This window comes from Euprymna scolopes, chromosome 29, assembly GCF_053919585.1.
Source record: "Euprymna scolopes isolate OS-2025 chromosome 29, ASM5391958v1, whole genome shotgun sequence".
In the NCBI taxonomy this organism is placed as follows: Eukaryota; Metazoa; Mollusca; class Cephalopoda; order Sepiida; family Sepiolidae; genus Euprymna; species Euprymna scolopes.
This window is the reverse complement of record NC_136510.1, coordinates 8,676,416-8,748,504: the sequence shown is the minus strand read 5'-3', so window position 1 is coordinate 8,748,504 and position 72,089 is coordinate 8,676,416.

Here is a 72,089-nt window from a genome sequence, read left to right as displayed (position 1 = left end):
TAATGCAAATTCTTGTGCAAAGGTTATCGAGAGAGGTGGAGAGTACTGGAAGTCTGGGAAGACTTGTTGTCACTCAGACTTCAGGAAACACCACAAGTTGTCCTCAAAGAGTAATCTTTGATGAGGGCTTGTGTGCCTACTCTTAGTAAATAATAATAATAATAATAATAATAATAATAATAATAATAATAATAATAATAATAACAGCAATAATAATAATAATAATAATAATAATAATAATAATAAAAGCCAACGTAAATGAAATCTTTGGAATGCTTACAAAAGAGTAAATAAGAGAACATATAAGCTTGAAAGAAAAAAGCGTTTTCCTTTTTCATGACAATAGAGTTGGTTGACAAACAATTTAATCCCTGGCCAAATTCGCTAATCGTTGGAGTTATGTTAATCTGCTGAATCGAAGGTGCGTACAAATTTCAGGTGTGTACAAGTCAATCCCGGATTTATAAAAAGAAATCTATTATTATAGTCTTTACTATAATCGAAATTGTGTGTCTGTGTTGTTGTGACGAGGGGGTTGGGTATGAATTCGTACTGGAGTATTTAGCCGAGTTCAATATCTAACCTTGATCATTGTTCTCATTTTCAGGCTAATATCTCTAAAGAAGGTATGGGTCCCTTATTTACTACAAAACTAAGAGAGAAACAGATCTACTATAATACCCGGATAGGTATGGGCTTTTTCCAGCCATAAAATGACCGTCTCCCTCTAAAATTGAGATCATGAGATAAAATAAGGTGAAGACGTTTAAAAAAAACCCAAATTATTACTGTAAATGGACGTAATGTAAAATAACACCGTTTGTTTTATTAATTACGAGCTATGAAGTTGTCCAGGTGTGCATTTATTTGCAATTTGTTTTGTGTTTTTTAATCCTGAAACTATGCCGTTTTAGTTTTTTCTACTTTTTAAAAATATTTTTGTTTCAACGAACAGTACAGTAAGTCTTTAAAACTCGAATTGTTGCATAGGAGACCATATTAGAGAGAGGAGCGGGTAATGATATTTAAATTGATGAGGGAAAGATACATTTATACAGATATTACAGAGGGAGAGAAGAAAGAAGACATTTATACATTTTCCAGTTCTGTGGATGTTCCTTCTTTTAGCATATATTAGAATGGAGAGAGATTGATCAGTTCTTTAACACCGGAGGGGGCAGTCATTACTTAGATGAAGAGGGGGACACATTTCTTGGATGGAGAGGGGGACATATTACTTAGATGAGTTGTACATAAAGTTCATTATAAAGACGAGTGGGAACAATGTTCACATAAATGATTTCACATTACCTTCAATTTGGTAGAAAGGCGACACGAAGACGGCAGTTACAAAAATATGAGATGTTCTTTTATTCCATTTGACCGGTCGAAATGATGATCACATCCAGGAATTCAAAGTTGTTTCTACATGTTTAAAACTTTCCTCTTCGCTTCTAAAGGGGGACCCTCCTCTGATTCGATCCGGACTCGACTCTGGACTCCGTCTCTCTCTGTCTCCGTCCGACTTGACTCTGGACTCTGTCTCTCTCCGTCCCCTTAATCTCACTAAAACTAGCAAACTATATTGAGAATCTGCTTTTCTGCTATGACGCCATGTATGGCTCTCAACGTGACCCACTCCCGTGGAAACTTACGTGGCCTAAACATACGTGGTTCGCACATGTTCCTAAACAATTTCTGCAGACAAAGAATTCTCACTAACCTATTTTTCGATCTAACTTAATTTTCAACATATTTAAATTGCATTGTTCTTTATTTTCTCTGACCTTATTTTATTTCAGTTTTCATAAAAAGAATTGAACAATCAAAATTCCTTTTACTACAACGTATCTATACTATTTTATGTGATACTGAACAATGCGAAATTCCATTTCTGAATCTATTTCTGAACATTGCTTACAAGGTTCGAATCTCGGTCTATCCTAATCTCATTTTTACTTGTCTAATGTTTTCCTTACTTACAAGAAAAGGGCTTTTTTCTTGTAACAGAATAAAACTAATCCGATCGAATATTTTTCTTAAAGAAATTAAGTCGAATTACATTTTATTATTCCTAACAATAAATAATATGTAAGTCAATGTTTAAAAAGTCTGATAGCAATGAAAAATCTTATAAACAAAAGCAAGCAACAATATTTTGATGAACTGGAGAATCAATACAAAATTTGGAACGAAACTATTTATTCAATTCATGACCGTCAGCTATGATATAATTCATTATTTTATACACTAGCATCGCTCACACTAATGATTGAATATTTGACCCCAGAAGACTTTTATTAAGAATTGATTATAACTTAACACTTTATCCGTTACGCCACGTTGTGGTATAATAGTTTGAATAATCCAAATAATCCAAATTACCAATCATCATTTAAAATGTTCTGAACTCCTGTTGCCATGTCTGAGGTGGAGCTCCTAAGAATCCCCTTTCCTGCCTTGACAGGGTATAAAACCGTTTCGAAATCTAGTGGTGGATGACCCTTTCGCGTCTTTACTTCCTCTTTCTCACAGAAGAGATGTTGCGAGTCTCTCTTTTTCTCGCTCTCTCTCTCGCAGCTCTCTTGTTACTTTTATGTTAGGTGTTCGTGTAACGTTTGTATGTAACGTTGCCGTTACATACAAACCAACGAAAATAAATACAAATCCGGGACGCTATTTCTTTTTTCTTTTTTAATAAAAGTTTATTACCGTTACTTCAAAGGTATCTTGCTGCCACATGTCCATTTTAGCCTGGTCGCGTTTCTCTTTATTTCGACCGCATTCTAGGTACAGCCGGCAAATTCTTGTCTTCGACTTTACCAATCCATTTTCTTCAACGTCGACTTTCTTTCTGCCCCAAGCACATGTTATACTTTATTTTTTTCCTGATTTGCATATATATTTTTTTCTTACAGCTATTGCACTATATTACACTCGGCAGAGCTCCAATCTCTGTAAAGCGTTCTCAACAAATACTTGTCTAGCTAAAACAATCGTCAGCAACTTCCCTGATTTTCTAGTTGTACCTAAAACTAAATAAAAGTTTCATGAGTAGAGTTTTTTTCTTAGAACTGTCCGTCTGCGGAACACGATACTGTATGGCTACTTCCTAGCTGTGAATAAGTTCCCGGGAAGCTGTCCTCTTAAATAATCTAGCGCTATCTAAGTTCCACAATTACTGGTCATGTTGTCTCATAATCTATCTAACACTTATTAACATTTATTCTAGAGTGGCCTTCGAACCATGCAAAGCGGTGACCCCCCACCCGTAATTAAAAATAAACAACAAACCAACCGAACACAAAAATAACCCAGAAAATTAGACAGCTCGATAACGAAACGACTCCAACTCCATACAATATATCCAATCCTCCATCATACTAATTGCTTTAGTCCAAATCAAGCGGGATTTATAATCACATGAAATGGAATCGATTTCCCTTCCGAGAAAATCCTTTTCGCACTTAGTCTGATTGATTGGCTGGCATTCAAGGGATAAGCAAAACAAAATGGCGGTTAGGGAAATTCCACCGTTAATATACAATACTATGCCGCCATTCCCGCCTTTTTAGCGCCATAGGTCTCTTAGCATTTCTGATTGACATTGGACATTTTATATTTCATTTAGATACGTCTTCGTCAGTCAGTTAGTTACATTTAACGCACAATATTTTAAAAGCATTTTATTTGTATGGACACATTTTGGCGTTTTTTATTTTTTTTATTTCAATCATAACTTAATCCCAAAACGAAGAAACATTTAGTTCGTTTTTATGATAAAAATACATAGAAAAAAAGGCGTGAGTAAAACAGATCTTTATTAAATCAGTTTTAGTATAATCTAATATATAAAAGGTTACATGTCTGTTTGTCTGTCTTCATTTTTTCAAAATTTATCTCCCCCGAAACTAAAGTCGCAGAGCGGTGCTAGGAGCCTCAAATTATTAGATTTTTTACGGACCATTCTTTTATGGGTCTTTAGCCGGGTAAAATAGTTTTAAGGGATAAAAATTGGGTCAAATTTTAAAATCGTTATATATTTTGTACAATCAACTTAGTTTATTTTTAATTTTTAATTTTTAATCAGTTCACGAGCGTGTCACGTTGGAATTGTGGTAATGTCACCAGCTTTGAGTGTTTCGGTTACGATTCTAGCTGATGGCACCCATATATTTATTGTACTTTTGAAATCACTGCTCTATTACAATATATACGAAATTTGGACCGATTAAAATATCATATTTAAGCATATTTTACGACCTCGCTAGTGATAAATATATTATCTGAGATCATACAGTTTTTGTTAGTATATTGGATTGTGTGATCCATCCGTACAAGCATATTTTTTATATAGGAATCGCTCTAGACAAGGCATGAAGCTATTTGACGTAAAGAGCTAAAACAAACAACGTTAAAAAAGTATACACTTCTTCAAAGTCAAAAAACTAGCTAACGATAAATGTAAGACGGATAGATTCCGACCCCAAAAACATTAATTCTTTTCCCTTTGTTAAAAAAATCATTCAGTGAATGTGAGGACTAAAAGAGAAAATAAGAAAGCAATAGTTACGAGGCTGTCGAAAGTAAACCCAAGTTCAACTTTCTACTCTCCTTATTGCGTCCTTTTTTATACAAATAATAGCATTTCAGCGTGGTGTTGCCCGGGTGTTTGGAGTTGTATGTTGAAAAAAAAAGGTAAATTTTTTAAACTTTGATCCCGATTATGATCCCTTAAAATTTATTGTTTTGGGCTCAAATCACCTCATTAAGTTAGATCCATGTCCAAAGAACCTATATCTTAAATTTCAAATGTTTAGACCCAAAATTGGCGAAGGAGTTTGGAAGAGTTAATGACAGAGTTATTGCGTAGGAAATTGTACACAGACACACACACAGACACACACACACACAGACACGTTCACTTTTATAGATTTTACCACTTATCGAGACCAAATCCATGTAAGGATATAGTTTACTTGGCAAGATTTAGATAAAAATATTTACAGTATATTTATTTTTACAAAAATTAGTGGCTACATATGTGCATACATGTTTCCGCTACAACTCTTTTAGAGAAGCAACATCTTCAGACCAGCTTTTTTTTATCATCGACGTCGCTTCTCTTAAGAGGAAGCATGGAGACAATTATGTTTATATAAATAAATATATTATAATAAGCCCTTTTTATCATTGAGCACTTTTTGAGTGGATTTACATCTAGGAAACAAAAACAGTACAATCGGTATAAACACTATGATATACAGTGTGGAACGATAAAGTCCCCCCTCCCCAAAAAACAACACTACAGCTTGATTATAAAACTTTTATTAAAAATTCGGGTAATGATTATGTAGTAGAGCTAACATCTATTTAATGAAGCCGGCTTCAGCCTTAATCACCGCTTCGATACGGGTCCGGAACTAGGAGCATGTCTTTTTAATAATCGCTGGCGGGAGCTCGGCCAATACATGGCGGATGGAGGCGATAAGTCTGGCTTTAGTGCTGTGAGAATTCATGTTGGTGATGTTCTCGACGAAGAAGTCCAGTGGATTCCAGTGAGAGAAGGGTACAGAATAGTAGCACTCCTTCTGAAGCCAAGCCTGTGTTTTTTGTATTTGTGGGTCGGCACCGAGCCCTGCTGCCACACCCAGAGTCTACTAGCGGCCACCTGATTGCACCAGAGGATCGCTACATTCTTTAGCACATCCGGGTACATTTTGGTGTTGACTTTCAAACCGACTTCAAAGATGTGAGGTGGCATGGTGTGGCTCTGACTTGCAACCACACCAACGATCATAATCGTGACCGGAAACTTTGTCCCTGTTATTCGTAGCAATGCAGCGATGCATTGTGAGAGTAATGCCAATGGTCTTGTTGTTAGAACTTGGATCAGTAGAGAGCATGAGTTGTACAGCGGCGCATCTCCAATCTCGCTCGTTGAACATTGTCACTTTCAAACATGACATTAAGCTCCTATTGCTTTTGGGATTTGTATTCAACTGGCCAACTAGTAGATGGTATACAAAAAAAAGAAAAAAGAAAACCAGTTTTCATCAAACGGAAATGGAACCATGTCGTCTTTTCTAGGGTGACAATTTTATCTTCCCACCCTGTATAAATATATCATTATCTATAAACATGCACTACTAGGCATAATAAAATGCGGACATTTTGAAGCCAAAAGTATAAACTAATGAAATTAAGACAGTTTCGTTAGGAACAAATTCAATTATACTTTTTTTGTTTTTTCTTCCCCACCTATTTTTAAAATTAAAGAAGCCATTTAAAAATATCGGAAAACTGACCGGAATTAACAAATAATATGTTTTTAAAGAAAACCAAAATTTGGCGCATATTTCACGCATTTCCATTTCCGTTTCGGTCTTTTATCTGCATTGACGTCACACATAATAATGGCGCACTTCAGCCAAACATATTGGATTCGTGTCTGTCTTTCTGTGGTTGAGCGGAAGGCGCCATTGTGTTGTCTTTTAATGTGTTGTCAAGTAATCTCGCCATGACTCGTACGCCCCCGTTACCATAATCTGCGAACAACACGATCCACAGACATTCACATACGATGAAATTTATATGAACTTTGGAGTGGAATATTAACAATCGGTCTGATATTTTTAGAATTATCTGTTTTCTTTATAAATAACCAACTTGAACACGTTTGCATTCAAAATTTCTTTGTTTGTCAAATTTATATATTAATACTGTAGTACCTTTAACATACGAACATACGTGTGTCAGTTTCCAGGTAATAAATTATTCGAGCGGGAAATTCTATTTATTAAAAAGAGGTTAAAAGATGATAACATACTATGAATATTAAATTAGTACATGCAGACGCTAATTTTATGTTCGTGCTATATCACTAGAACTAGGACAACAGCATATTCTTTTCGTTGTTTTGACTCTCGAATGTGTATCTGTTGATATCTTATATGCTTTTATATAGAGTGATGTGGTTGATTGACAGTGTCTAAATATCCTGCTGTCATAGCGCTAGTTATCACTAGGGCTACGACAACAGAATATTTTAATCATTGTTTTGACTCTCGAGTATATATCCGACACAGTTAGACACAGTTAATTAACCGAGAACCACATCACTCTATATAAAAGAATATAAGGTATCAACGCCAAATCACATAAGTTAAGCAACGATCAACCTTGCCAGTAACAGATGGGCGACCATTTAGAAATACTAGGCGCTGTATAGGGTGGCAGAGTGGAAGCACTTCCAGCATTAGGAGTAGTAAAGCGCCCCTTTCCCTCGGCTATCTAGTAGGACACCCTTGGACAAGGTCGAGTAGCCGCTTAGTCTCCTTATTAGAGTACGTGAGGTCATGGCAAGCAGGCATGTGATGGATAAACTGCTGAGCAGCCTGATGGTTTCTTCCGGAATTGGTCAACTATCCGTTGTATTAGGCAAATCATATTTATTGAGGTACAATGATGAAGACTACTTTTATTTTTACATAGGAGTCACCACTTATCAAGGCCCGGAGGCCACTCGGGGATAAGGGTTATTGAGTGTACAGTAATCAATGGGAGAATATCGTATTAATCGTAATTTTGGTAAATTGGATTACTTAAGAGCGCGGTTCATCAAGAATTTGTTGATGTTGGACTTGAAGACAACCAATTTCTAGTCAGCTGGGAAACAGGCAAACGGTAGAGAGTTCCACAGGTGTGCACTTCTAAGAAAGAGGCTTTGTTCATGGAATCTGCGTTTTGACATAGGCACAGTCAAAGAGTGGGGAAATTTATTGCTATTGAAATGTTTCAGTTAGACGAGTGTTTTTTTGTGAAAGATTAACGAGGGGCGACCAGAAATTGGAGCTCAGACGAGTGTGTGTGTGTGTGTGTGTGTGTGTGTGTGTGTGTGTTTGCAGTCAGCACCAACCCTATTCAGGGTTTAACCGGCTTCATGGGAGTATGAAATTCACAAGCGGTCCCCAGTCGCATGTATATAGCCGTTAGGGGAGATGACGACGTTAGGTTTTTGCAACTTTTTGCAAGCAGGTGTCGACGTCCTCCTACATACAGCACCTGGATTTCCCAAATTTGTCACCCATTTTAGTAGCGACCAGGCTCAACGTTGCTTAACTTCGGTGATCTCAGACGAGTACTTACCATGGAAATAACGATAAAACACAGGCAGGCTCGCAACGTACCTTCTGTGGGAAGAGGTTGCAGGGAAGAGAAAAGAGCATTTCCCACTAAGCTACGAAGTCTAATCAGACTACTCGTTCTGTATGAGCACTGCATCTATATCAAGTAATTGCAAACTACAATAGGTATTATACTGCAAAGAACACTAGGGTAAACAGTCAGAATGCAGAGGAGACTAATAAACCATGGTCATTGATATCTGCGAAAACAGATCTGATGCATAAAGAAGATGAAGTTAATAAAAGCGTGTGTATATCTGTATATTGAAACATGAAAACAAGACATCATAGATTTGTGCAAACGACATCTTTTAGATTATAATCAAGTTGTAAGTGCAAACGTGCTCAATTCTGCATGTATTGCCGAGTACATAATTGCATTACAAAGTGACGACAGGCCTGAATATAGGATAAATATTAAGTTCAGCTATCCAAAATAATGGACTGACCTTTAAAATAATAATGTGTCTTAGATCAAAGTTTCCATTTTATGATTCGTAGCCACTTGAGCTTTGGAAAAATAATTTCCTTCAACATACGATGAAGATTAGCAGTACATTTTTATGTCTATAGATACACAGCTTAGTGGGTTGGCCGTTTAGTCTACTCTAAATTATACCAACATTTATCTCTCTCGATATATATTTCTGCAGAGCAGACAGGGAGGTTAGTTGACTTTCTGTGAATCTTAGTTACAAATGACAATTAGATTGGAAGATAAGTTTTTGATTTGCAAATCAGATTTTCTGTAGAAGAAAACAAATATAGTGACTTCTCAAAATAAAATATCGTTTACACGTCTTGCCTAGATCCAATAATTATTGCTGATGCACGTAGGTTCATCTTGTTGTTGTTGTTGTTATTCTTTTTATTCTTCTTCATCTTCTTCTTCTTCTTCTTCTTCTTCTTCTTCTTCTAATAATAATAATAATAATAATAATAATGATAATATTATATATATATATGTACATATATATATATTGAGCATTTTTGAAAAGAATATCTGTTTTGTTAGTCCCTATTACAAACATATTTGAACGTATATATATATATATATATATATATATATATATATATATATATATATATATATATATATATATATATATAGTAAGTTATAAAACATATATGGCAATTCAGTTACGCAGAATATTCCGCGTATCATCCACGCTAGGATTCATCAGGCTTATGCGAGGATTTTTTGGTTGTCTCGCGTTTTTATATACGCACCTTCTATTGAGTTTTTAGTTAGCCAATCAGCTTTCTAGTTTCTACCGCATCCTTCCTAATCAGCCAATGCGCAGGCACTTACAGCACAAAAGCTCAGCTGACCTCCAGTTCACCCATTCCCTTGTGTGTGCTATTTTAGTAGGGAGCGTCCTGACCTATTTTAAACCTAGGTTAAATGTTTTTTTTATGTTAGTTTATATATATATATATATATATATATATATATATATATATATATATATATATGTGTGTGTGTGTGTGTGTGTGTGTGTGTGTGTAGGGGTGTCAGAGGAGGGGCACATCAACAAACAGACTGTTTGACTATATCCCACCCCTTTAATTTGTACAGACGAGCAACAACATCAAAATGATATCGAAACCCGACCATTTTCTTAACAATTAACTCTCTTATCGATCTTCACTTACGTAATCAGTTTAAATTTCGGAAGGGGAAAACATATTTGCATTATCAGTTGCCTAATGTGCCTTATTCCTTTACGAAACGCAACACATTATCGCTTATCGCAACCGACTCTCTTCTTGATGCAATTTAAAACTGTCACAATTTTTATTTTTTTTTTACAATATGAATTTTTTTATTTGATAATCATCGCTTTAGACAATCTAAAGTGTCCAAAGTGAGGTTGTAACGATATCAAAGAGATAGATTAAAGCCAGCAACATTTTGTTATATACCAAAAGACGCGAGATACGTAGGCACATTCTTCTCCTTCTTGACCTTCTCTGTCCATCAGCTTTCAAACGTGTAATACAGGCAAGTAACGACGTGTCTAAAGCTGCCGAAGAGGAAGACTTAATAAGGATTTCGGAGGCCAAGACTATTGTTGCAAGCCAATTTTCTTGCTGTTATATTTTTTTTTTTTTTTTTTTTTTTTTTTTTGCTGTGTGTGTAGGAGGGGATATATCCTTCTCCCCCTCCACCTTTGCTATCTTTTGTCTTTTTAGCGGGAAGGATTAATTCGTTTGTCCATCTTCATTATATGGAAACATTTGTATTTTGTATTTTGGTCGGCGTGAAACATTTTCTATATTGTTTATTTTAGTAATAAATCCGTATCTTAGAAATTAATGACCAAAGGCGATTATTGATTCGAGAGTAGAAAAAAATAATAAAGAAATGACACATGCTTCAAAGCGTGACTAGTTCAAAAACATGATCGGTCAGCTGACATTTAGCAATGACCAACTAGGCCAGTTCTAAATTGGGTCAGTATAAAGAATAAAAGAACAAAAGAAAACAAACAACAACAAAAAACTGACTAAAAATGATAAGTAAAAAGACGGTGCTTTATAATGACTCCTGTAACGTGGTACCGTCGCAAACAGACGAATAAATAAAATAGGAATAGAAATAAATACAAATCCGGGTGATTTTTTTTCTTTTTAACAAAAGTTGGTTTTATAATTGTTTCGACATCACTTAAATTAATTAACGCGACTACCCCCGACAAACCCGACAAACCCGACAAGCAACTAAGTCCCGCCCCTTTACAGTAGTGATCCCTAGGTGTAAGAAAGCCTTTTACTCCAATAGTTTCTTCCCCAGAACTGCAAGTCTTTGGAACTCCCTTCCGGGATACTGCTTTCCCTATTGTACTGATATGCAGAAGTTCAAGTTATCTCCCTTCATAACGCCCCCGCTAATTGTCCCCGATAGTAGCCCCCTACTTCAAAGTGGCACTTGCCTTGTTTGGGGTGAAGATTGAATAAAAAATAAATCAATAAATAATAAATAAATAAAATAATAGATAAATCAATAATAAATAAATAATAAATATATAAAATTATAAATAAATAAAAAATAAATCAATAAAATTATAAATAAATAAATAATAAATAAATCAATAATGAATAAATAAATAATAAATATATAAAATTATAAATAAATAAATAATAAATATATAAAATTATAAATAAATAAATAATAAATAAATAATAAATATATAAAATTATAAATAAATAAATAATAAATAAATAAATAATAAATAAATAATAAATATATAAAATAATACATAAATAATAAATATATAAAATTATAAATAAATAAATAATAAATAAATCAATAATAAATAAATAATAAATTAATAATAAATAAATGATAAATAAATAACAAATATATAAAATAACAAATAAATAATAAATAAATAAACAAACAAATAAATTAATTAAAACAAAAGTTGTTTTTATAATTGTTTCGACATCACTTAAAAGTCTCTCGTCATTGTCCATCTCGCCCGGTATAACTTTTCCTCTCCAACCCCACGTCAACTGCAGCTAGCCATTGGCTTTCCACATGCATTTCCTTTGACGCCGACTTTCTTTCTTCCCGAGAACGTGTATAATTTTTTCCTTTTTTCCTTCTTCTTCTTCTTCTTCTTCTTCTTCTTCTCGTGCACACTTCCTAATCAACATATGCAGTTTTTCGACTACTGCTGCTAATCTCTTTACATGCTGGCCATCCTTCGCTGCTGCTGATATCTTCCGCCACGCTGATACGCGGTTTGTTACACTCCACTATAATAAAACCATCTTAATATTTTTGTAGTGTCATTACGATATTAGAATTCTCACATATTTTGATATACAAAAATATGTAAAACTTGAATACATTTTTAAAAGTTCTCAATATATAACATAACAGATCCTATTTATATATATTTTTTCTGTAAGCTCTACAAAAAATAACACAAAACATATGGCCTAATTTGACAGTTTTATAAATGAAATTGTAACGTTGTTACTTGCTCCGTCATTAAATAACCAGGCCAGGATACGTCGGCTATTAACGACTCACCTGCCGAGTTAATGTCGTGTTAGTATTTAAGCCGTAACGTGAATGTGACGTCACAGAATAAAATAGATATATATATACATCAAGATCGAAAGAAAAAGCAGAGGAAAAGAAAAAGTAAAAGACGCGTGGCGATTTGGAATGCACGCTTGACAAATACGCGAACTTCCTCCTTCTACCCTTCGAAAACGAACCGACATATCTCTTGGTCCTTGACAGAATTACTGCAACGTAACCGCTGGTTGTGGCTTAAAAACAAATTTCTGCTATCTGACCAGGACCGGGAAAGAAAGTAAGGATACATTGTGTTGTAAATACATGTCGGCGACTTGCGTTTGAAATTAAACGATAAAAATAACTTCTTCTTTCACCTAAAATTCCTGTCAAAGTTTTCTTTGCCAATCTCTACAAATAACGTTTGGCTTCATTTTAAAAGTAATAACAGCATTACATCTTTTTCTTTTATGTTTTTTCTTTCTTTTGCTTTATGATTACCCCCCCCCTCTTTCGTTCTTTTTGTTCGATTACCTCCCTTTTCGTTCAATTTTTGAACTATTCATCCCATTTCTTCTTCAGATTATTCTCATTTTCCCCCTTCTTTTATATTACCTCTCAATTCCCTTCTCCTTACTCACAGTTGGATTATCTCCCTTTTTCTTTTTTTAAATCGCCCATATTTTAAATATGGAATCCATTTTTACCTTTAGCTTTGAGCGACGATTTGTATTTGCTTTACTTTGGACAGGTAATGCTTTCTTTGTTATCCTTTCTGCAGAAAGGCTGTAATTTGACAAATGAATGGCGAAAAAGGGGATTAGAGATTAAAGAAACAAGAAATGACCCAAGGCAAAAATTCTCCAAACAATCACCGGTCAGTTGGTATTTAATATTGTTCACTTTGAGTTACTGTTAAGAACACAAAAAAATAATGGATCCATTTAGTCTTCAGGTTCAACTTTAATCTCATCGGACAAACTGAAATGCTAGTTCAAAGCTAAGCTTAAAATGCTGACGAAAATGTTATTTAAAACTTAATCAAGACCGACCGAATAAAACATTACATTGATGTTTCACCTGACAGTCCGTCAGATGTTTTTTCTTATCGTTTGCATTTTTTCTGGGGATGGAGCATCCCACCAGATGCCAAACATTGACCCATCATCTTAAACATTTCAACTGAGCTAACTTTTTAAGATTCTAGCCGTCGCTTTTAATGCAAATTTTTATATTTTTCTTGCACTTGGTTCACCGGTATATTAATCAGGCAGGGTTTAAAATTTTTTTTCATGAGTCCGGTTGCTTCTATCATTGCTAGAATGATGGAGATCTTCCTAAGATTCCAGTTTCCTTTCATGTTATACATAAGACCTTGCTGTTCCGTTAACTTTTCCCTCTCAGCTCTGTTTAACTCTTTATTGGAGACACTGGGAAGTGGTCTCGTGGTTAACCACACGAACTGACGATCTGAGTGTCCAAAGTTCAAATCCAGTTCATTCCATAAAAACCACTTTCGCTTAAGAGATTGGAAACCTTCATGTGGCCCCTCTAGTGATTCCTGATATATTTCTAGAAATAATTATGACTAATGAATATCGTGGAAAATGATGTCAACAATAGAATCATCGAATTCATGCGATCTGAAGATTATTAGGGGAATTCGCTTCTACTAAGACAGTTTCTTTCTCTTAAGTGATGTGCCAAAGAAGATGATATCTGTTTGTTTGTTTGTTTTTGTTTTACGGCATATCAACCCTTTCAGGTTGTTTAATGTCGAATCCAGTGATTTTGAAAAACAGTTTTTTAATAGAGTATTCTTGTTTTTTTTTAAGCCGATTTCTATTTAACCCATAGTTGGGACCCTAACAGGTGCTACCACTCCGGGTCAGAGTGGACCTGGGAGTAAATGGAAATTAAAGGGTGGCTCCACACTCCCCAAAGGCCGCAAGCTGGGACCTCACCATCGGATATAGTTTAAGGTCATATCCAGGACCGAAGATGAGATACTGATGAACATAGACACTCATAAAGAGCATTGCATTCATCTAATATAAGCGTTTTTTTTTTCATTCTTTGTTATCCGCAATATGAAACGTGTACGTCCGCCATCTTTAATTCACATAGCGCAACATTACACAGCGCCGTTTTAAAATCACACAACACGAAAACATTGTTCAGATATTTATAAAAACCCTGGTTAGAAGATTATTTTTCGGACGCAAGCCGAAATCCGGAACATTTATTTGTACCCTCCCTGACAATGTGGAATGGAAAACTTTGTACGAACGTTCTAAATATGCGTCCATATTGTGAAGAGATTACTCGTGGGGATGTGAAGAAAATAATAATAGAACTTGGAACAAAAGCAGACGTCAACTGACGACAAAGGTGCCTCCAAAAATTACGTAGCTGTAGACCGTAGCGCTTTGAAGGCTGTATTAAGCGATGGTGCCACATACCATGTGTTACTATCCAGCTATAAGTTATTGGTCAATGTAGGGGCAACCCTTCATACCAATTGTCACTATTCACCTCTCCTACTCCCCGGGAGTTGGTCCCCATTTCCCCGGTCACTCCTCACATTAAAAATCGGCCTCGTACCTAATTTGCTCGGTGGGGGAGCAAATAAATACCAACATCACATATAAGACCTTGGTCAATATAGGGGCATCCCTTCATAACAATTGTCATTATCCAGCTCCCCTACTCCCCGGGGAGTTGGTTCCCATTTCCCCTTCACTCCTCACATTAAAAATCGGCCTTTTGCCTAATTTGTTCGTTGGGGGAGCAAATAAATAACCTTTTCTTGGCCTTTTTGCCAAGATCAAAGTGTAGCATGTGTTCTTACTACATGCTGTTCTTATGTTTGTAACTTTGTGATAGAAAGTGGGGATCACTTTTCTGTATTAATTTAATGTAAAATGATCACCCATTTTACAAACAATCAGTCTCAAAGCCATTCAAGTCATTCTCCGGATCATTCAAGTTGTTTTTGAAGGATGGCAGTTATTTGTTAAGCATTTAAGTCATTATTAAGGTCATTTAATTCATCCTCAAGTTCATTAAAGTCATTCTAAGTCATTTACTTTTTATTTATTTATTATCATTTCAGCCCATTTTTCGGTAATTTTAGTTTATCTTTAAGAATTTCATGTCAATCCTACATTCGCGCATTCATTCATTACACGAGAGCACGCGACTAATGGCGATCGGCCTTGTTTAATATGGATGTCGTTTCAAGAGTAAATCTTTTAATTTTTTTAAACTCAAAAGTTAAAGAGCTACGAAGGCGGGATTGGTACCATTTAAACGAGTGATATTTTGTGCTCCAGAATTTATTTTTCTACATAGTCACCATCATTCTCAATGCACTTTTGCCATGAATTCAATGAAGCATCTTTGCTTCTAACACACTTCCATATAATGGAGTTGCTTTCTTAGAGCCTCACACCGTCAATATCTGCAACAGAACGGTAGAACTTTTAGGTCAATAATGCATAAGTGCAGTCATCATAGCAATGCAATTTGCAATCTCTTCTGATCCATTCGGGCAGAAGAACAATATAAAAGGCATTACTTAGGAAACACTCAGTCGTATAAGAAATAAGCATAACAATATATGCAGAAAAAAACAGTACAGCGTTTCATCACAAAGGAATACACATGCATTGATCTGACTCCAAACGATGGGGCCGCCAGGATCTCATTGGTCGTCTAGGTAATTTTGAACACACAGTTTACGAAAGGTTAATATTTATCTAAGAATTGTACAATGAAATCATTAGCAAATCGTTTGCGTTAATCAATCATAAAGCTAAAAAGACAAACAAAAGAAAAATATTCGAAAAGTACAAGTGTTGCTGTGCCGTTAAACAACGAAACAACATCACCATGTTGCATATCTAAAATCGACGCAATATTTATTGATGGTATTTAAATCCTTATTAGCCTAATGTGTGTTACGCAGTGTCGGCCAGTAACATTTATGGCATCAACTCCGTATTCCAATCAGCGGCTATTAATAATGACTAGCAACGTTATACGCATGCGCGAAACGGATTAGGAATAAACACAACGATAGATTCAAAACGAGGCTATATGGCGTTTTGATTGTCCGCGCTCTGTGGCCATCAAAGGTCGGACAATTTCGCTTCCTGTAAATTGATCCAGTCTTCCGTTCTTTACCTCGCCTCCATTTTTCTAGACCCGGGGGTTAACGTAACCGGTGTTGAGAGGAAGAGCGAGAGTTTAATCGAAAAAGAAGATCGCTTCGTCGATTGAAGAAGTCCTTTGGATCCAGCGGAACAAAAACCGAGCGATTTGTAAAATCTGTTCGTATCGAATTCGGTCTCTTTTGAAGAGATTGACGCATCGTCGAACCTTCTGGATTGATGAGCTTTATATTGACGGTCGATCAGTAGTCGTGTGTAACATTCCGCTGTCAAAGAAACGGTCTGAATATATCATATGGGGGATTCTGTCCAATGTGTGTCATTCCATTGATCCGACGCGGCTCAAAGCAACTGGTAAAGGTTAGGTCAATGAACCTTTTCATTTATTTACAGAGGGAAAATTCTCACCCCAGGTGATCTAGCAACATAATAAGTCACTCTCAAAACAGACACACGAATATATATATATATATATATATATATATATATATATATATATATATATATATATATATATATATATATATATATATTAGCATGCCACTTAGCTTGCCACTCGACGTTACCCGGTCATAAAATTTATTTACAGAGGGAAAATTCTCACCCCAGGTGATCTAGCAACATAATAAGTCACTCTCAAAACAGACACACGAATATATATATATATTAGCATGCCACTCGACGTTACCCGGTCATAAAATACGCAAGATACGTTTAATAATATGATTTATGCAGATTACGTATTTATTATTACAGAGATAGTTCCCTATCGATTATTATATTAAACCTAATATATAATAGTGAGATCAATACTGAAAAAATATATGACTTGTGTGCTATCAGTTAGAATCGAAACCACAATCAACTCTTCACGATCATTCCTTCGCCTCTGAGCTACGCCCATATCTCACAGGATTCGTCTACACGAGCTTTTTTCCCCTCTCTAACTATATATATATATATATATATATATATATATATATTATCCCCTCTCTAACTATATATATATATATATATATATATATATATATATATATATATATATATATATATATATATATATATATATATATATATATATATATATATATATATATATATATATATATATATATATATATATATATATATATATATATATATATATATATATATATATATATATATATATATATATATATATATATATATATATATATATATATATATATATATATATATATATATATATATATATATATATATATATATATATATATATATATATATATATATATATATATATATATATATATATATATATATATATATATATATATATATATATATATATATATATATATATATATATATATATATATATATATATATATATATATATATATATATATATATATATATATATATATATATATATATATATATATATATATATATATATATATATATATATATATATATATATATATATATATATATATATATATATATATATATATATATATATATATATATATATATATATATATATATATATATATATATATATTAGATGAATTCGGTCTTAATGACTCCTTTGACTCATTCGTATGTTGTCATGGCCGCTGCACATTGTCAGACCAGCAGCCATTTTGTACGCAACGTGACGTCGGCAAAACTGATATGAGAAGGTGCGGTCGAGATAAATACTTTAGTGCCAGCCGAGCTATTATAACGAAAAACGTTTGTGGCAAGAACATAAATTAATATCACGCAGGAAAAGTTATGAAAAAGGTGCGTTACAAAAAGAAGCGGGGAAAAATCATAACAGCAGAACAAAAGAAATGAAGAAATACAAATTAAAATGAGATAAATTAACAAATGTACGCGCATGCGTAGATGTGCGTTATATTCAGAGGACGATAATTCGACCGAATGTATAGGTAAAAATAATCACAATCGTAAAAAAGCCCTCATTCTAAAAAAGAGAAAATAACACAATATTGTATGTAATATTTTGCTTGAAGTCTGAGCTTTGACACGAATAAATACGATGAAATTACAGAGTCAATAATTATACATTGGTTCCCACGGTGGGAAGAGGGAGTCCATAAAATACGCCTTAGCCGGGTACGAGAGAGTATTGCTATGGAAAAAGGGTTTGGGTATTAGAAATCAGTTGTGAAATTATAATAAAAACACTTTTGTAGCTATTTGCTTGAGACGTTAGATATAGATTTTATATTGATTGTTATAATGATTCATTATTCGCATTTGTATTTCAAGTGTCGCTGCGGGTGTTTCTTGCCGAACTCGGGAATCATTGTCGAACTCAGGAATGAGTAGTTGACGGTTCAGTCTTCAGTGCGCCTCACGGTTGACGGAACGAGGCATGCTATCTCGTGGATTAAATGTAGGGTTCAGTTCAAAATTTTGTACAGATTCACGAGTTTGAAAGAAAGATTTCCGAGTTCGACAGAAACATTCCAGAGTTCGACAAGACACGCCTGGAAAAGGTCGGTGGTAACATCGGCCGAAACGTTGTGAAAATAACATTCAAGGTGAGAATAGTAATCCGATAAATTCAATTGATAAGAATTCGTAATCTCATTAGAAAAACAAAATAATTGACAGCATGTTGACATTTTATTTTCCGTTTGCTCTATTTGCTGCAAACCACTCGATCGTCCTATCACCTATGGTCTTTTATAACGTCTTTTCATTGATATGAAAATTAGTTAAATTATTAAACTACATAGCTCCATGATCCTTTTAAATCATCTTACTCCTGCCCTGGTCGGAACTCACGTTCCCTGAGCCTCTAGACACAGCTAGCCCTTTAAACTTCCTTAATCTAATAAGTAAACGGTTTACACATCGCAGCAAGATATGGCTATATTTTTATAAAGGAAAACAATATATATATATATATATATATATATATATATATATATATATATATATATATATATATTATGATTGTATAGTTTTTGTTTCCGAGATGTAAATCAACTGAAAATCATGTGTTTATCAAAACGTGATCGATGAATGAATGGAACATGTTTATAGTATATTTATTTATGCAAATATTATTGGCTACATATATGCATACATGTTTCTGCAAGGCCTACTTTTATAGACATTATTTCATAAGGGCATTGTGTTGACTTAACAGCTAAATTAAAGGATTCCATATTATATTATTAGGATGACTGAACTAATGCAGTTATGGTCCGAAAGTTTTATCTCTCCGTTACAGATATTGGCAGTGATAAGCTCTAAGAAAGGAACCCCTGTCTTTAATGTGTATCAGAAGCATATATGCATCATTAGTTTCCTCTATGGAGAAAAATTGAACTGATCAACATCACAGCACCTATTGAACGTTTACGAAACCAATACAGTTTATGTCAGCAGGGTTAAGAGATGGGTTTGTCGATTCCACGATGGTGACAGATGTGAGTTACAAAGCGCGCTCCGGACGACCATACACAGCCACGATCCATCGCCAATGTGTGATGACGTAGAAAAATAAAAGGTGTAACGACGTAGAAAAATAAATTTCGGAGCACAAAAGGCAGATGTTTTTATGGTACTACTTCCGTATTCGTAGCTCTTCAACTTTTTAGTTAAAAAATAGAATGCATTTCCTTTGGAACGACACTGGTATACAACCTTCTATTTAGGTGTGTATGTTCATGATTTATATTCTAGCCGATAACGATAATGTTGAGGGTGAAGGAATTAATGTTTTTGGCAAATTTTTCGATATTTGTCGTCCGAAGGGTCGGCTTCAAATCGATACGAATTTCGTGAAAATCCGACGCCTTTGTCGAAAGTTTTAGGTTGACATACATACATACATACATACATACATACATACATACATACATACATGCATACATACATACATAAATACATACATACATACATACATGCATACATACATAAATACATACATGCATACATACACAATTGCAGGACGTTTTTCTAAAATATCTTTGTTTTTAAATAATAAAAAGACCATGCCCTGATACTTTCATAAACGTCTCTAAAATACCTTTTGCATTTCTATTCTTGTAATATGGTTAAACTAACACTTATTCCCGCAAATTTGATACACTACTTTCAAAGCTTCCAACTTTACAACTCGACAGTCTGTTGTCAAATTTCCAACTCCAGATGTTGACACTCTGTTGTCAAAACGTTTAACTTCACAACTTGAAACTCTGTTATGAAAAGTCCAACTTCACAACTTGAAAAACTGTTGTAAAAACTTCCAACTTCACAACTTGAAACTCTGTTGTAAAAACTTCCAACTTCACAACTCGAGACTCTGTTGTCAAAACTTTCATCTCCAGAACTCGACACTCTTTCAAGTGGACTTGCTCAGGATTACGTACGTAGCACTTCTTTCACTCTTCTACCTGTTCGCTTCACGTCCGTTGTTATTTTCTTGTCTCATTTACATAGAAACGCCGGCAGTCACATGATCGTCAATTATAAAACCATAAATGGTTGTCGCCATTTTAACCTTTCTTTCATTCTTTTTTCTAACTTTCTTCTTTTCTTTCTTTCCTTTATTTTTTTGTTACACGACCGACCGTTTAAAGCACGCACACATGGTAGCTAAGTAAGTTACGATTTCCCCTACACTTCCCAAAGCTCCAACTCCTTAGCTTTTTATTAGAACGTCACTTTTTACAATTTTCTCTAGATAGAAATAACTGTTAACTGTGCTTCTTTTTAAAAATTTGAAAGCAAATAACCACATTGTTGCAAAATAGCCATTGTTAAAGAACCCTACGCAATGCAGGTAACTATCGCTAGTTTATATATCAGTTGAGTTTAGTTTTGTAAACCAAATGTATTTTTTCCTGTGGTTTGACAGAGAAGCTTTTTAACGAGTCTTTTTTTTTCACAATTGAAAGGTTGATGAATCCTGAAATAAGAATTGGATTTCTATTTCGTTTACGGATTTAGTTAAACCATAACAATCGAAAAAGAAAGACAAATGACTTTCCCTTTTTTTTTATCATTTCGATTTTTATGAACGCGTCTCGGTCGATCCTTTTTCTATTTCTCAATTAGCCCACGCCTTAAAGTGCTTTCTGTTTTATCACGCGTTATACAGACTTTCTCAATTCAGCGACTGAATTGCACTTTTTGTATCGGAATTCTATTGGTAGTTAAACTTGCCCTGATAGCAGACATAATGTCTAAATTCTAAAGACATCCACTATATTAATAAAGTAAAATCGATTTTCCTCAAGATTATCACTTTTAATAGGAAAATAACCGAACACTTCATAAAAAAATATTTCACACTCATAAATTACAGCACTTTCTAAAGCGTGTTCAATCACTTTTGAAATTATAACATTTTTTTACACAGGAATCACTGCTTATCAAGGCCCGGAGGCCATTCGAGGATAAGGGTTAATGGGTATACATTATTCAATGTGATTATAGCGTAGTAAACATATGTAGTGTGAATTGGATTACTTAGGAGGACGGTTCATCAAGAATTTGTTTACGTTGGACTTGAAGACAATCAAATTGTAGTCAGCTGGAAAGCAGTCAGACAGAAGAGTGTTCGACAGGCGTGCAGTTCTAAGAAAGAAGCTTTGTTCATGGAGTCTACGTTTAGTTTTAGGCAAAGAAAAAATTTCACCCTCAAATACATATTAACACAGAGGTAGCAAGTAGTTTTACTCCCTCTCCATTTAGTCCTCAAACTTCACTAACGTCACCGTGGTACATTATTAATAGATATAATTATTTTCGAACTACCATTATTATTTCTTTTACGTACCTCCCACAATTAATAACATACAGCAGTAGATTTCAAACAGACTTTCCCTTCGACCGAATTAAATTCTCACGCTATGTTTTTGCATAATAATGCTTTATCGTAAATAAAAACTCATGGCTATTAGTAAAACTTTCTTTTACAAATTCTTCAGAATACCCGAATAGATTACAAAACAAGCACGATCGTATAAAACATAGTGTATAACACTTTCAAAAATCTTAATGAAAATAATATAGCCTAAATACTCCAACACTGACTTCCACATTTTTTAAAAATTTATTACGAAAATAAAAAAAGATCTTTAAAAAATAAAGACCAGTCAAAGACAAACCACTTTCCCACCTTAAAAACATCGCATTTAACACGAAAATCTACGGATGCCAATTAGTGTAAAAACATATATAAAATATTTCCCAGTTACATAAACTAATGCAAATCCAATATTAAATATACAGTTAAAAATAATAAACCGATATACTTTTGCAGTTAGTGTCATCCATACAAATACTATTGACCGAAGAACTCATAAAAAAACTACCGTTTTAGTGGTTAAACTTAATGCTATTAGGACTAAAAATTAAATACAATTTTGAATTCAGTATTCTTGCAACTTTAACTGATTTCTCCCAGTCAGATTAATTTTTTTTAAGTTTCCAATCCATTAGTTATGATTAATAAACTGAATGATTCATAATCTATCTTAACATGACAAAATATTTAAAATACATGAACTAGATTTCGTATTTTGCTTTATAGGAAAATATTCTGGGTGCCCGGCATTACCCGGGTGTTTGGAGGTGTGTGTTGAGCAAAAAAAAAAAAAAAAGGCTCGAACCCTTATCGGGAAGGAAAAAAAGAACGTGCAAAAACATGTGATGTCTTTTCTTTTACGCCCTTCGCTAAACCGGAAGTGACGAAGGTTTTAATTAAGGCTAGAAAATCGAAAAGAGGGATAACTTTCAAAAATATCGTTGAAAAAAAAAGCGACTCCTTCCTTGTACGAAAGTGCCGAGTTGAGGGTTAAGGAATTAATGTTTTTGGCAAATTTTTCGATATTTGTCGTCCGAAGGGTCGGCTTCAAAACGATACGAATTTTGTGAAAATCCGACGCCTTTGTCGAAAGTTTTAGGTGGACATACATACATACATACATACATGCATACATACATACATACATACATACATACATTTAAACAGACAGGTGAGATTTATATTATAGATTACAAAAGTAAAATTTATTACGTAATTATACACACACTCCGTTTATTTTATACACCGAAAATTGACAGGGTTATTTGGTAGAGAAATGTACACAGGCAGACAGACAGACAGACAGACAGACAGAAAGACAGACAGACATTTTCACTTTTTTAATTTTGTACATAAACATATTATTTCAATTATTAACTAATAATGATTATTATTCTCTATCTTGACTCTGTAAGTAAAACATCTCTTGGTATAGAAAAGAGTCTCCAATCTAAGAGGTCACGTACTGTTATTCAAGCTTCAACCCCTGTCCCATCGCAACAATATTAGATACCTGTGCCTTTTTACTTGTTTACTGTATTTTATTTTATCATTATCTATTTTTAGACTTCATTTTATCATCTCCTATTCTTATTTTTAGACACCATCTTTTAAGTTACTACGCTATTTTATCCCAATTCAATTATCTCTAATTAAAAAAAAAAAAAACTTCCTTCGTAATCTCATGTCATTTTATTTACTTAATCTATCACCGCTATAATTCCAGACGCATTTTTTTTTAATCTCTACGATATTTTAACTTTTAGACGTAATCCACTACACTAGTTTACTCTAATATATTTTCTCTCATAAAATGTATATATATGCATATATGACATCTAATTTACATAAGGAAAACACGTTGCTCTCCCCCATCATTATGTATAGCTCCAATCCTCCGACTCTCTCGTCAATGACCATCCCTCTTGAAGAAGCCCGCATAAATCGGGCGAAACGTTGAGTATTCAGGTCCTTCCACCTCCATTTTATTTCATATCGTCGGATTTAATCCAGCTCAACAATCATATATATATATATATATATATATATATTATATCTATAAAAGTGAACGTGTCTGTCTGTCTGTCTGTGTGTCTGTGTGTCTGTCTGTCTGTGTACATTTCCCTACGCAATAACTCTGTCAATTTTTAGTCTATAGACTCGAAATTTGAAATACCGGGTACTGAGATTTGGGAAAATTGATGTGACAGGTGTCAGCCAGAAATTTGGCTGTTAAGGGGTCACATTTCAACGATTTGACCTTTAAGAACTCTACCAAACTCCTCCGACAATTTTGGGTCTAGACACTTGAAATTTTAGATATAGGTTCCTTGAACCTGGATCTAACTTAATAAAGTAATTTGAGTCCGAAACTATAAATTTTAAGGGGTCATAATAGGGGTCAAAGTTAAAAAAAATTGACCGCTATTTTTTTTTTGCTCAACATACACCTCCGAACACCCGGGCAACGCCGGCCTGAAATGCTAGTATATATATATATATATATATATATATATATATATGTTATATGCTATGCGGATAGACAATCCTAAATAGCGACGAGTATTGACCAATAGTGATAGCACTACAGGAGTACAAAGGGAGTTTGATGAAGAAAACATGATAGATGAAAAGCGATGAACCTTGAACAAACGTATTCGAAGAAAGTGATGTTCAAATAAGAGGAGGACCCCTTTGTTCAGAACGGCGGGTGGGCTGATGAATAAATTAATAACCGGGTAGATCGACGGACAATTGGTTAGGAGTGGCGGTGAACATTGCCCAATTTTGGTTAACAATAGGAGCAAACAAAAAACAGATGGTTCATCATGCGTTTTTTTTTCTTTTTTTTTGGCAAAATAAATGAACGGAATAGCTTGTTGACATAGAAATGTCTATTCTTTGAAAAGGTGTATATTATTGAGAAATGGGTCTGATTGATGTTGGGAGTTCAGTCATCCAAGGTTTATTTGACAAACAATGCAAAACAGAAAGAGTTGTGAAGGAATAGATTCGGGTTATCTATTTATTTGTCTCAAAGTTAGACACAAGGTCGGTATTTAATGTGGGAATATCCAGCTCTCCAAACCGGGGTACTCAGGATAGAAAAAATTGAAATTGTTTCAGCCTAGTAAGATTACTCCTATACTCATTGAGGACACAAAAGGTTAAGTGACAGATACTGCACTTTATTCCTAGCCAAAACTCCATTCGGGTTATATATTATCTTGCGGGAAATTTATTCACTGAGTCCCGTGAAGGTTATCCCACGTGGTTCATGTTAATAAGCCTAGAAAAATCAGGACATGAAAAAATAAAGACAATGAAATACCTTTAAGAATAAAAAAAATATTGACATTTTATTGAGGGAAAAGAAAGCATAAGGGTTGGGGAAAGAAGGCAGCAAAGCTGCAAAGTTCAATTATTGAGAAAAAAGTTTATATGTTTAATTTACAAGAGAAAATACAGTTTATTTGTTTAATTTACAAGAGAAAATACAGTTTATATGTTCACCAATTCGACTGCCAAAAATGTCCTTATGGCAAGCACTAAAGGCTTAATTAACACTAGAGAGAGAGTACAGAAATAAGAGAAAATTAGAATAAGAGAACTTACTGCGTAAAACAATGATTTCGTTTTTTTTTTAACCTTTCTTTTTTTATTTATATATATCTGTGTGTGAGTCCTTTTTTTACATATATATTTTCTTCACGCCACTCCAAATCGATCTGTCCTCACTTCAGTTACAGAATCCTTGAAAGTTCTTTTGAAAATAATCCTTGAATTTGAAAACTCAATGTTGTTTGGTAAAACCTTCGTTCGTCCTTCTTGTCAGATGAAATTCTCACTGGTTACAACATGGAAAGACATTTCGGTTTCCACACGCCGACATTTAATCGCATCTCGTGCGTCCAGTTTATAGATCAATTCTTCTTAGAATTGATTCTTTCTTTTCTTTTCGAGTCAACCAACTTGATTCGACTCTTACTGAAACTCATTATTCATTAGTAGAACCAATTGTGGCGTGATTCTTTCAGCAGCAGCAGCAGCAGCAACAGCTCGTTAAAAAAACGTAAAGTTAAAGAAGGAAAGAAGGGAGGAAAGATAAAAGACAACGACGAAAAGAAGGAAGAAATTAAATTTCTGACAATCTGGATTATGTGAAATACAGTTCTCATCTTGGTTATTATTATCACAACTTTTCGGCCGATGTAACCTGCGACTTTCTTCAAGTGTATCTTGACAATGGCTCTTATTGGTAAATGATTGAAACTTGGCAAAAAGGCCGATATAACCTACGACTTTCTTCAAGTGTATCTTGACAATGGCTCTTATTAGTAAATGATTGAAACTTGGCAAAAAGGCCGATGTAACCTACGACTTTCTTCAAGTGTATCTTGACAATGGCTCTTATTAGTAAATGATTGAAACTTGGCAAAAAGGCCGATGTAACCTACGACTTTCTTCAAGTGTATCTTGACAATGGCTCATTAGTAAATTATTGAAACTAGGCAAAAAGGCTGCAGTTTGAACACGTATATAATTGGTACAGAAACAAACCAAAGCCAGTCTTTGATAACGAAAAAAAGATAGTAATACAAACGAAAAAGAAATTATACAAACAAAAAAACCGGACGATATAATAAAAGCTAAGTGGACAACTATAGGCTAAGGCGACTTGGAGGCTTTTATTTCATTAGCTGCTACATCGAAGTGTAGGGGAGAACATCACTCAATTTTAAGGTTTACTCCACTTGCCCTTGAACTCTTTTTATTATGCTGAGTGTTTTACAAGGCGGAATAAAGTAACAAACGAACATATGGAGTCATATAGAGAACGGTGCTGATGTAAACAGCCGGAATGTTAATGAAAAATCTGTGAGTGCAGAAGCCAACCCACAGAACCAGAATGTACCGAGTGAAAAATGTTAAATTGAAATAGAATAACGCTACGTAAACACGACTAGAAACACAACGGAACCAGTGGAACGGAAACTTTCAGGGTAAATATGTAAGAGAGTTATCAACTTAATAGATTTCGCACTGTCAACCAGGCTTCAACCTCTGCCCAATGGACGAAATGTTACATCCCTCTGCCTGTTTTACAAGTATTTTAATGGTTGGTGTTCTGACGAACTACAAGACTTTGTACCCCTTCGACGTAAATACCCCCAACAAACCCGACAAGGAGCAAAATCGCACCCCTACACGGTAGAACTCCCGAGATGTAAGAAAGACTTCTACTCTAATAGTTTCTTCTCTAGGACTGCTAGAATTTGGAATTCACTTCTGGCGTCCTGCTTCTCTGATTGTACTGTCATGCAGAAGTTGTGTAATGAAAATAAGCATCTTGCTTCTCAACTCCCTACATTGTATCCCTGCAAATTACGTCCCAGGTAGTATCAAAATGGCACTATACCTTGTTTGGTGTGAAAATGCAATAATAATAATAATAATAATAATAATAATGATAATAACCTGATAACCCTAAAGGTTATGTTCCTATAACTATTTTTGAAAAAAAAAATATCTGAGGTCGCTGTTGTGCCGAACATGAAACTCAAACTAAGAATATACTTTCTTGGTTTTCGAACACGTTATTTCACTCTTATTCACCCCAAACAAGGCATGCTGCCATTTGGACGCAAGGGGTTACAATTGGAGGCCATATCTACAGGAACACTATGTAGGGAGTTGAGCAGCTATGTGTCTGTTCATATCATATTTAAATTTCTGCATATCAGTACAGTTAGGGAAGCAGAAAAACGGGAGGTAATTCCAAAGATAGCAATACGAGAGAATAACCTATTAGAGTAATAGGTTTCCAGCATCTAGGGATCTCTACAATGAAGGGGTAGGATTTTGCTGCTTCTTGAGTTAGTCGGGAGCAAAAGTAGTAGGAGTTCATCAGAGCAGATTCCATCAAAATACTTGTAAAACAGGCACAGGGATGCAACATTGCGGCGATGGGACAGAGGTTGGCGTTTGGTTGATAGTGAGAGAATTAATATGTTGGAAACTTTTTTCTATCCTGTCTAAGAGTGAGAGACTAATGGCAGATGCACCGGGCCTAATATGGAAACAATATCCCATGAATGAACGAATGGTGGCTGCGTAGAGATATAGGATGCTATCAGATGAGAGTAATTCTCAAGTATTCTAACATTCTATAAGATGGGAGTAATTTTACAGTATTCTAAAACGGTAGAGAAAGCCCTTCTTCTTTGCAGCAACCTTGGCAATGCCCTCAACCTATAAAAATGTAGTATCTATTCTGTTCAAAGATGACACAATAATATAGTGGGGTCTGTGTTCACCCCGGACGTCCATAGTATAAAACTACATTCAAAAGAATTGGTGTTAACCTCATAAATAGATATATTCTGAAAGTATATGAATAACAGTACTTATATGAACATGTTTCGATTGTAACGCAGATGATACAATGATATTGTGGGGTCTGCATTCGCACTGGCCTCACATAGATTAAAGATTTAAAAGGACTGGCCTCACATAGATTAAAGATTTTAAAGCACTGGCTTCACATAGATTAAAGATTTTAAAGCATTGGCCTCACAGAGATTAAAGATTTTAAAGCATTGGCCTCACATAGATTAAAGATTTTAAAGCACTGGCCTCACATAGATTAAAGATTTTAAAGGACTGGCCTCACATAGATTAAAGATTTTAAAGCAGTGGCCTCACATAGATTAAAGATTTTAAAGCATTGGCCTCACATAGATTAAAGATTTTAAAGCATTGGCCTCACATAGATTAAAGATTTTAAAGCATTGGCCTCACATAGATTAAAGATTTTAAATCACTGGCCTCACATAGATTAAAGATTTTAAAGGACTGGCCTCACATAGATTAAAGATTTTAAAGCAGTGGCCTCACATAGATTAAAGATTTTAAAGCATTGGCCTCACATAGATTAAAGATTTTAAAGCATTGGCCTCACATAGATTAAAGATTTTAAAGAATTGGCCTCACATAGATTAAAGATTTTAAAGCATTGGCCTCACATAGATTAAAGATTTTAAAGCATTGGCCTCACATAGATTAAAGATTTTAAAGCATTGGCCTCACATAGATTAAAGATTTTAAAGCATGGCCTCACATAGATTAAAGATTTTAAAGGACTGGCCTCACATAGATTAAAGATTTTAAAGCAGTGACCTCACATAGATTAAAGATTTTAAAGCATTGGCCTCACATAGATTAAAGATTTTAAAGCATTGGCCTCACATAGATTAAAGATTTTAAAGCATTGGCCTCACATAGATTAAAGATTTTAAAGCATTGGCCTCACATAGATTAAAGATTTTAAAGCATGGCCTCACATAGATTAAAGATTTTAAAGGACTGGCCTCACATAGATTAAAGATTTTAAAGGACTGGCCTCACATAGATTAAAGATTTTAAAGCAGTGGCCTCACATAGATTAAAGATTTTAAAGCATTGGCCTCACATAGATTAAAGATTTTAAAGCATTGGCCTCACATAGATTAAAGATTTTAAAGCATTGGCCTCACATAGATTAAAGATTTTAAAGCATTGGCCTCACATAGATTAAAGATTTTAAAGCATTGCCCTCACATAGATTAAAGATTTTAAAGCATGGCCTCACATAGATTAAAGATTTGAAAACACTGGCCTCACATAGATTAAAGATTTTAAAGCATTGGCCTCACATAGATTAAAGATTTTAAAGCATTGGCCTCACATAGATTAAAGATTTTAAAGCATTGGCCTCACATAGATTAAAGATTTTAAAGCATTGGCCTCACATAGATTAAAGATTTGAAAGCACTGGCCTAACATAGATTAAATATTTTGAAGCATTGGCCTCACATAGATTAAAGATTTTAAAGCATTGGCCTCACATAGATTAAAGATTTTAAATCACTGGCCTCACATAGATTAAAGATTTTAAAGGACTGGCCTAACATAGATTAAAGATTTAAAAGCAGTGGCCTCACATAGATTAAAGATTTGAAAGCACTGGCCTCACATAGATTAAAGATTTTAAAGCACTGGCCTCACATAGATTAAAGATTTTAACGCATTGGCCTCACATAGATTAAAGATTTGAAAGCACTGGCCTCACATAGATTAAAGATTTTAAAGCATTGGCCTCACATAGATTAAAGATTTTAAAGCATGGCCTCACATAGATTAAAGATTTTAAAGCATTGGCCTCACATAGATTAAAGATTTTAAAGCATGGCCTCACATAGATTAAAGATTTTAAAGGACTGGCCTCACATAGATTAAAGATTTTAAAGCAGTGGCCTCACATAGATTAAAGATTTTAAAGCATTGGCCTCACATAGATTAAAGATTTTAAAGCATTGGCCTCACATAGATTAAAGATTTTAAAGCATTGGCCTCACATAGATTAAAGATTTTAAAGCATTGGCCTCACATAGATTAAAGATTTTAAAGCATGGCCTCACATAGATTAAAGATTTTAAAGGACTGGCCTCACATAGATTAAAGATTTTAAAGCATTGGCCTCACATAGATTAAAGATTTTAAATCACTGGCCTCACATAGATTAAAGATTTTAAAGGACTGGCCTCACATAGATTAAAGATATTAAAGCAGTGGCCTCACATAGATTAAAGATTTGAAAGCACTGGCCTCACATAGATTAAAGATTTTAAAGCACTGGCCTCACATAGATTAAAGATTTTAAAGCATTGGCCTCACATAGATTAAAGATTTGAAAGCATGGCCTCACATAGATTAAAGATTTTAAATCACTGGCCTCACATAGATTAAAGATTTTAAAGGACTGGCCTCACATAGATTAAAGATTTTAAAGCATTGGCCTCACATAGATTAAAGATTTAAAAGGACTGGCCTCACATAGATTAAAGATTTTAAATCACTGGCCTCACATAGATTAAAGATTTTAAAGGACTGGCCTCACATGGATTAAAGATTTTAAATCACTGGCCTCACATAGATTAAAGATTTGAAAGCACTGGCCTCACATAGATTAAAGATTTTAAAGCATTGGCCTCACATAGATTAAAGATTTTAAAGCATTGGCCTCACATAGATTAAAGATTTTAAAGCATTGGCCTCACATAGATTAAAGATTTTAAAGGACTGGCCTCACATAGATTAAAGATTTTAAAGCACTGGCCTCACATAGATTAAAGATTTTAAAGGACTGGCCTCACATAGATTAAAGATTTTAAAGCACTGGCTTCACATAGATTAAAGATTTTAAAGCATTGGCCTCACAGAGATTAAAGATTTTAAAGCATTGGCCTCACATAGATTAAAGATTTTAAAGCACTGGCCTCACATAGATTAAAGATTTTAAAGCATTGGCCTCACATAGATTAAAGATTTTAAAGCATTGGCCTCACATAGATTAAAGATTTTAAATCACTGGCCTCACATAGATTAAAGATTTTAAAGCACTGGCCTCACATAGATTAAAGATTTTAAAGCATGGCCTCACATAGATTAAAGATTTTAAAGCATTGGCCTCACATAGATTAAAGATTTTAAAGCATTGGCCTCACATAGATTATAGATTTTAAAGCATTGGCCTCACATAGATTAAAGATTTTAAAGCATTGGCCTCACATAGATTAAAGATTTTAAAGCATGGCCTCACATAGATTAAAGATTTTAAAGCATTGGCCTCACATAGATTAAAGATTTTAAAGCATGGCCTCACATAGATTAAAGATTTTAAAGCATTGGCCTCACATAGATTAAAGATTTTAAAGCATTGGCCTCACATAGATTAAAGATTTTAAAGCATTGGCCTCCCATAGATTTAAGATTTTAAAGCATGGCCTCACATAGATTAAAGATTTTAAAGCATTGGCCTCACATAGATTAAAGATTTTAAAGCATGGCCTCACATAGATTAAAGATTTTAAAGCATTGGCCTCACATAGATTAAAGATTTTAAAGCATGGCCTCACATAGATTAAAGATTTTAAAGCATTGGCCTCACATAGATTAAAGATTTTAAAGCATTGGCCTCACATAGATTAAAGATTTTAAAGCATTGGCCTCACATAGATTAAAGATTTTAAAGCATGGCCTCACATAGATTAAAGATTTTAAAGCATTGGCCTCACATAGATTAAAGATTTTAAAGCATTGGCCTCACATAGATTTAAGATTTTAAAGCATTGGCCTCACATAGATTAAAGATTTTAAAGCATTGGCCTCACATAGATTAAAGATTTTAAAGCATTGGCCTCACATAAATTAAAGATTTTAAAGCATTGGCCTCACATAGATTAAAGATTTTAAAGCATTGGCATCACATAGATTAAAGATTTTAAAGCATTGGCCTCATATAGATTAAAGATTTTAAAGCATTGGCCTCACATAGATTAAAGATTTTAAAGCATTGGCCTCACATAGATTAAAGATTTTAAAGCATTGGCCTCACATAGATTAAAGATTGTAAAGCACTGGCCTCACATAGATTAAAGATTTTAAAGCATTGGCCTCACATAGATTAAAGATTTTAAAGCATGGCCTCACATAGATTAAAGATTTTAAAGCATTGGCCTCACATAGATTAAAGATTTTAAAGCATTGGCCTCACATAGATTAAAGATTTTAAAGCATTGGCCTCACATAGATTAAAGATTTTAAAGCATTGGCCTCACATAGATTAAAGATTTTAAAGCATTGGCCTCACATAGATTAAAGATTTGAAAGCACTGGCCTCACATAGATTAAAGATTTTAAAGCATGGCCTCACATAGATTAAAGATTTTAAAGCATTGGCCTCACATAGATTAAAGATTTTAAAGCATGGCCTCACATAGATTAAAGATTTTAAAGCATTGGCCTCACATAGATTAAAGATTTTAAAGCATGGCCTCACATAGATTAAAGATTTTAAAGCATTGGCCTCACATAGATTAAAGATTTTAAAGCATTGGCCTCACATAGATTAAAGATTTTAAAGCATTGGCCTCACATAGATTAAAGATTTTAAAGCATTGGCCTCACATAGATTAAAGATTTTAAAGCATTGGCCTCACATAGATTAAAGATTTTAAAGCATTGGCCTCACATAGATTAAAGATTTTAAAGCATTGGCCTCACATAGATTAAAGATTGTAAAGCACTGGCCTCACATAGATTAAAGATTTTAAAGCATTGGCCTCACATAGATTAAAGATTTTAAAGCATTGGCCTCACATAGATTAAAGATGTTAAAGCACTGGCCTCACATAGATTAAAGATTTTAAAGCACTGGCCTCACATAGATTAAAGATTTTAAAGCACTGGCTTAGTGGGGGATGCCCTTTCCTCTACCCTCAACCTCTCTCCCACAGAAGAGACGTTGCGAGCCTATCCTTGTTATATCCTTATTTCCATGGCAGGTGCTCGTTTGATCTTCAATCTCTGGTCCCCCCTCGCCAATCTTTCACGAAAAACACCCATCTAGCTGAATCCACTGTGAAAAATTTCCCCCACTCTATATCTGTGCCTAAATCAAAACGCGGATTCCATGAACAAAGCTTCTTTCTTAGAACTGCACGTCTGTAGAACTCTGTTCCGTCTCCCTGCTTCCCACCAGACTACAACTTGGATGTGTTCAAGTCCAACGTTAACAAATTCCTAATGAACCGCCCCCTTAAGTAAACACTTCATCAAATCTTCATCAAATACTTCTGGCTGATACAATCTAATTAGTTTCCTGTACACCAAAAATAACAGTGATTAAGGACTCGAACTGACAACCCGGCTGTGACAAGTTCGAACCCAGTTCGTTCCACATAAGCATTTTCACTTAGGGACGTTGGCAAGCTCCACGTTGTTCCTACCGTAAGTACCTAATGTCTTTTGAGAAAAAAATTTATTTATTTAAAGATATCGGTGAACCGAATGCCAACTAAATCACCATGAATGGTGCTCGAGAACAACAATGACTACTACTACTACTACTACTACTACTACTACTACTACTACTACTAATAATAATAATAATAATAACAACAACAACGACAACAACAATAATAATAATAACAATAATAATAATAATAATAACAATAATAATAACAATAATAATAATAATAACAACAACAACAATAATAATAATAACAACAACAATAATAATAATAATAACAACAATAATAATAATAACAACAACAATAATAATAATAATAATAACAATAATAATAATAATAATAATAATAATAACAACAATAATAATAATAACAACAACAACAACAATAATAATAATAATAATAATAATAATAACAATAATAATAATAGCAACAACAATAATAATAATAATAACAACAATAATAATAACAAGAATAATAATAATAACAACAATAATAATAATAACAACAACAATAATAATAATAATAACAACAATAACAATAATAATAATAACAACAATAATAATAACAACAACAACAATAATTATAATAACAACAATAATAATAACAATAATAATAATAACAACAATAATAATAATAACAACAGCAACAATAATGACAACAATAATAATAACAACAACAATAATAATAATAATAACAATAATAATAACAACAACAACAATAATAAAAACAACAACAACAACAATAATAACAATAATAATAATAATAATAATAATAATAATAACAATAAATCAGAATATGTATATAGGAAACAATCGCACCATATTGGATGACAAAAGGCAGAAGCACGCTGATACAGAAGGACACAAATAAAGGAACCACCCCCAGCATCTACAGGCCTATCACTTTCTCACCCACTACCACTATGTGGAAAATACTAACAGCACAACTGAGGGAACAAATCTACGACTTGATACGTGTCTTTCATGTTTAACTTTAATACAAACCATTACCAAAACCAAAGAAATAATCGTGGACTTCTCCCCGAGGAACAGAAAGGATGCAAAAAAGGAAAAAGAGGAACATATAATCTGCTATACATGGATCCAAAGATCCTAAAAAGAAAGAATTTAGTCATGGCATGGATTGACTACAAGAAGGCGTACGACAAGGTCACTCAAGTACATTACACCATCACTACCGCCTCCACCCAAAAAAAGAGTGAGACCAAATAGCCAAGTAGACTCAAGGAGGAAAGAAAGACCGAGGAGAGAGCACTGACCAGACCTCCGCTGTATAAGTGAGAAGAGAACTGGGACCTTGAGGATTCTTGTTGCCTCTCAAATTCAAGTGAAGACCAATATCCGTTGCCAACGAGAAATCACTGGCAAGCAGCTGTTGCGATAATGCAAATTTATTTGAAAATTGTTATCGAAAAAGGTGGAGAGTATTGGAAATTTGGGGAGACTTGTTGTCAATCAGCTTCAAGGGAACACCACAGGCTCTTTTCAATGAGATCTTTGATGATCTGTGTGAAGCTCCTTGTAAGACGACAACAATAATAATAATAATAATAATAATAATAATAATAATAATAATAATAATGCAGGGAATGAAGAACAATGAAGCTGCATATCAGCAAGTTCTACATCCGCATCACGCATCCCCCCTATTGCCCCATCACCGCCCCTCCATAAAATAGTGTAAAACTAAAGAGCCAAGAAGGGTCAAGAAGGATGGGAAAGACTGAGAAGAGAGCGCTGACCAGACCTCCGCTAGACAAGCGCGAAGAGAACTGGGGCTTTGGGGAGGCTTAGTGCCACTCAAATTCCAGTACAGATCGCTGCCAGCGTGAAATCAATGGTGAGGGGCTGTTGCGATAACGCAAATTTATTTGCAAATGCAAGGAGGTGGAGAGTGCTAGACGTCTGAGGAGACTTGTTGTCACTCAGCTTCCAGGAAACACCACAGGTTTTCAATCAGACCTATGATGACTTGCGTGAAAGCTCCGTGTGACCCAATAATAATAATAATAATAATAATAATAATAATAATAATAATAATAACGATAACAACAACAACAACAACAACAACAACGAAGAGAGAGCAAAGAACAAACAACTAGAAAAAAATATCAACGACAATAACAAAGAAAAAGATGAAAAAAAAGGAAGAAGCTGAAAGAAGTATCCGGAAGATGGATTTAAATAGAAGAGAGATGAAGTTAATGTCTTCAGAATGGTCGCTGAAGACAAAAGAATAAATCTTACGTGTTTATTAAAAAACAACAACAAGAAACAATGTTTATTTATGAAGATTTTCTCTTTTTTTCTTTGCCTGTACAAAGGAGGCGGGCGCTTTTCTACAAAGTTGACCCGAGCCTTGCGATGTCCTTGTGAAATCTCAATAAACCAAATTAACATAACATGTATACCTTTGTCGACGTCGTTAGAAAGATTGGGAGGGGGACAGCGTCTTACCCACAAATTATGGGGACAACAAGCGCGAGTAAAATAAACAAGACAAGAATAAAAGAGAAAGATGACAATCACTTGAAGATTATCTGAAGATAAAGCCACGGAATTTGCATTTTGAACTTGAAGAGTGACAGACCAACAGACTTACCTACGGACAGACGGACAGAGCCAATTATTGATATATTTTGACGTATCTAAACGAGGATGGACAAAAGTATCAGGTGAAACATGCAGAAAGTTAAAAATATCTAAATACAGGGTGACCCCCCCAAAAAACAAAAGCTAAATGGAGGCCATCTAGAACATATGCTGTAGAACGGAGAAAAAAAGCCAAAGACTTTAGTGTTTTGATGTGATGCTTTGAATATTATAAACTAGTTATGACCAAAGTTTCATTTAATTCGGACAAAACACTAAGAAACGGGGCCTAATTAGAGGTGGGGCCTGTTTTTTGTTTTTTTGGTCACCCTGTATTGATTTTCTTGCCCGTACGTTCAATATCACAAAAATCCATCATCATCGCAAACATTAATCAATGACAAACGAATTACCTCCCTTTAAAGTCGCTCTTTACCAGTTAAAATATTTGAAACTATTTCCCCCACAAAATGTTTAAAAAACATGGCTGTCTGTTTGCCGTTGCAAATTGGCTATTCTATTTTATAATAAAATGAAAATCATATTGCGAGAGAATTGTAAGTTTTTTAATAGTTTATTTTAAAATTTAAAAAAAATGTTCGAATGAATTGACATCTGTTCGTTTATAATTTATATAGAAAATTTTTTCAGAAAATAAAATAATGTGTTCTGTGTTGAATTTCTATTGAAAAATATATCTAAATTTTTATAATAAATCATTTTTAGTTTTAAAACTTTAAAAAAGAATTTGCTAAAAAATTGTTTAAAATTCGTCGTTATTTCTTTTCTTTTTTTTTAATTAATTTTATTTAATAATGTGTTTTCAAAATTTGCGACTACGGAGGAATTTCCACAGGTTCTGTTAGTCTAATTAAATAAAATAAGGTGTACCTCCTTCTGACAACATAGGTATAAACCAAAAGCATATCTGGGCTGTACTTTTCAATATTGTTGTAAGGATATTCGAAGTAATGCAAAAAAAACAAAAAACAAAACAAAAACAAAAAAAAAACAAAAAACAAAACAAAACAAAAAAAAAACACCTTAACTCTAGTTAAGGTGTTTTTTTTTTTTTTTTTTTTTGTAATATGTACAACTCTGTACTTATTTGAGAGAACTGCATTTCTCTCACATTAAAAATCGACATTGTGCACACTTCTCCCTTCGAGGGGAGTCAGATGAATGAAGTATCTGTGTAAAATGATGAAAAGTCGATAAATTGTAAACAGTATAAAAAAATATATATCTTATATCATTCGGCAAATAAAAAATTAATTCTGTTTTAAAAAAAAAATTTTAAAAAATAAAAAAAAATGATTAAAAGACGAATATTCCTTATAGACTCCCTATTTTAGAAACTTGCATTTTTCTCCACGTTAATGATGGAGAAAAATATCAGAGAGAATAATGCAGAAAAAAAAATCGAAATTAATTGACTAATAAAAACCTAAGTCTACTTACGCCCGCCTGACAACGTAAGAATAAGCTAAACTCTCATCTGCGTCATATTTTTAAATTTTGTATGGAATATTACCGAAGCGATCCCCAAAACAATCCGGAATGTCCCTATTGTAGGGAATTACATTTTCTCCACATTAAGAACCAACATTGTGTATAAGTCTTCCCTTGAGGGGAGGCAAATAAATGGAACAACATATTCGGTCCAAGATCACAGTGTAGGATCTGTTCAGATGCTACACTTCCCCTTTTCTGTCCTCGGTCAGTGGAGGAGAAATCCTTCATGACTGAGACAATTTTTGTCTTTGTTCCTATCCAGAGTGCCCCTTCTTGGGGAGCTGGATTTCCCCCACATTAAAAATCGACTTTTTACCTAACTCTGAGGCAAGTAAATAGGAACGTAAGAAAAGTGTACAATGATGAAAAGTCGATAAATTAAAAAAATTATATATGATTCCGCAAATTAAACCTTTTTCTTTTAAAAAAGTAAAATAAATAGAAAAACAAGTGAAGCATGTATGGTCCCCCGTAGGTGCACAGTGAACGACGCATAAAAAAATGACGTTCAGCATTTGCACCCCCTCCAATTTAGCCCCAAAAGTTTCCAGGGGACATAAAATCCTGGTGAAAATGAACAAACGGTGCAGTTTTAGGCCTTAACATATGTAAATTTGAGTTCTGCACCATGCAGAAAAGAAATGACTAAGTCCATCATTTGCCCCACCCCACTAATTTAGCCCCAAAACTCCCGAATACCTTAACATATTTAAATTTGAGTTCAGCACCATGCAAAACTGCTAAATAGACATACACAGAAAATTTTAGACAAATATGGTAAAATAGTCCCAATAATGGAGTGTTTTTATTAGCCCTAAAAGAGCCCCTGGGGCACACCCAAGAGTTATCGTGAAGTATAGACAAACAAAATTATATAGAAATCAGTTAGTTACAACTTTTCAGAAAGTTTTATAAAAATCCAAGGCATGAATTTTATTTAATATACACAAAAGTGTCAATTTTAGCCATTTTAACCCGAAAGGCACGTTGGGGGGGGGCAACCGGAATTTTCCCGGAAAATCCGTTCTGTTACTTTTTTACTCATGTCATGTTTAATGTTTGTGCAAAATTTAAAAAGAATTTAAGGCGTAGTTATTGAGAAAAATGCAGACAGACGAGCAAACGAACGGACAAGGATGAATTTACAGGTGCACCCTCCTTTTCTCGGGGGGGGGGGATCAATAAATACACTAATGATGGATCTAGACTCACTATTTTGGCAGGATGTAATTTTCTCCTCATTAAGAATGGACAAAGCAATCAGGGGAAATAATAATGATAAATCATTAACTAAATGAAATCAATGGGATAAGAAAAACCTAAGGTTACATATCGTCGTCTGACAACGTAAGTATGAGCCAAAATCTTATCTGTGTTATATTTTTTCCAAATTGTATGAAGTATTTTTCCGCTACCAAAATTATTTATCTGATAAAGCTTACATTTTACATAGTAAACAGTTTAGAAATATTCTAAAGGCACCGCTGAAGGACTTCAACGTTTACCAGTTATCATGGAAGCAGACAGCTTTAGATAGAGGGCATATTTTGTTCTCTCCCACTACAAGAACTTGGAAATCAGGGTTGGAAAGTGGGATTGAAAAATCAGCACCTCCTAGGACCTGCACAAAGTGCCTGGACATTCGTTAGCGATTAGCACTAAATTAACTTCTTCTCAAAGAGAGAAGGCAAAGCCTAAGAGGGCGAACCTCCTAGAATTGCAAAGAATTAGCATTCCCCCGCAATTAACAGAGAATAAGTCATTACAGAAATCACCTAATCTCTGTTAATTTGGGGGGGGATAAAAATCCCTAGCCGCGACGCAAGATTCTGCATGTTGGTATGATTAGATCCATGCATCACATTTTGAAATTCTGTCAAATTCACAACTGCTGTAACAAAGCGCGTATTAGCGTATATATTAGTGTATATAAGCACTAGCTGTAAGATATTAGAAGCAGTAGCCCAAAAAAGCAAATATGCAAATTAGGAAGTTTGCGTGAGCTTGCGCGACAGGAAAGAAGAAAAAAAGGCCACTATATGGTCAAGAGAAACAAAGTGCGCGTCAAAAAAGATGAAGAAATAGCCAGCTACGGCTGTAATTATTGAAGGAAAGAAGATTAATCTTAGAAGCATTGAATGTGAACATCCATTTTTGTCCCCATTCCACTACAAATTGGAGGTCTTCCTCTAGATTCTCTGCCATTGCTTTAGATATGTGTTCATTCGTTTTTCCATCGTGCCTGTTATAGAGAGTGGTGTCGTCAGCAAATATACCCATCTCAGAGACAACTTTATCAGGGTGGTCATTTATGAATATCAGGAATAATAAAGGTCTACTAAGATACATCCGAATTTGTATCATATGGTTTAGATGCACGACCGTCGAGGACAACCTGGATTCTTCTCTTATTTAATGTTAAGTATTCGTTCTGTGATACCACATTATCTGATTTTCCTGCTAAGACCATTGTGCCATACCCTGTTTAAAGCCATAGATATATCTAGGGCTAGTCCTACTCTTCTCGGCTTTATCCAGTGCATGGAATATACATTCAGACATTACAGTAACAATATCTGCCGTGGAACGGGCTTGCCTAAATCTATATTATTGGTCGGACAGAAGTTTAGCAACAGTAAGGTGATGGACTAGAGTTTTGTTAATTATGGACTGAAATATTTTGGCGAAAAGCGGGAGGAGGCTATTAGGCGATAATTTAATGGGTCAGTTCTTTCGCCAGAATTCTTGTAAACTGATATCACAGAAACAGTTTTCCTACAGTCAGGAAAACAAGATTCGTTAAGGCATTTGTTAAAAAGTTTGAGGGGGACTAGAACAACTTTAGCGGAGCATTTTTTTTAACAGTACACTCGGGATGAGATCGAGTCCACATGCGTTTGAGGTTTCTAGTTGTTTTTATATCATGCACGTGAGAAGGAGTGATTTTCAGATCATCTAGTGTGATGTCAGTCCGCAAAGGAAAATCAGGGAAGGAGTGCTTTGGTGGGTTCAATGTAGAGTTGAGGCCAACCGACTGGCAAGCATGTTAGCCTTCTCGGTTGCCTTGCAAACGCCGTCATGGTTGTTGGATAGTGCAGGAATTGTTGATTACCCATTATTTACTACACTGTTGTAAATTTTTCGAAAATCATGTGTTCCTAATTTTTGCGCTTCAATGCGTTTTCTAGTGTGATAGGTGTATTTTCTTTCGTACAATTACTTCTTCTGTCTACAAACTTTTATCTGCTTGTACTGGGCTTATGTCGGATAAATCTGCAGTATGCATGCTGCCGTTAAGCAATGTAAACAGCGCAAGTAGAAGTAAACCATTAGGGGGAGGGGGGTTTGCTATAGAATTTCCGCGTAGGGACATGTGCTTCAACTACCGCTTTGAACCATTCAGTTGTCTTATTTGCGCACTGATCTACAGGAAGAGAAAAGATATTTCCCCATAGTGAATTTCTGATGATATCCCTGATGGCTTCTTAGTATGTCTTCTTATAGTACCTTGTCGTTTTCAGCAATTACCCTTAAGCTTTGAGTCGAAAATTTACAGCGATTATCACAATGTGATCAGTATTCCCGAGTGGATTATGGACATTCATTACACAATCATCGCGAACTGTGGTCAGAAACAGATCTAGAAGTGAGGCTTGTTGGTCTTGCTGATGTGGGAAACGTGTCGAAAACGTAACTGTCTGTGAAAGGGAATGAGGTGTACTATGTGCTATGCCACCAGCTGCGTTTGAGTAAGGAGAGAAATGAAACCAATTACTGTGGTGCACATTAAAGTCGTCAAATACACGTACTTGCGCGCTAGTATCAAGGGAGAGTTCTATATCTATGCTGTCAGTAATTTGGTTGGTTCTGAGTACAGGGAGATCGGTAGAGAAAATATAAGTAGCCAACGCTATGTTGCAGGTTAAGGCAGAATGGCCTGGTCGTCTGATTCTAGTTTTGATTCTCTGGTTAAGGGGAGGGTGTTTCGAATATAGACTCAAAGTACGTTCATGTCTGAGTCTTTACGGCAATGTAGGAGATTGCCAGGCATCTTACTGTGATTAGAGGAGATGGAGAAGTGTAGGTTAATTTCACTTTGCGCCAAGATATCCGGGATGCTTGTTGGGAGAAAAACACTCGTCTAACTGAAACCAATATCACTAATTACTCCCAATCTTTATCTAAACCTGAACGCAGACTCAATGAACAAAGTGTCTTTCTTTGAATTGCACACCTGTAGAACTCTCTTCTGTTTGCCTGCTTTCCAGCTGACTACAGTATGGTCGTCCAACATAAACAAGTTTATGATGAGCCGTAACCTTAAGTAATCCAATTTACAAAATTTCCACTAGTAACAATTACTACGATATTGTCCCATATAGTACTCGAATGGCCTCCTTTGTAAAAAAATTTGATAAGTGGTGCGTCCTTTGTAAAAAAATTCAATGACTCGTGCCACGACTTCGAAGGAAACATTAGAACAGAATTGTTTTTTGTTTTTTTTGCGGATGTCCGTCGTTCCATCATTTAATCATTTCGTATTACCCAGATTATTTTGTTTTTGGAATTGGTTTCCCCGATATCTTTCTTGTTAGAATTATTTCCAGGAAGACGTGTTATTTATTGGAGGAATCACGCAAAGGTTGCCTAAGTAAAAGTGTTTCTGTAGAAAGAAAGGAATTTTGATTTGATCCAGGTTGTCAGTTCGTGTCGTTAACCACTTAGCCACCGTTAGCTCTTTTGTCGCGTCGTAAGGTTCAGTGACTTCGTAAGAACGACCGGAAGTGATTTGATGACGTCATCTGACAATTCCGATATTTATTCAAACTTGGCCGAATGCCAATTAGGCGAGTACAGAAACCTAATTCGCAGGTAATTGCAGCCATTAAGAAAGTTTTCACAAAAAATAGAAGCCATTGATTTTGTGGAAGAGGTTTTCTAAGAATAATTAGGTACATTTTTTCAGAGAACAACAAAAATTGCCAGACAATTATTATCTTTTGACCCGTTATTTATTTATATATCAATAAATTGATATATATATATATATATATATATATATATATATATATATATATATATAACTACTTCATTTACTCACATAAAATTAATATACGAAAGTATAGATTTATGCGTTAACTTTAAGTATTTACTTCAAAAGTGCTCAATACGTAGGTAGAGCTAGTTAGTAATTTATAAAATATATATGGCGATTAAGCTACACTGAATATTCGGCGTTTCATCCACTCTAGGATTTCTCAGGCATATGCGCATAAGCCTGAGGAATCCTAGAGTGGATGAAACGCCGAATATTCAGTGTAGCTTAATCGCCATATATATTTTATATATATATATATATATATATATATATATATAGATTTTGTTATTGTTGTTATTTTTCAAGCGATACATACGGTTAATATTGGCGCCGCCTCGGAGCTCATTTTTTTATTTACTTAGAAAGTCGCCCTTTTTAATTTGGACGTATATAACATTTTTATTTATTTCATTATTTTTAAAACAGTAATCTACGTACACGCGTGTTTCAAGGTTTTTACCTCTCATCAACGTAGTTTAACTGTTTCTAGGGATCGAACCTCAGACCATGTTTACCACAGTCCGGTGACTTAACCATTAGGCCATAATCCCTAGATTGATTATACTGTTTATTTTTATCGCTTATAAATTTAGATTTTGTTATTGTTGCTATTTTTCATATATATATATATATATATATATATATATATATATATATATGTGTGTGTGTGTGTGTGTGTGTGAGTGTGTGTGTGTGTATACGTATATATATCACTAAATTGATATATATATATATACATATATACCTATATATATGTATATATATATACATATATATATCACTAAATTGATATATATATATCACTAAATTGATATATATATATATATCATTTAGTTGACATATATATATACGTATATATATATACATATATATATCACTAAATTTATATATATATATCACTAAATTGATATATATATATGTGTGTGTGTGTGTGTATACTATTATGTAAAAGTAATTTTGGTGATCTTAAGTTCGTTCCCTATGGACTCTGAAACGACTGAATCAATTTTTATTAAATTACACACAACCGTACTTTATGTATTCAGCAGTAGGTAGGTTTAGTATCGGAATGTCTCCGACGAGTATTGATAATCTATAATCGAAAAATCAAATGAAAGAATTAACAGATGATTTTGACAAAAGTACAGTCTAACGCCGCAAGTGCATTTGAATAGATTTATTACCGCAAAAACCGAAAGGCCAGGCGCATGAAATTTACAGTCGGTTCTTTGATATAACAGAGGTGCATTTGAAATGAATATTTCTGTTTAGAGTTCAATGGAGCCATGATACTAAGCAAAAACATTCATTTTGAACCTGCGCCTGTTTTGTCGGAGAAACTACTGTTGATTTCTTGGGTTCTTCTGTTTGTATGTAGATATAACTTCTCAATTGCACTTGCTATGTTAGGCTGTATAAAGGTGTTAGCTTTAGGAAATATCACATTATTCCTGCTTTAAACGGTCTTTTTCGATTATCAATTTTCGATAATTATCGGATTATTCCGATACCAAATCTATGTAAGAACACTTCTAAACGAACAAAATTTTTTTTTTGAAATCTCATAAAACTAGGCCCAGTCATTTTGTATTCCATAGAGACCAAACTCAGACACATACACAGAAACGTTCCCCATATATATATCTATATATATCTATAAAATGAAAGTTTCTGTGTGCGTGTGTGAGTGTGTGCGTGTGTGTGTGTGTCTGCATACATTTCCTTACGCAATATCTCTGCTAATTTTTAGTCTACACACTCGAAATTTGATATACAGGGTATTCAGATTTGGGAAAATCTTTGTAATCGATTTTCGACCAGAAATCTGGCTGGTAAGAGGTTAAAGTTAAACTTTGAGAACTCTACCAAACTCCTCCGCCAATTTTGTCCTACTTCATATCTAGTTATTTACTGTTCATCTCTTTTCCCTTTGAACTCTATATATTTAAAAATAAGAACTCATGTGCCTCTTTAATTAAGAAAATTTAATTTCATAGATTGGATTTTACTTCCGCTTGTTAATACAATATTCGTCTACACGAGATTTTCACCACTTCTAAAATGCTGGATATTTTTTAAAAAGATTGCAAAGGACATCTTACTGAACTCTTCTTGAATTTAAAAATCGCCAAAAGAACTTTGGAATTTCACTAAATATTTGCAACCAAAATTATTGGATATTGCTGAATATTCTTTTTTTTTTATTTTTCCTATAAACTTTTATTTTCTCGACTGTTTTAAAAAAATTGAGCTAACCAGCAAAAATAGATATTTATCCATACTTACTTTTTGTTAGCGTTTTATCCTCTGATGACAAAAGCCTATCTTTGAAACTCCATGGAATTAGGAACCTTTCCCATTTTATTTCGTAGTTTCTAGTAAAGCAACTGACCCTGATGGCATTCCAATTATAGTGTTGAAAAAGCTTCAACCTGAACTTGCCTCCATACTTACAAAACTGTTTAAGCGTTGCCTTAAGGAGAAGTGTTTCCCAACACCCTGGAAAACCTCATCAGTATGCTCTGTATTTAAGAATTCAGGTGATAAGTCATCTCCCTCTCAGTACAGATCAGTAAGTCTCCTGTGTGTTATGAGTAAGTTGCTGAAATCCATATTAAATAAAGAAGTAGTCAACCACCTCAGCAGAAATAACCTTCTTAGTGACATGCAATATGGTTTCCGTTCTGCCAGATCTACAGCATATGTGCTAACGGTTATATCTCATAGGATTAGTGAATCTCTTGACAAAGGCTTTCTTTCTAGGGCAATTGCTCGTGGCCAATTAAAGGCCTTCGACAAGGGCTGGCATAAAGGCCCACTTCACAAGATTTCCAGCTACGGTATAACTAGGAATGTTCTCTCAATCATTAAATCATTTCTCTCTTATGGGCTCATAAGAGTAGTGGTTGATGGGCAGAAATCAGAGGCCCACTGCATTAATGCTGGAGTCCCTCAGGAGTTCATCTTGGGCCCAACTCTCTTCGTAATCTACATCAACGATCTCCCAAAACACATACTTAAATCATTCGTTGACATCTATGCTGATGACACGACTATCTATGGCAACACCTCAAAGGCCGTAAATGACAAAGTTCTCTCTGATTCTCTCTCCTCTGATCTTAAGCGCGTGGTACAGGGGGGGAAGAGGTGGCTGGTTACTTTTAATGCATCTAAAACCAAGCTTCTATCTTTAGATCATCAACGCTCTGCTCCCCGTCTGGCATCAATTGAAATGGATGGCTCTCGTCTAGGGGAAGCTCAATGTTTTGATAAGTTTCTGGGATTGACCTTTACTCCTGACCTGAAATGGAACACATACATAAAGTCTCTTGCCAAGGTCGCTGAAAAAAAAAATGGTAGGATCCTTCTAGCGCTCCAGAAGATATCCCACTGCTGATGCAATTCTCTATCTATATAAAAGCCAAATAGGTCCAATGATGTAGTTATGCTGCCACATCTGGGCAGGAGCTGCTAAAAACAGCCTATCCTGCCTTGACAGAGTACAAAATAGACTTCGTAGCTTAGTGGGGGATGGCCTTTTCTCTTCCCTACAACCTCTCTCCCACAGAAGAGATTTTGCGAGCCTGCCTTTGTCTTATCGTTATTTCCATGGCAAGTGCTCGTCTGAGCTCCAATTCCAAGTCCCCCCTCGCCAATATTTCACGAATAACACCCGTCTAGCTGAAACCACTGTCAATAAATTTCCCCATTTCATCTGTGCCTAAATCAAAACGTAGATTCCATGAACAAAGCTTCTTTCTTAGGAGTGCACGCCTGTGGAAATCTCTTCCGTTTGCCTGATTCCCACCTGACTGCAACTTGGATGTCTTCAAGTCCAACATAAATAAATTCCTAATAAACCCTTAAGAAAGAAACTTTATCAAATCTCCATTACTGATGATTACTACGATATTGTTCCATTAATTACTGTACACGCAATAACCCTTATCCCCGAGTGACTTCCGGGCCTTTATAAGTGGTGACTACCATGTAAAAAAAAAATTCTGTTTTGAATAAAATATTGTAAATTTTAATTTTACAATATCTTGACGTTTTATACATACATACATACATACATACATATATATATATATATATATATATATATATATATATATATATATATATATGATTTTCAGAATGTGAGAGATTGTATATAATAAATTCCACAGCCAAACAACGTCACAGCCCACAAGAGTCATGACAGTCAAAGAACCGGTTCTTTGACTGTCATGGCTCTTGTGGGCTGCGACGTTGTCGTAATTTCACTTGCATTAAACTTAAATTAAAATTAAAACAAATAAATTCATGTAGAATTCGAGAAAACAAAAACATTCAATTAGAATTCGAGTGTGATGTGACTATTGAAACCAAACCAAAACAAATTTCACTGCGGAATTGATATTTTACCTAATTCACTTTTAGTTAATTCATCACGTTTTTTTTTATTCGAGTTCGACCGCCCCTCTTCAAACCTTGACTATGGCTATGAGGCTATGACTTCCCTTTGTTTTTATTCACCCCCAACCACACACACCTCTAAAAAACCAGGCCAACGCCGGGTACCCCCCGCTAGTATATATATATATATATATATATATATATATATATATATATATATATATATATACTTCATTTACTCACATAAAATTAATATACGAAAGTATAAATTTATACGTAAATTTTAAATATTTACTTCAAAAGTGCTCAATACCTAGGTAGAGCTAGTTAGTAAGTTATAAAATATATATGGCGTCCTAGAGTGGATGAAACGCGGAATATTCAGTGTAGCTTAATTGCCATATATATTTTATAACTTAATATATATATATATATATATATATATATATGGATTAATTTGCTTTTTTTTTTTGAAATCGCAACTTTATAATATATAAAAATCGATAGAACATTAACTCTATAATAATATATACGAAATCTATAAGAATTAAAATATCATTTAAGCGTACTTGGCGACCTCTCCACGCTGGGCGTTCCAGTTATTTTAGATAAATATTTTGCAGGTACAATAAAATCAGAGCGTCTCCATTTACGCTGAGCATCTACAGAATGCCAACAGGGTACATATTCATATTACATATGAATAAGTTCCTTGTGTATTTTCCACAGGTCCCGATAGTTAGTATCATTTTATGTATCTACATAAAATTTTATGTATGCGCTTTCAGTATTTTTCTTTGGCAGTGATCGATGCGTAAGTGGAACTAGATAGTAAGGAGTGAAGATTCGTCTTCGTTAGATTATTGCATGGAATCAATTTGGCTTCCGGTTTTCATATGTTCGCGAAGTACTGGGTTTGCTTACCAGCCGATCAGATTTATTGTTATTCACAGTCCATTTATCGTAGCCAATAGGTGCGGGTTTATAGGCAAGAGTACACGTCGCCTCTAATCCACCTGTTTCTTTGCTCTTTTTGGCGGGAATTTGGGTTCCCTTTTCTTTGTGTATAGAAATAACCTAATTTTTATGTAGATGTTTGTCACTTGCATTTTAGTTTATACTTGTTTATTTATTACTTATTGTAATCATAAATACAAATTTTGTCACTGTTATTATTTATTAACTTTTGTGTGTGTGCTTGTGTTGTTATCGTAAGATCAACTATATTTTGTGTCTACATACGTTTCTTATTTCACTCCTGCAGTTTAATAAATTTTTAGGGTTCTTTAAAGTCTCCGAATGCTAAATTTTCTATTCAAACATAGTCTACACGGATCGTCTAAATTTCTATATGTGTTGGCCTACCGTACTCCCACTTTACTGTCGGCGATCGTCTATTTTCCTTGACCTCCAAGTAACGGTTCGCTAATGCTGTTTTTATTCCGCGGATTTCGTTTTTGAATGTACTTTGAACTTACTTTTAAAATTCAGAGAGCTCATTCCTACGTATCTTTTTTTCTTTTTTTTTTATTCGGGTTTTCTTTGGTAAATGTTACGGCTCGGTAAACGATGATTTTAGTTAGGGATTTATTGAATAGCTTAATTACCATATATGTTTTCAAACCTTATTACTATATATATATATATATATATATATATATATATATATATATATATATATATATATTATTAGTCCTCGCGCGAAAGAGCAGGACACAAAATGTTTTAAATAATATTAATAATAGAATAACAATAACAAAAACTTTCGCTGACGAGGACTACTATTGAGCGTAACCAGTTATACAGTCCTTTTGAAATTTTCATCTCTATTTTTTTCGTTATCTACTGAATATTTTTAATGAAACCTATATGAAATATGTTCCTTATTAAATTGTAAAGATTTTCTCTTCTGAAAGAAGTTTTAAAAAATTTGATCTAAAAAAGTTATTTTAAAGTTTTTGTTAAAAAAATTCAGATTTTCTTTTTATTCAGACATGTATGACAAAGAGGGAGTTGCAAAAAAGAGTTGTGGTGTGAGGAGAAATACAAACTGAAACAGAATATTCAGACCTGTAATAATACAAAGAGGGGGTTGCAAAAATGAGTTGTGGTGTGAGGAGAAATACAAACTGAAATAGAGAGTAGGAGAGTTTTTATAAATACATGCAAAACCACATTAATTTTTTTAAAATCCAAATTAATAAATTAAATAAAATATAATCTTAAAAAGATACGATACAAGTTAGAAAAGCATTTTATCCAAGGTATGAAAATTGTTAAACAAAATGTTTTTACTATAAGCTTTTAAAATAAAGGTACAATATATATATTCTTGGAAGTTTTTAACCGTTAAAACTATACAAAAAAAAATGAATCATTTGTTAGAAAACCATTTAGTCAGTAAGTCATTCAATCACCTGCGATCTCTGCATCAAATTGTTCTCTCGAATTCACTATAGTACCGATAATAATGTTTTCGGAATATTCCCCAAATTTTAGTTTCTGAATACCATTTCAAAAAGTTTTAGTAGGGGGGGAAGTATATGGACAGAACCTTTTATGTTAAAATTGAAATATTTTTAGATTAGCATAAAATCTGACCCAGTTAAGCAAGGTTCTCTTAATATCAATTTATTCTTATCATAGCTTTACATCTATCTATTTATGAATATATACAAATGACTTTGTCTGTGTGAGGAACGGTCTCTACCAAACTCATCTGTTAATCTTTGGTCTTCAGACTTAACACTTGATATATAGGAGATTTGGACTTATAGAAACAATTCAATTTGGTTTTTAGCCGGTAAAAATAGCTGCTAAGAGGCCAAAATTGAAAACAAAATGGACAATCAATCAACTAAAACGCGTAACTCCTATGCATGAGCAAATATATATTTATACGTTAAAGTTGATTAATTATTTAATACGTTAGTTGTCGTTAGCGCAGATTATAACTGAATAATGACGGAGTGCTAAATATTTTTGTTTCGATTATAGCTATGTCATCAAAGTCATGTTTTGGGAAACTTTTGAAATCACTACTCTATAATAATCAATACATACTTGGCTTTATAATAATAATACAAAATGTACATAAATTAAAATATCATATTTAAGCGTCCACAATATACTATAGTCTACATTGCACTGTAGAGAACCTAATGATGATTTTATACAATTATTTTATATAATGGCTTGACATTTAAAATGAAAAAATCAAATATCATTGTTCAATTATGCTCTAATCAGAAACATTCATTTCTAAGGCGCCCCTGTCTTGTATTATAATCTACTGTTGATTTTATACGCCGGGCTCTTCTACTTGTATTGTTATAAATCTTATCCAATGCACTTGTGATGTTAGGTTGTATCAGGGTGCCAACTTTAATCAGACCCGACTGTTCCTGCTTTAATCGTATTTTTTTATTATCGATTTTCGATACTAATCGGAGACATTCCCATACAAAACCTATCTAAGAACACTCCCAGATGCAAAGTACATTTGTGTGAGATTTCTAAAAAAATTCGGTCCAGTCGTTTCGGAATTTATAGAGAACGAATTCACAAACACACACGCAAGTTTTCTTTTATATATAAGTAAAAATAAAACTATTTAGATTCTTAAGATTGGTGCTACCAGATCAGGCTGTCTCAAGATATTGGCTTCCTGAAACACAACCCACCTTTTCCCTCTTTTCCTTCTTCCCATTTTCCCTTTCTCTTTCTATCTCCCCCACTTCCTGACTGGTTTCCTTACTTAAAATATACCAAACATTAATAATGTGGCGCTTTTACCTCCCCCGTTTCAAAACCCATTCATGTCCTGCAGGATAGGGAACAAAAACGATAAAATCCCATGTAAAGCCACAAAACTAAACACTACAAACTAGCGATTGAAGATACAAAGAGCTTGAAGAATAAAAACCTTCTACAAAATAACTGGCTGCATCATGAATACTATCTCCAAAATGACTGGATTCGGCATCAAATAACCAGAAAAGGGTTGATATGCCGTAAAAACAAAACAACCAAATCAAACTGTTCTCATCTTGAGTGTGATTTTCACAATTCGCTCGATGTAGCCTCCGACTTTCTTCGGATGTATCTTGTCGAACTCGGGAATCTTTCTAACAAACTTGAGAATCACCACGGAAATTTCCATCAGCACCCTTTACTTAATCAATCAGGGTAGTATCCTCTAATTTGGTCAGCCACGACTGGGTAGAAGACCTAAGTAGTTAACAAGTATATTTTGGGTTTCGCCCACACTGAGATTTGAACCTTCAATGTCCAGAGACGTCTAACCTTTAACTGAATTTCACCAATTATCTTATCTTCTACGCCCTGGATCTTTACGGACAATTCTAGTATGAATTTTAACTGCAAATAAGCGGCTGTTACGATAGCGCAAATTCTGCAATGGTTATTGATAGAGGTGAAAAGCACTAAAAATTTGAGGAGACTTGTTGTCACTCAGATTCCGGAGAACACCACAAGTTGTTCGCAGAGAGAAATATTTGATGATGGCCTGTGTGACTACTCCTAGTGAGTAAATAGCCGATGCCAACGAATAATCAATGGCAAGCAGCTCTTGCGATAATGCAAATACATTTGCAAATACTATCGAAAGAGGTGGACATTACTGGAAATCTGGGGAGATTTGTTGTCATGCAGCTTCCAGGGAGCACCACAGGCTGTTTTCAAGGAGAGATCTTTGATGACCTGTGTGAAAGCTCCCTGTGAGCCAATAATAATAATAATAATAATAATAATAATAATAATAATAATAAGAAGAAGAAGAAGAAGAAGAAGAAAAAGAAAGTGAAATAGAAAGAAAGGAAAAAGCCGACAGTTTCCAGATTGATATAAAAAGTTGTTATCATTTTTCGTGCTAAAACCCTCTTGTCCGTGCAAATGAGCCAACTTTACTTTTGACCGTTTTCCTCGCACGAATTTTCTTGGCATCGTTCAGTTTTCTGATTGGTATACACGTCATTAATAGTAAACGACTGGGGTTTTGTGCGCGTCGCCATTTTTTTTTTTTTTTTTGCTTCAGCCGATGAGAAGTGAACAAATCCAACATGGCCGACCACGCCGTCCGTCCAGGACGTTTAAGAAAACATAAACTCATTAAGATTGATGAAAATGGAAAACAGAAAGATAGATAGATAGAAGAATGGGGAAAAAGAGAAAAAATAAAGAGAGAGAGAGAGAGAGAGAGTGAGAAAAAGAGGAAGATGGTACATGAGAAAGTGATAGAAAGAGATAAGGGGCATGAGAAAGAATGAGATAGAGGGAAACGTGAGATGTAAGAAAGTGTGAGAGAAAGAAAGAAGTAAAGAGAGAGGAGTGGGGACATAGATGAAGAAGAGAGAATGGAACGGTAAAAAAAAAATCATTATGATCGAACGCATAAGATCGATGAAATAAAAACTGTCCAAAATGTCTGGAAGCGGTTCAAAATTTCTCAATTTAGAGCTATTCGGCCATCATTTTAAGCGTGCAAAAACGTTGAGCTATTGGCAAACGATCGACGTTCATGAGTTCTCTCGTTGTAAGCGTTTTATAAACGACCCCCAAATTTGATAACATATTTTTTTGTGGAAGCAGTCCGTTAATGTAGAAAACCCTGCCTATCAAGTACTGGTCTACAGTCTCACATAAGATCCTACAGCAAAAGCACAGCTACATACATAGAAAAGAAAGCTATTAATCCTGACATAGTGATATGCGACTACAAGGATAAAAAAAGCAAACTTAGTAAAAGTTAGTCTCCCCAACGATGTTGAAAGATAAATGATAACGAAATACCAAGGTCTTATGTACGACATGAAATGAAACTGGAATCTTAGGAAGATTTCCAGCATTCAAGTAATTATGAGTGACTGAAATCATGAAAAATAATTTCAAAAACTACGTTGCAAATATACCCGGTGAACGAAGTGCAAGAGATATGCGAACAATTGCACTTAAAGCGGCTGTTAGAATCTTAAAAGATCTCTCGGTTAGAATGTATGAGATAGCGGGTGAATGTGTGGCATCCGGTAGAATGCGCCAGTCTATAATAACGATAAAAATAGAAAATGTTGATATAATACACAACAACATACAGAAACAAATGTCTGTCTAGACTGTATCTGTGTAACGTTGTATGCCAGTTGCAAAATGAAAAAAAATAATAATAATAATAGAAAAGAACGTCAACTGTTTTTTTCTTTGTAACGACATTTATTCCCTCATTGTTACGGCCGTAATGTCACGCCTTTCACGTTATCTCAAACGTTCTTCCATTCCGTGCTGCACGGCTCTCAAGTGATCGTCCTTTTTCTCCTTTTTATAATCTTTTACTGATGACGTAATTTCGTATGCATTTGCTATATAGCTGTACGCGATATGTAACTTCTGTCAGGAGGAGCAGAAGGTATCAGTCTCGTAGACATCGACCATCAAATAGTTCCATTCGTCTTATTTGGATTTATCGGACTATTTATCCTATCTTATAACGTTTCAGTCGATGTAACCTCTGACCTTCTTCAGATGTATCTTGTCGAATTCTAGAATGTTTCTGTCGAACTCGAGAATATTTCTGTCAGACTAGGGAATTTTGACAAAATTTCAAACAGAAATCCTACTTTACGTCACGATGGTAGCATGCTCTTATTCCTGAAGAGGATCACCCCATAAAAAAAAAAACTAATAGGGAATTAATTAAAATAAATGTTTAAAGGAATATGCAAATTCGCTAGATCTTTTGCTAGTGAATGCAATTCCACGACCCATATATAAGAAAATTGTATTTTCTTTTTTAATAAATAGAAAAAAAAGGCAACCCTTTTTCTGTTGTTCTTGGCGTTGGGGCCTGGATCAAAGTGTAGTATCTGTTCTGCTAATGCTGCACTTAAGGTCCCGGTCAATGGAGTGGAAACCCTTTATACTGGGACAGTTATTATACTCTATTGTATTTTTGGTCGCCCACACTGAGAATCGAACCTTCAAGATAACATCACTTTTACAATTGATTTTTCCAAATACTCTAATCACTGCGCGACGAGTCCTTGCGGACAGTTCTAGTACAAATTTTGGGAGCCTATATTTTTCCATATTTACATGGTATCTCATATAAACAGTTGTTAGCCATGGTTTTTTTTGTAGAGGGCTTGACTTTCACAAACTGTTTCCGGAGAGTTGAATCGCTCCTAAATATTGTCCTCATCTCATATAGATTACATATCCTTTTAAGTTTTTTCAAACAAGCCTTTTTGGTTTACAAACTATGGCGAGTTTCTAAGTGATGTCCTTTTGTGTCTGGTCCAGATTTCTTGGAGCTGATGTCATGTTCTCAGGATAGTCAATTCTCAATGCGAGCGACCAAAAAAACAATTGCGAATCACGTACGACGTCTATCCAGTCATGGCTGGCGGAGACAAAGTATGCTATATCCGTGAAGTAAATAAACGGTTCCGTTCGAAATTCCGTCCAATCGAGTAAAACATTATGAAAATCACACTTAAAATGAGAACAGTAGATGAATCCAAATCATACGAATAACCAATCCTCATGAAAAAAACAATCAGAAACGTAAGATAGTTCCAGTATTGTCAGCACCGGGCAATACCTAATGAGCTACCAGAATCGAAACTTCAAGATGGTACATCAACATCAAGGAACAAGAACAATATTCATCACTAACCATGGCAAACATTTTAGACATGACTGCCTTACGAGTGAAATAGAAACGCAGAACTAACTTGGTACGGAAATAGCTGAAATGAGTTACTAAAAATACCTCAAGACGTTCTATTGCAAACAAACAAAAAAATGGAAGAATGACTTTAGTGTGCCATATGGCCATTCAATAGTTATTCTTTTTTTCATAAACTAGCACGGCACCTGGCATTGCCCGGTCGTAAAGTACGCTTAAATATCATATTTTGATTAATGCAGATTCCGTATTTATTGTTATATTAGGTTGGACTCAATATATAGTAATGATTAAATAAGCTAAAAAGAAAAAAGAAAAAAAAAAAAGAAATGCCTCGTACGCCACTACCGAGAATCGAAATCAAAACGCTTAGCTTCCGATTTATTTTTTGTTGTCAAGTCATGTTCGGGACAAGCCTAAAAATTAATACATATGAGTAATGTCGGCGTTCGACCGTTACTTGTCAAATTTCATTCTTTTTTTTTATTTTTACACTTTTGTACCGATTTTCCCGGGCTAAGAATAAAAAAAAAAAAAGAAATCGGCCTTGTGCTTAATTTGCTCGGTGGGTGGAGCAAATAAATACCTTGCCTTTTTTCTGTTGTTCTTGGCCTTCGGGCTGAGATCAAAGTGTAGTATCTGTTCCGGCAGATACTGCAAGCTATGACTAGCTAGGACTAGCAAAGACCAGATGTGGGGGCAACCCCACATGTCTGACCTTTAACCAGCTCCCATTTCCCACCTCTCGGGAGCTGGTCCCCCTTTCCCCTTCCCCCTCCCTTCACTCCTCACATTAAAAATCGGCCTTGTGCCTAATTTGCTCGGTGGGGGAGCAAATAAATACCATCTGTTCCGGCAGATACTGCAAGCTATGACTAGCTATGACTAGCAAAGACCAGATGTGGGGGCAACCCCACATGCCTGACCTTTAACCAGCTCCCATTTCCCACCTCTCGGGAGCTGGTCCCCTTTTTCCCTTCCCCCTCCCTTCACTCCTCACATTAAAAATCGGCCTTGTGCCTAATTTGCTCGGTGGGGGAGCAAATAAATACCATCTGTTCCGGCAGATACTGCAAGCTATGACTAGCTATGACTAGCAAAGACCGGATGTGGGGGCAACCCCACATGCCTGACCGTTAACCAGCTCCCATTTCCCACCTCTCGGGAGCTGGTCCCCTTTTTCCCCTCCCCCTCCCTTCATCCTCACATTAAAAATTGGCCTTGTGCCTAATTTGCTCGGTGGGGGAGCAAATAAATACCATCTGTTCTGGTAATTTGTTCCAGTCAGTGGAGGGGAAACCCTATATACTGGGACAATTACTATTTTTGGACCCAACCAGAGTGCCCATTTTCACTTTTTTTTCGGGGAGCTAGTTTACCCCCACTTTAAAAACGACCTTGCGTCACATTATGCTTTGGTGGGAAAGCAAATAAATTACTAATAAAAAAAGGCAACCCTTTCTTCTGTTGTTCTTGGCCTTCGGGCCGGGATGAAAGTATAGTATCTGCTCTGATGATACACTTAAGGTAATTTGTCTCGGTCAATCGAGGGGAAACTCTCTATACTGGGACAATTATTATTTTTTGGTCCCAACCAGCGTGCCTCTTTTGCCTTTTCTTTTTTTCGGGAGCTCGTTTAAGCCCACATAAAAACGACCTTGTGTCACATTTTGCTTTCGTGAGGAAACTAATAAATACTGATACTGATGAGTTTTTAATATGAATATCAATACAAAAAAAATTTATAGATGTTTTACAGCGCATGAAAAATGACGAAAAAGAGACAACACGATATTTAACTGCATAAAATAACATAGACATGATTTTAAACGCGCCATCTAATGAATAGCTAAAACAATCGTGTACTTTAATGCGAAATGATATCGAGAGAAAATGTACTTTTTGCGTTGTCCGTCTTTTTTATGATTTGGTTTTAATAAGGTTAAATTGTGATCGCAATGTTATCAATAACAATCTTAGAAAGATAATTGGGTTCACTCGACGGACTATTGATGTGACTGAGGCCGCCGTATAATTTGAGACATAAACAATCAGCTGAGATATAAAACATACTAAAAGTGTGACCTGTTGTGTCACCCGCTGAGCTCGGGTTAAATTATGAAAATCGGAAAAAATCTGAGTGTTCTTTAACCCTTTTTCGCCCAAAACAAGAAATACTGCTACTTGGAATGTAAAGGGATACAACTCGGGATCGTGTATCACAGATGACAGTGGGGAGGTGAGCAGTGAGATGTCTGTTCACATTACATTTAAACTTCTGCGTTGTACTACAGTCAGGAAAGCAGGAAACAGTGGATGGATTCTAAAGTTTAGGTCAGATAGAAATAAACAATTAAGTTAGAAGGCTTTCCAACATGTACGGACTTCAAAACAGTGAAGAGGTGAGATTTTGTTGCTTTTTTGCCTCCTGATGAGTTAGTCAAGAATAAGTCCGTTGATAAGGCATGTGCTATGGGTTCATCAGAGCACATCCCTTCAAAGTACTTGTAAAACAGGCATTACACAACATTGCGGCGATGGGACAGATGTTAGAGCTTGGTCAATAGTCCGAAATTAATAGATTAGAAACTTTTTGGAACCCTGTTTAGTAGTAAATGCAGCGACCGAGATATGACAACAATGCTCCACACATGAGTGAATCGTTGCTTTCTAAAGATATAGGATACACTTAGGTGTGAGTAATTTTCTAGAAGGGTAGCGGGAGATCACATTTTGCAGCAGACTTGGCATTGTCATCAATGTATTTGTTCCAATCCATGTTGTTTGCTAACGTTAAGACGATGAGTTTGATAGATGGGCTCTAAGATAGGGTGTTATTTGTCATGGTAATCAGTGATTGAGACGTTTTTTGTAGTTGTTATAGGAAAGCAGTTAAGTCTTAGCAGCATTAAGTGTTCCCGTCTACTTACGGCCTTATTTCTCCACAGATTAAGTTTTCAAAACCAGTTATACTTAAAAGAAATAAAAATACAGAATAAAAGTTATTATAAATGTAAACGGTAGTTTGCTTGAAGCATTGCTGGTAAAGAAATATTTGGAAGTTAATAAAAGCCTGGAGCAATGCGGAAAAAACAGAAAAGAAAGAAAAAAACAAACAAACAAATAGACGGACAGACAAATAAATAATTATTATATATTTTTTAGATTAATCGGACAATTGTTCTCATCTTGAGTGTTATCCGAACAACGTTTCGGTCGATGTAACCTCCTACCTTCGTCAGGTGTAAAGGTCGTCATCTTTTGGCAGGAAAAAAAGCGATAGCTCTGCACTGTAAGGTTTCGATTTTTTTTATCTCGTTGGAAGTAAGTTTACGCGAATTACAAAAGATAATTCAATTACCAGGGGACTCTAGGGGTATAATTTATAACTTATTATGATTACAATTTTAATTAAATCTATCAACCAATTGTAAGGTGATAGAAACATAATATTTACGAAACTAAGAAGTTGCTGGTTTCAGTATGGCTGATTGCGTATATTATCCATTTAACTTTTAAATAAATAAAGCTGAAATGAAAGAAATAACAGGAAAAAGAATACAAGAGAAAACTACAGTTGATTTCTAAGTCAGGATTGAATGGGAAAAATACAATATCCACAGTAAACACATGGGCATAAGCTTTATCTTGGTAAGGGGTTTTATTAAATGAAAAGTAAACGAACAGAAAATTATGGACAGAAAGACAAGAAAAACATGACAGTAAATGGAACTCTTTACCTAAAGAGTGATGGCGATAACTTATACGTGAAAAAGAAAGGGGGGGGGGTAGAACGAGACGTAAAAAAAGAAAATTGTATGAAAGTTTACATTTCTTATATTTCTAAATGTGACAAGGTTAAAAAAATTTCAAGCGGGTGTACTAGTGAGTAGCAAAGATATTTAAGGCACAAAATGAGCAAAAAGTGAAAGAAGTTGATTGAGAAGAAGATGCATGTTCAATAAAATTGGGATCTACCAGCTTCAGTGAACAAGAGAGAGAAAAAAAAACTGACGATGGTTGTCAAAATGTTACTCACTAGGTTGGGACAAAAGTCCTAATATGTAATAAAAAAAAACAGCAACAATATTTTGATTTTAAATAATTGTGGAATCAAAACAAAAATGACCATATGTTATTTTGTATTTTGTTATTTTTTATCTAATAAATTTTAATAACATTAAATAAGGATTCTAGGCATACGGTTTAATTCTAGACATAAGATATACTAGCATTATATCTGTATTTTAATCTTCTTAAAGAGATTAAAAAATTGGTGCAAAACTATTCCTTTAGAAATTTTTATTACCTATCTTGGACTACTACTACTACTACTACTGATAATAATAATAATAATAATAATAATAATAATAATAATAATAATAATAATAATAATAAAAATTATCTTGGACTACTACTGCTACTAATAATAATTAGTAATATTATTTTGTTGCTGCAAAATTTGAAGAATGAAATAGAAAGTAAGTTTAAGCGAATTCATCATGTAGTGAAAATAAACAAAGAAAGAGAAGCAATCGCTCGGGACAAATTATGTAAAGTATCACATTGATAAAGCAGCTGAAAGTTCCCAGTATTAACTGTCTGTGCAAAAAGATGAGAATGTACATCATTAGTAGTTGTGGAAAGTTAGCTGCAAAGGAATACAAGAGGCGTCATTACAATATTGTGAGAAAAGTCCTTTTTTTATATATGTAAGAAAAGAAGGTTAGAATCCAGTGCAAAATTGTACGAGCATGGTCCAGAAAGGGGTAGTGGCGAGTGATAATGTAGATATCCAATGTGATAATTTGATTGAAGCAAAAAGACCAGATTTAATCGCGTTAGATGAAAGGAACAAAAGGCAATAATCATTGATATAGCAGTACCAGCTGATGTTTATTTGGAGGAAAAGAAAATATAAGAACACAATGGGAACTAACCACGTTAAGACTAAAATAGATAAAACACAGTAAAACAGTAAATGTAGATTCTGTGGACAAAAAGACAAAACAATAAAGCACAAGTGAATGCCGCAACCCCCCCCCCAAATACAAGAATAGTCACGACTTTATGTGGGAAAGCAGTAACTCTGCAAACGACTGCACTTTGAACCTGCAGAAAAATGTTACAAAAATAAAAAGAAACGGAGGCAGTACTTGAAAACAAATACCATAAAATCTTTTATGGCGTGGCACAGACATATTAACCCGTCCAAGCCAAAAGACCAGACGTCATAATAATTAAAAAGAACACAAAACCCGCCAAATTATAGATGTCCCTGTTCAAGCAGACTATAAGTTGAAGATCAAAGAGATGGAAAAACGGACTAAATATGCAGAAATTGCCAGAGAACTGGAACAATATAAATAATTGTAGGAGCATAAGGAACTGTCTCAAAGAACTTGGAAAAAATGCTAAAAGAAATCGGAATCAAGGGGAAGACTGAGATTATATGATAGACGGTATTACTAAAAACAGCTGAGATCTTAAGGAAAACGCTCGAATGCGGAAACTAACCCACATTAGCTACAAACGCTAAACTAGCCATATTGAAAACTGCAGCAAAAGTAAAACACCGCATAGAACCAAGAAAACGCAAACCACAAAACTGTAAGTTAACACATAGAAAAAACCAAGTTCTTTAAATACGTCCCAAATATGGTGATGTGGGCAAATACTGATGCTACAGCAAATAGTCATGAAGGGTCAAGAAGGATGAAAAGACCGAGGAGAGTAAACACTAACCAGACCTGCATTTGATGAGTGCAAAAAGGACTAGTATTTTAAGGAGATTTATTGCCACCCAAAATTCCGTTGAAGACCAATGGTCGTTGCCAGAGAGAAGTCAATAACAAGCGGCTATTTCAATAATGTTAAATAATTTGCAAAGTTTTCTAAAAAAAATCAAGGCTCCAGGGAACACCCCCGTTTTTATCAGTTAACTATCTCTCATCGTTGCGCGTGCAGTTATTCTAAATAAGTACAAATAATAATAATAATAATAATAATAATAATAATAATGATAATAATAATAATAATAATGATAATAATAATAATAATAGACTCATGTTCACAAGATATGTTAAATGTGCTGTGATGACTTATTTTAAAGCGTTTATTTACTTTATTAGATATTAAAGTTCTCTCCAGTAGGCATTCAAGTTCTATTCAGTAGTTATTCAATTCTAGCGAGTAGACATTTGAGTTCTCTTCTCTAGAAATTCAAATGTTTTCAAATAAATATTCAAATTATTTCAAGTATATATTCAAATTCTCTCAGGTAGACGCCCGTTCTCCCAAATAGACATTCATGCACTCTTAAGTAGACTGCCAAGTTCTAATTTATCGACATTAAAGTTCTATCCAGTAGGCATTCAAGTTAACTTCAGTTGACATTCAACTTTTCTTTACTCCAGTAGGCATTTATCTTTTTTTTTCAGTAGACATTCAATTTCTCTTTAATAGACATTCAAGTTCTCTTTTGTAGGCATCCAAGTTCTCTCTAGTAGGCATTCAGGCTCAAATATTTGCATTGCACTGTATATGAAAAAAATGGCCGATCAAGATGTGAATGGCGCACACAAGATTTAGACACAAATCAATAACTTTAGTTCAATATTTAATAACGTGTGCGTTATTTGTTACGACAGCTGTCAGACGTTTAGAATAATTTGAAGTTACTTTCTAAAGAAACCGACTCAGATTCCTCAATTTATTTCAATTTTGTTCTAACTTTACCTCGGAAACCCTGAAGCAAAAGAGTTCACTCGACGCAAAATACCCATCAAAATCTATCACCCCAGTCCCTTCTGTCGTTTTCTTATGTAGATATTTTCTGTTTCTTTTTATTTACCTTATTGCTCAACCCTTTTTTTTTTAATTTGCTTATTATAAACACATTTTTTTTTTCTTTGAGTCGAGACAAACAAAGATTTCACACGCAGATTAAGTTTAAACCTTGTTTTTGCGCTGGTTCAAAAGACGAGGCCAGTTACTGATGCACCAACTCGTGTCAAGGAACATTAATGGGTGCACGGACAAACCGTGGCTTACACCCGGACTCTGAAGTCTACAAACGCTAATCGGCCATATGAAAACTGTAACAAAAGTAAAGCATCACATGGAAACAAGAAAACAGAAACCACAAAACTGTAACATGAAGAAAGAAATTGTCAAACTCCCATTTATATACTCCCCGCTCAAAAATTGTGTTAGCAAATACTGACGTCACACCAAATAGTCGTGAAGGATCAAAGACGATGAAAAGACCGAGGAGAGAAAACACTAACCAGACCTGCATTTGATAAGTGCAAAGAGGACTAGGACTTGTAGGAAAGTTGTTGCTACCCACATTACATTGACGGCCAATGGCCGTTGGTAAAGAAAAGTCAATGGCAAAAGGTTGTTGCGATAATGAAAAAGCACTTGCCAAGATTTACTAAACACATAGAGAGTATTGGGAATATATTTACTTTTTTTTTACATAGTCATCACCACATTATCAAGGCCAAGAGGCCACTCAAGGATAAGGGTTAAAGAGTGTACAATAGAAATTGGACAATATAGTAATCATTAGTAATGAAAATTTGGTAAAGTTGATAACTTATATGGAACGGCTCATCAAGAACTTATTTACGTTAGACTTGAAGACAAGCATATTGTAGTCAGCCGGAAAGCAGGAAAATGGAAGACAATTCCACAGGCGTGCAGTTCTAAGAAAGAAGCTTTGTTCATGAAATCTACGCTTAGGTTTAGGCACAGATAAAGAGTGGGGGGAATTATTGATAGTATTTACAGCTAGACGAGTGTTTCTTGTGAAAGTTTGCGAGGGGGGACCATAGATTGAAGCTCAGTCGAACACTTTCCATGAAAATAACGATACATCATTTACTTGAAACCGTGTCATGTTTATGACTTTACTTGAAATCATACTCGGTTGAAGGACTCATTAATTTGGTAGTTTTAGGGAGTGTGATATAACACATTAGCTGCTATTTTTTATACTAAGGGTTTTGTATTTATCAAGGCCAAAATCTACTCGAAGATTGGTGAGATCTTTAATTTGATGATGCAACAGCATTATAAAAAAAGGTGAAATATGAATAATTTGTAGGACGATTTAACAGGCATTTATAGATATTGAGTTTCGAAGCGACCTTGTGGTAGTATGTAGGGAAACATCCCCACAATGACGTGTTCCCCCGTTGGAGAGTTCTTGAAAATAAACTCTGTTCATAGAAGTTTCATTTGATTTTACTTTCAACAACCTTATAACGTTCGCGCCCATTAGTTTGTTTTTTAGTTTTTACATTCCATGAGCAGAGTTTCTGACAAACGGTAAACATTGCTGCTTCCTGAGTCGGGATTTATCCACCTAACTAGTTTTTAACCTTGAAGTAGTATTTTTAGCTCCTTATAGCAAGTGGCTTCATGCCTTGTCTGTAGCAGTTTTCTTTATAAAAATGAGAGTACATTGTTGTGTTGGGATCAAGTCGAGATTTTGCTGAGAAAGTTTTACGAGGAGGCGTAATAGATCTTAAAGCTCAGTCGAGCACTTACTATAGAAATACTAGCAATGCCCTTTCTGTAAGAAATGAGAAGAGAAAAATTATCGCTAGATTTCTACGGCTGCCAGACGTGACCGACAAGTGTTGCAGATATCAAAAGTTTGGTAATGTTTGATCTATACAGCTTCCGCTGAATTGTACAGGAACGCGGGTACCATTTTGTCTCTAATACACAAATATGGACGCGATACAGCACCACCCCCTTTCCAAATTAGTTCGGTCATGCTGCACGCCACAACACAGGAGAGTTTATTCGCAAAGCAATAGCTCCAGAGTCATTCTAACGTTGGCGAAGACACGTGGGGAGGGGGGTAAGGTGAATATGTTATTATAAATCATTAAAGCTAACCACAGTATTCACCATTGCTTCCGGGACTGGTTGCTTTTAGCTATCCTCGCTGCTACGGACTGTCGTGCATGGTTTGCGTTAATCCGAGACTTGTGTGTTCTATGGGGGAGAGCTGGCTCCACCCATCCAGGGTGAATGTCGCCAAATCAAGTCAAATCACGTAGTCTATTTGTACTTATTGGCCAGTTAGAACTTTAAGCAGTAATCCGATCATTAATTGATATGAGGCTTTTATAGTTTACGAGGGGCGTGCAATAAGTAATGCCCCTGACTCACTTCCAGTTGTCTGATCTAGCTGAAATTTTGCATGTGCAATGATTTATATCTCTACAGGTTATGTGGCAAATTACAACTCTGAACTTATTGTGGTTTCTGTTTTACAGGTGTTTGGACTCAGTCAGGTGTGAAATGGAGCCTGTTGAATGTCGAGTAGCTTTTGTATTTGAAAGGACGCACACCACAGGAGACTTTTGAGGAAATGTAAGAAACATGGTGATAATGCCCCATCATATGACCTTGGCATCGTGAATTCAAACATGGCCGGAAGTCTGTGAAAACAGCTCCCAGACCTGGTCGCCCTGCTTCTGCCATTGATGAGGCATCTGTCCGTCAAGTTGAGGCTGCCATTTTGGAAGATCGGCGCATTACTATTCGCCAAATAGCCCAAGATGTCAAGATTAGTATAGGGTCTGTGGAAACTATCATTCATGACCATTTGCATATGCATAAGGTGTCTGCTAGGTTGCTCACACTATTCGAGAAGCGAGAACGCGTCGAGTGCTCGAGAATGAATTTGGAGATGTGCTAAGAAGATGAGTCAAAGTTTTTCAAAAGAGCGATTACACAGGATGAAACCTAGGTCCATCACTATGATCCAGAGACCAACGCCCAGTCAATGCGGTGGAAGCACTTGAAATCATCACCTCTAAAGAAGGCAAGGGTGCAGCCCTCCGCTGGCAAGGTTATGTTCACAGTCTTCTGGGACCAGGACGGAGTAGTGATGAGAGATTTCCTGGCAAAGGGTACCACAATTACAGGAGCCTATTATGCTTCCCTTTTGGGGAAATTAAAGGAAGCTATCAAAATCAAGAGGCTGTGATCAGTAAAGGTAACCTCCTCCTGCAGGACAACGCTCCGGTCCACAACTCGCATGTCGCCAGATCAGAAGCACGGGCGTGTGGTTATGTAAACCGTCCCCCATCCTTCCCACTCTTCTGACCTTGTGCCCTCTGACTTTCACCTCTTCCCAGCATAGAAGTTGTTTTTGAAAGAAAAGCGTTTCCCAGATGACACAGCCTTGATTTCTGATGTCATGTCGTGGTTGGAGGACCAACCTGGGGTGTTCTACAAAAACGGTCTCCAGAGCTGCATCAAACGATGGGAGAAATGCATAACTCTGGGTGGTTTCTATGTAGAGAAAGACTAATAACTGTGCAAATTTTCGTCGCTCTACTGCTATGGAAAGTGAGTCAGCGGCATTACTTATTGCACGCCCCTCGTATCTCTTTCTCCTTTTCACTGAAGAGCTCTCAATTCGATCAAGCGAGTTCTATTTATAATCTCTTTATACTTACATTTGTATTCAAAATGACTTTCTTCTATTCTAAACTCTTGCTAGCATACCTTCTTTTTTTACATTAACGTAACCACTTATCAAGGCCCAGAGACAACTCGAGGATAAGAGTTAAAAAGTGTACAGTAGTCAATTAGACAATATAGTAATTGTCAGCAATGGAAATTCAGTAAATTTAAGGGGAACGGCTTATCAAGAACTTGTTTACGTTGGACTTGAAGACATATATTCTGGATTCTAATATTGACATAGAGAATGTAATTTTCCTCTTTTCTGAAATAATTATTTATTTTTGAAAATTAAAAGTTTGTAAATCATGTTGTTAATTTCGTGCAATCCTCGCTTCTAGAATGGTATGGTATTGGTTTGCACTCGAGGCCAGTTCCATTCGGATGCAGTAGAATAATGCAACCATATTTTTAGCGACTTTGACCTGTGAGCGTCCAATATTTGAGTGTGACATGAAATTACGTATAGTTGTGAGATCCCAATGTTAAACTTTAAGAGAATCTAGAGTCACTCTTTTCCAGTCACTATTCTCAGATCCAGTTGTAATTGATTCAATAGATTCTATCGATAACAAATTATTTAATTACTATGAAACTTCCACCGAATGATAAATATATTTAATCAAGAAATCTGTTTTAATAAAGCTGATATCTTCATGGATAGCGCAAAAAATGCGTCTTTTTTTTTTTAGATAGAAACACCAATAATAGATAGCAAATATGAGCTTATTAAAATTTCTATAATAATTGTGTCCATTGTATTTTAAATACAAAAACTCAACCAAATGAAATAAATTAAAAAGTACTAATAAATATTCAGAAAATAATATTGTGCTACATAGTTCAATACAAATAATAAAATCATATTGTAAGAAACAATCTTTGTTTTACTCTTTTAGTTTAGCATCTTTTAGCAGACAATGTTCTTTTTACCTTGTTTCTTTCGAATGTTCCCTTTTTTACGTAAGGTTTTGTTGACTTCTTTTTGTGATGAAATTACTACGAGTTCCTTTCTCATTCATTTACAGCAATAGAACATATATTATTATGATGATATTCTAAAATTAGTCTACATCAAAGGGAGGTTACTCTCATATTCTTGTCCAAGTGTTGTCAGATTGGCTTTTCTAAAGCTTAATTTTTAAAGTGTAACCTTTTGTGAAGCAGTTTGACCTTCAAAAATTGTATTTGACCCTCTCTAAAGCGTAACATACGGCCTTTTTATATGGAGTTCACCACTTATCAAGGCCCAATGGCCACTCGGGAATAAGGGTTATTGTGTGTACAGTAATCAAAGGGATAGCGTAGCAATAGTATTGGAGAATTGGTAAGGTGTCATTACTTAGGGGGGCGGTTCATCAGGAATTTGTTTGTGTTGGACTTGAAGACATCCAGGTTGAAGTCGGGAGGGAAACAGGCAAGCGGAACAGCGTTCCACAGGCGTGCAGTTCTAAGAAAGAAGCTTTGTTCATGGAATCTATGCTTTGATTTAGGCACAGATAAGGAGTGGGGAAAATTATTGGCGGTGGTTTCAGCTAGTCGGGTGTTTTTTGAAAAAGATTGGCGAGGGGGGACAAGAGAATGGAGCTAAGACGAGCACTTGCCATGGAAATAACGATAGAACAACGACAGGCTCGCTACGTCTCTTCTGTGGGAGAGAGGTTGCAGGGTAGAGAAAAGGGCATCCCCCACCAAGCCACGAAGTCTATTTTGTACTCTGTCAAGGCAGGATAGGCTGTTTTTAGCAGCTCCTGCCCAGATGTGGCAGCAGTACTCCATCTTTGGACGTACTTGGCTATTATATAGATAGAGAATTGCATCATTAGTGAGATATCTTCTGGAGCGGTAGAAGGATCCTACCATTTTCCCAGCGACCTTGGCCACAGACTTGATGTATGTGTTCCATTTCAGATCAGGAGTAAAGGTCAAACCCAGAAGCTTATCAAAACATGGGGCCTCCCCTAGACGAGAGCCATCCATTTCAATTGATGCCAGATGGGGATCAGAGCGTTTATGATGTAGAGATAGGAGCTTGGTCTTAGATGCATTAAAGGTAACCAGCCACCTCTTTCCCCACTGCACCACGCGCTCTAGATCAGAGGAGAGAGAATCAGAGAGAACATCATCATTTACGGCCTTTGATGTGTTGCCATAAATGGTCGTGTCATCAGCATAGATGTCAACGAAAGATTTTAACGGACTAAGTAAAGAAAAAGTAAAATATAATACAGTCTCGCGATACTCCGTGAAAATTCGATGAATTCCGGAAGATTGCCAAGCGGATCTCTCGGTAACTAAAATCGAACTCTTCTCTTCAAATCAGTCGTTAACCTAATATAATCAAATATTTCTTCGTTTTTTAACCCTGATTGCGCCATCTCTTACGTTTGTAAATGAGGCCAACCTTCGCCATTGTTTTAAGTTTTCATTCGGCCCGATTGTTATTGTTAAATTCGATTCGATTGTTGTTGCTACACATTCAAACCGAGTGTTATTGTTACGGATTCAATTCGTGTCAAAATGTTTACTCTTTTTCAAAACTATTTTATTATCAAATATTTCAAACTTAAATGTGCAAACTTGCATATTTCTCTAGCTAACCTACTCGATATACAATCGTAAGGCCCCAATCTGTTACATCTAAAAGACAACATAAAAAAATCCATAAGTGTGTATGTTTATATATTAAGTAAAGTATGTGTATATGTTAGGTGTGTGTTTATGATTAACGTTGTGTATCATGCAACCTAATTATGTTGGCACATCGATTCGCGTTAGATCATTGAAGTTAAACGACGTAGAGACTTGTCGGCACAAGATGGGGGACAAATTGGGAATACCAGGCGCTGTTTGTTGAAGAACGTTGATAACTCCCTGCAAGAACTGCCAAAAAGTAAAAAGAAGAAAAAAAAAACCCTAACGTAATTCTCTCACTTGGCGGGAATATACGTGAGTATATCTCGTTGTATGATTCATTGTTAAACTATTTATTGTGGCCTCGTAAGGCCAGTAATAATCAAAACAAACAGTGGTATGAGTAACGAAAATGTATTAACAAAAGTGTTTTCTAAAAGGTACACGTCTCCTTTTGGGGCCATAACTGCCACGAATGAATGCCGCGACGTTTAGTCGTAAACTGTACGAGTAATGTTTCTAAAGTATTGCCTCCTATATTTTTATTCCGACCGAATGCATCAGGAATAATTGCGAATTTCATTGTTATGAATCATTACCTGAAAGATTCTTTACACTGTTGCAGATATTGACGGTGTGATACTCTAAGAAAACAACTCCTGTCAGAAGAAAAAAATGTGTCACTGATTTCCTCTATGCAAAAAAAAAAAAAAAAATTAAAAAAATGAACAAATAAAAATTCACCAGCCACTTTTGAACGTATCCGAAGCTGATGCATTTGATACCAGCACGGTTAGGAGATGGGTTTGTCGATTTCAGAGTAGTAACAGTGATGTGAGTGACGGAACGCACTCTCAACTATTACGACTGGGGAATCCAAAAAGGCTGGGAAAAGTGTATTGAAAATAATAGTGACTATGTAGAAAAAATAAATTCTAGAGCACAAAATGTCGCTTGTTTTAATGGCACCACTCCCTTCTTCGTTGCACTTCAACGTTTTATTTTGGAGTTAAAAAGTAGGAGGCCTTACTTTTGGGACGACCCTCGCATTTATTGTCTGTGTAAGCCCTTTTATTCCCATAGGTAGATTAACTTACAACATAACACTAATTAAACTAATTATGAGTTTGAAAAAAATGTTAGGCGTAAGGGGTGATTATGCTTTATTTTTGCTGTTTTTTTACATAGGCATAACCATTTATTTAGGCCCATAGGCCACTCGAGGATAAGGGTTAAAGAGTGTACAGTAGTCAATGAGACAATATATTAGTAATCGTTAGTAGTGGAAATTTGGTAAATTGGATTACTTAAGGGGATGAATCATCAAGAACTTGTTTACATTGGACTTGAAGACGACCATATTGTTGTTAGCTGGAAAGCAGGCAAACGGAAGACAGTTCCACATGTGTGCAGTTCTAAGAAAGAAACTTTGTTCATGAAATCTACGTTTAGGTTTAGGCACTGATATAGATTATGTGATGCATATTTTAGTTCTGTAAAAATGGGGGGAGGGCAATAAGGACGAGGAAACCGTTTGTAAAATTTAGATACTTTTGTTTTTTTTGTGTACAATTTAATAATAAGTATTATACATCAATTAATAAAAATACCTAAATATCAGTATTTTTTTTACCTTGCATTAGTTATCCGTGGTGCTCTCTTACCTCGATTTTGCTTAAATGCTCAATATTCCTAGTAAAAACTTATTTCTTTTCCTCCCTCCTAGTATTCTCCTGACCGAATGAAGGTATAACACACGTGGTATTGCGCAGTTATATCTCAGTTTTCCTTGGAGGTGAATCAGATTGAAATGTAATGTTTATGTGATGAACTCATATTCATTTTTCTTGCTATTTCAATTCATGGAAACATTTTGTGTTCATCGTAGATATTTAAAAATAACACAAACTGGTATATCCTGTGATTATTTTTTAAACAAATGTGATTTAAATCTAAGATTTAAACAAATTTTTTACTTAGTTTTATAATTTATTTTATTTTAATATCAACAAGATACAAGCGATTCAAACTGTTGAACAGGAACTGTAGATGTATCCTGAACCAACAGGATAATTATATTTTACAAAATAATAACACCCCATGGGACTAACCATGTTTGGATCACCCAGGTGACTAATGCAGGGTTAAGGAAAAATAATATCAATAATACATTTAGAAAATTCGAATCCATCAAATTTGGACTTTTTTTTTTAATCCATAGTCACAAATTAAGAAATATTTCTTGAATTTCAAGTTTTCTGAAAGCCCGTTAACCTTAATTTTTTAATTTAGAGACATTTTCTAGAATAAAAATTATGGAATAACTTTTGGTCGTAATTGGAAAAGAGGATTCTAAACATGAAGTCTAGTAGCTGAAAAATATGTCCAAGCCAAGTTAATCTTTTTTTCTCTAGAATAATGTTGATGGATCTGTTAACGTTAAGCCTCTTTTTGATATCCGTGAAATAGCATAAAAAAGGATTGTAAAACGGATGTGTTCGAGGAATTAATTTCACTCGCCCTGGGACGGGTATATAATATGAGGACAGTAAATATTTATATATTGATTACGTGTGGGATAGAAATAAGTATCTGACGATCGGATCCGCGAAAAAAAAAACGTGTTAAGACAGATGTCTTTTAAAATATTTATTTATTACACTTTGAGGTTTGCTTAAAAACGTGAAAAAGTTATAGACCGTTGACTTAAAGTGGTAGGATCTACCCAATTAGCATATATAGAGTGTCAACCATATAAATAAGGTTGGTACCGTAAAGACGGTAGAGACCCAAACGAGAGACCACACGAGAGACTCAGAGAGACAACGAGATCGAGAGTCGACGACCACCCAGCCGACATCTTCTCCAGGGATGGTCTCCCCATGACTATACCAATGCCCTCTTTGTAAATATTGTGTATACTTTCTTGCTTTCAATATATTTGTTCTATTTTACTTCTGCGTTGTAGTTATTTATATCCATGAGTTCAGGGTTCTGGATATGACCTTAAACTATATCCAGTGGTGAGGCCGCAGCTTGCGGGCTTTGGGGAGTGTGGAGCCACCCTTTAATCACCATTGCTCCCAGGTCCACTCTGACCAGGAGTTGTAGTATCTCTTAGGGTCCCAACTATGGGTTAAATAGAAACCGACTTGAAAACAACAAATATATTCTATGAAAAAATTTTCTTCAAAATCTTTGGATTCGGCATTAAATAACCCGAAAAGGGTTGATATGCCGTAAAACTAAAACAACCAACAATGTGTTCAGTCAACCTTCAAAACTTAGTATGGGTGTTTTATGCCAAATTGATGATGGAACATGGTTAAATTTGTGCTCATTCTTCCATTAAAAACTTATCTCTGTTAATCTCTATCTATCTCTTACTGCCCACCAGACGGATGTCATAATACTTAGTTCGCTACACATTATCATAACAAAGGTTCATGAAAAAATTCTAAACAGATCAGACCGGTAGTTTCCGAGAAAATCCGGGAGTAAACGAAATCTCTAATTAATGTGCATGAAACGGACAAGACAGCTAGTTCTCTGCCGCC